The 66,601-nt window shown below is 43.3% G+C and overlaps 1 protein-coding gene across 1 annotated transcript; it reads right to left on the bottom strand.

Moving 5' to 3' along the window:
• Positions 1–9,678: 9,678 nt before the first annotated feature.
• LOC145715490 (uncharacterized) lies at positions 9,679–11,132 on the bottom strand. The gene has a single exon (XM_081795705.1). It carries the CDS (start codon positions 10,564–10,566, stop codon positions 10,060–10,062), a length of 507 nt encoding a protein of 168 aa, XP_081651831.1. The 5' UTR covers positions 10,567–11,132; the 3' UTR covers positions 9,679–10,059.
• Between the last annotated feature and the right edge of the window lie 55,469 nt (positions 11,133–66,601).

Raw genomic sequence — 66,601 nt, 5'->3', positions numbered from 1 at the left:
AGATGATCTGCCGAGCTGAGCTGTGTTATCAAAGCAAGGTCCTAGATACAAGATTCACACTGTGATTTGGAAAGGCCTATCTCAACTTTGTTGCACCTGGCAGGTCATCCTCTCTAATCATTTCCCCCTTCACTTTTCAGACCTTCTAAACTCTAGGAAAGCACCATCACTAAACTGAACCATTTTTTTTTTTTTCTTTCCTGTGTTATGCTGCCAGAGAAATCCTGGTCTCCCACTATTTCTTCCACCCTACCTCATATGGGATCCCACAAAGTCACTTCTTGTGATTCTATTTTGTTCATTTCTTTCCCTTCAGGTTATTTCTTCGTGATTTTCTCTTGTATTGATGAGTCAGTTACATTAGGAAATTAGTATTCTCTAACTAAACCTTTCCACTAATTTTTGGGTCAAATGGGCAAAGATTCTCTTTCCAAATGTCAGCTCTGTCCCACACAGGGATAAGCCATGGTAGGAGGGTTCCTAGAAAGTCAGGGATTGGCACAGAAGCTCATCAGCAGGAGACATTTAGGTCACAAAGGTATGTACCTACATCTTCTTTATGTCCCTAGCATGTGGCACAACACCTGGCCCTCAGTAGGCACTCAATAAGCTTCTGTCTGGATTCTGTTTCCCCAGAACTTGTTATACTAGTTGCATTTACTAGGTTATTCATCCCAGTGTGAATTCCTTCATGTTTCTCTCACTGAGGCCTACCAGACTGCTAGACAGCTACTGCCTAATATGCCTAATACATTTCTGAAAAAAGTGGGACTATCTTTGGTAATTCAAAATTTATTGCATTTGATACGTGCACAACGTTTGAAAACTTTATGTAACATAAAAGAGTATATAGAGTGAGCAATAAATTTCCTCCTCCATGCCATCCATAATTCTTCTAATTCTCTCCCTAGACATAACGGTTGTTACCAGTTTCCACAGTTACATAGAGAGAGATTCCATTTTAGCACGTGGCATTTTACCAAATATACCATCTGCATCTTTTCTCAATTACCAATATATTCTGAGACTGCCCCACTGTTAACATACAAATCTGGTTGAAGATTTGCTATTGATATTAAGATACTGATAATGACAATTCTGTCATTTGTGATTTAAAAAAAATTTTAAGTAAAGCAGAAATGATCCTTATTCCATAGGGATAGAATTTCAGAGGAGTACAGGGTCACTCAGATTAAAAATAGATTTCATTCACCTTCCTCCCATGAGGTGACTTTTGTCTGTGTGACTATTTTCTGGTCATTATGGTGAAGCAGAATGAGGTAGTACATGTTGCCTTTAAAGGAGAGAAACATCCTTTTTCTGCTTGCCCTGTTCATGGACCATGGACATGGTCTTAAGTACCCTGGCTCATGCTAATAAGGGCAGCTCACCACTATGAGGGAGGAGGACTTCCAGGAGTGGGTGGCCATGGTGGTCTGTTCTGCAGATTAGCAGAGAGTTTTATACAGGGTGCACCAGGGTGGGCTCCCTGGGACAGTGTACTGGGTTGGAGGAAGGGAGAGCTGGGCCCCAGGGACAGCACAGGGAGACTGGAGACTGTTCTCCTCATTTTGTAGCCATGGGGCTGCCCTGGGGGCATGTTTGGCTCACCAGGTATTACATTTGAGAGCCTTTGTTTCTTCTCTTCCCTTCCTGTACTGTTACGGAGTTCCCCTGTTCATTCCAGTCAGGATGGCAATCACTGCTGGTGACCTTTCCTCCTCCTCCTCCTGTCTGATGGCAGTAGTAGTGGAGGTTGAGACTGGAGAAGAAATCCCTCAGATGGAAAAGGAACACAAGGTCATTTGTCTTTGGGTTCTGTCAGAAATCCGTATTTACCCAGCCTGGCTTGGTTGGCCCACCCTGAGACAGTTGATTCCAGGTCCCTCATGTCTTGTGTCCTGGTGATCCCACATTTACATTGCATGATTTCACCCTATTCTGTTTGTTACCAGCAAGTCACTAGGTCCAGCTTAAGTTCTCAAAGTAGATATCACACAAGGGCATGAATACCAGAGGATGGGAACATTGGAGTCATCTTAGAGTCGCCTACAACAGGGGTGACTTTGGGAACCACCTGAATGCATGGCCTTTCACAGAGCTGTGGCTAGAAATGCAGAGACTAGCATAAATGAAGAGGTCATGTCAAAGATTGTTGGTGATCACTCCCCAGGAATCCAGATCAAAATCATGATGCCAAATGTTGCATTTGGAATGGCATGAGGCTCCACCATCAACTGTGACTCAGGATGTGGTGACAGAGAAGCTGGGACAGTGCTGCATGTATTTGGCACAGACGGTGTGAGTGGCAGTCATGTCATCCACCTGTCAGGAGCAGCAGTGATAGCAGTCCTGGCCTCAAGGTCGAGTTGTGTGAACAGTAGCATCACCAGGGGCCAGTGATTCTTATTTGGGCCTTGACCTAGGGTGGAATTGTGGATTCTGTTCCTGGTTGTGTGGCCTCAGGCCTGTTCTATGACTCTCTGGAATAAAATGAGGCCCAATACTCTATACACACACACACAATTTATATTTTATATTTCATATACTTATTTTAAAATGTTTTAATATTTATGTTCTATATAATTTATATTTTTATATTATATATTTATAGTTTATAAGATATGTATATGACTATATATAGATGTTTCCTTATATAGTTTTAATTAAAACAACTTGGAATCTGTTCAAAACAAGGAGTGAAAAATCCATGAGGGAATACTTCCAGAGAGCAGAGATTCAGAATTTTTTTCCACTTTTATTGAGAAATAATTGACATATATCATAAGTGTACAACCTGTTGATTTGATTAATTTATATACTGCAAAATGATTGCTACCATAGAGTTAATACTTGCATTATGTCACATACTTTTGTGTGTGTGTGTGTGTGTGTGTGGTGGTGGGAACATTTAAGGTCTACTCTTTTAACAATGAGAGTTTTTTTGTTGAGCGGATAACCACTTCCAAAATCTTCCACCTGGCTTTACCCCATGGGAGAAGAAAATGTGTGGATGTAAGACCTCTTCCCACAATGAGTGCTCTCATGAATGACTTTAGTGCTTCCCTATCTGGTAGAGCCCAGGATTGCTTGTGGATTTGTTACAAAATATTCAGGTCTCTCCCCAGACCTACCATCTTAGAATGCTAGGTGTGGGCCCAGGAATCACTTACTTAATAAGCCTTACAGGAGAGGCTGATGCACAGCCACGTGGGAATCCTGCTTTATGTGCTTGCTGCTCAGTGTGTGATCCGAAGACCAGCAGCAGCAGCACCAACCTTGTTATAAACCCAGAATTTCACACTGCACTCCAGACAGGAAATTCCTGTGCACACTAAAGTTTGGGCCTCCCTAGTCTATGTGTCCTAGATGCAGAACCAGAACTGTTCAGTATGTGTGTGTGCTCTGATTAGCTTGCTTAGTACTAAGGAGTCCATAGTTTGGTCCTGTTCCTTTCTTTTCTTTGGCCATCACTCCCTTGGTGACCTCATCTATGCTGAAGGCTCTAAACATCATTTATATGGTGTCACCTCCCACATCTATTTATCCAACCTAGATATTTCTCCTACCCTGCACTCTATATCCAACTGCCAACCTCACTTGCATTTCTAATAGACATCTCAGATTTGACATTCCTAAATTGGGTACTTGTGCTTTCCCAGATGTCCTACTTCCAGAGTCTTCCCTGTTTCCACAGAAGGCAATCCACATTTCTACTTGCATCTGGAATATTGGATGCCCTCAATTCTTCCTTCTCACAACCCAGAATTAATCCATTAGGAAATGATGCAAAGTCCATCTTTAAGTATATCCAGAAACCAGTCAATTCTATTATTTTCCCTCCTCACACCCTATACATACAGCCAACTTCTCCCTCCTGAAACACTGCACTAGTTATGTACAGTTTCCCCTACTGATTCCTTGCCCTTCACCTTTTGATTCTGCAGAGCAGCAAATAGATGCTTCTAATCTCCTTAGAAGGAGATTCAAAACTATCTGGTAACTCCACATCTCACTCAGAGAAAAGTCAAAACCCTTCTAATCCTAAGGCCTGGACATTGGACTTCATTTTAACTGTTCTCTGCTCCAGACACAGCAGCTGCCTCACCATTCCTTGAACACAAGACTTGCTCTTGCCCTAGTGTATGTGCACTGGAGGTTCCCCTGCCTGGAAGGAACTTCCCCCAGATGTTCTCTTTAACAATTCCTTCATGTCTTTAAATCTCTAAAAGGTCACCTCAGTGAGACTCACAGTTACCACCGTAGTAAAGTAGCCACCTTCCCTGTCCCTGCACAGGCGTTCTCTGGGTCACCTTCCTCAAAGCACTTCCCAACTTCTAACACACACCCTTTCCTTATTTATTAGCACATAGTCTGTCCCTTACTACCAGAACATATGCCCCACATTGTGGGAAAATTTTGCCTGTTTTTAGTTCTTAGGTGTCCTACGTGCTATAATATTGTTCCTGTATCTGACACTCAGTTATCAGTTGGATAAATGGTCAGCATAGAGCACCTGTCTCTTCCAGATGAGCCTCAGGCCACAGCTGTTCGTGGCAGCCACGACTTTTCTCACCAGTGCTGGTCTCCCTGCTACTCCCACCTCCTCCATCCCTACACCCACACCATCCCTCCTGCACAGCACAGGGAACAATTACAGTTCTCTCTTCAGAAAAGGTGTACCTAGGCTTATGGGTCATATATTGCAGACAAATGTGAATTCAGATTAGACACTGCTTTCTCCCTCTAGGAATTAAGGTTGGAGCCAGAACTAGGAGCTCTAGAGCCAAGGGCAGGGGAGCAGCAGGTGAGCGGAGAAGACACTAACAAATTTATTTATTTATTTATTTCAAAAAATTTTCAACAATATTTCAATTCAATTTTATTTTCACATTTAAAAAATTATGTTTGTCTTTTTAAAAATATAATTTATATTCAAATTAGCTAACATCCAATGTATACAGTGTGCTCTTGGCTTTTGGAGTAGATTCCCATGATTCATCCCAACACCCAGTGTTCATCCCAACAAGTTCCCTCCTCAATGCCCATCACTCATTTTACCCTCCCTCCTAGTCCCTATCAACCCTCAGTTTGTTCTCTGTTTAAGAGTCTCTCATGGTTTGCCTCCCTCTCTGTTTGAAGCTATTTTTTCCCTTCCCTTCCTTCATGGTCTTCTGTTAAGTTTCTCAAATTCCACATATGGGTGAAAACATGTGATCTCTTTCTCCGACGGACTTATTTCACTTAGCATAATATCCTCCAGTTCCATCCACGTTGTTGCAAATGGCAAGATTTCATTCTAATTGCTGAGTAGTATTCCATTGTATATGTATGTGTGTGTGTATGTGTATATGTGTGTGTGTGTGTGTGTGTGTGTGTGTATATATATATATATATATATATATATATATATATATATATATTACATCTTTACCCATTCATCAGTTGATGGACATTTGGGGTCTTTACATAATTTGGCTTTTGTTGATAGCACTGCTATAAACACTGAGGTATATGTGCCCCTATGAAGTATCATTCCTCTATACTTTGGATAAATTCCTAGTAGTGCTATTGCTGGGCCGTAGGGTAATTCTATTTTTAAATTTTTGAGGAACCTCCATACTGTTTCCAGAGTGGCTGCACCAGTTTGCATTCCCACCAACAGTACAAGAGGTTTCCCGTTTCTCCACATCCTCACCAACATTTGTTGTTTCCTGAGTTGTTAATTTTAGCCACTCTGATTGGTGGGAGGTGGTATCTCAGTGTCGTTTTGATTTGTATTTCCCTGATGATGAGCAATGTTGAGCATCTTTTCATGTGTCTGTTGGCCATCTGGATGTCTTCTTTGGGAAAGTGTCTATTCAATGCTTTCAACAATAGTCAAATTATGGAAAGAGCCTAAATGTCCATCAACTGATGAATGGATAAAGAAGATGTGGTTTATATGTACAATGGAATACTACTTGGCAATGAAGAAGAATGAAATCATGCCATTTGCAGCAACATGGATGGAACTGGAAGGTATTACGCTGAGTGAAATAAGTCGGTTAGAGAAAGGCACATAGCATTGTGGAACTTGAGAAACTTAACAGAAGACCATGGGGGAAGGGAATGGGAAAAAAAAGTTACAAACAGAGAGGGAGGGAGGCAAAACATAAGAGACTTTTAAATACAGAGAACAAACTGAGGGTAGATGGTGTGGGGAGAGGGGAAAATGGGTGATGGGCATTGAGGAGGGCACTTGTTGGGATGAGCACTGGATGTTGGATATAAGCGATGAACCACAGGAATCTACCCCCAAAACCAAGAGCACACTGTACACACTGTATGTTAGCCAATTTGACAATAAATTACATTTAAAAAATTTTTTTAAAAAGAAAAGTGTCTTGGGGCGCCTGGGTGGCGCAGTCGGTTAAGCGTCCGACTTCAGCCAGGTCACGATCTCGCGGTCCGTGAGTTCGAGCCCCGCGTCAGGCTCTGGGCTGATGGCTCGGAGCCTGGAGCCTATTTCCGATTCTGTGTCTCCCTCTCTCTCTGCCCCTCCCCCGTTCATGCTCTGTCTCTCTCTGTCCCAAAAATAAATAAAAAAAAAAAAAAAAAAAAAGAAAAGTGTCTATTCATGTCTTCTGCCCATTTCTTCACTAGATTATTCTTGGATGTTGAGTTTGGTAAGTTCTTTATAGATTTTGGACTCCTTCCTGGAATTTAATAAGGATAAGAAATTATTGCACCCTTTCTCTGTCCCCAGAATCTGCTTTTTAAAAATGATGGGGGAAAAGACTGAAAGAATAATCCAGAAGAGCCCTCAAAGAAGAGATGGATGAATCTGAAAATTCATCTTTCAGTACCATAGACACTTCTGTGTGCAGGGGCTTACTGGGTCTTATGGGAACAATGAGAGGCCAAAGGACCCCAGCAATGGCCACCGACTGGGGGACATCAAGGGAAAATTAGACCAGAATTCATACAGAAGAGGAAGAATAGGCCTCATTCTCTATGTAAGTAAAGGAAAAACCCCAAAAGTTGGGGGCTGAGGGCCTGATCCAGGCCAGAGCCTAGGCTGACCTGGTCAGAGGAAGCTCTTGCTGCCTTTGGTCCAATAGACAGGTGATGTCTGAGTCCTGTGATTACAGGTCCTGGTGGGACAAGGTTCCACTGAAGGGACAAGGACAAGGGAGTAGCAAGATGACTCAACTGAGGAGTGATCATGTCAAAGCCCACAAAGCACTGACCACTGGCCAGGCCAGTTCCATCCACACTTGGCTTCTCACAGCCTTATATCTGAACTACAACAGACTCAGCACAGCAATCATGCAGATTCTGGAAGATTCTCAGTGCTTCCATTTATTTCCTGTCTCAACTTCAGGAGTTGAGACAAGAATAGGAAATCGGTCCCATATGACAAGAATAGGGGGGAAAAATTAAAGACGGGTGGAGATGACCCAGTCCCACCTCTGCTGGAACAGAAAAGCAGATCAGTTTTGGGGAGAGGTCCCCCACTGATGGATAGCAGTGGGACAATTTTCCCACCTCTTCACATTATGCTAATAGGAACACAGACACATTCAGACATTTTTAGCAGATAGAAATGTCCAGGGCTCTTGATGTCAAAAAGGTGGAAGTGTGAGCAAATCTTGCATCACTCAGTCACCTACAAGGCAGCTGGCTCACACTGTGAAAGAAAATAATGAACAAATTCAGGTCAATCATGTAAGTGTTTATATCTCAACAGCCCATCACTTGCTTATAATGTCCCACTCAAAGAATCCTCGTAACCCACTCATGTCCTCTCTGCCCCAACCCCTCCCCACTTCAGGCCCTCCGGGGTCTCACCTTTAGGAGTTCTGAGAGACACACCAGAACTCTGGGCACTGTCACTATTTGGCGTAGAACAAACACGATGTGGTCAGAACCCATAGGAGATTAAAGGAGGAGCTATGAGGTGGATTAGCTATCCCATGGGGTCCCATCTACACTACCCAAGGTCTCAAAGATCACTCCCTCCATACTCTTTGCCTGTGACTAGCACCCTCCTTTTCCACCTGTGGGAAGAAAACATGTCAGAACATGTCAGAGAGGACTGGGCCATGGTATCCAGAGGAATACCCTAGTCCTGTACCAAATCAAAGTTTCCAAAATTCTTACTGAAGAGTCACAGCTGTATTGGTAAGCATGAAAAAAGGATATATAGGAGCACTGGACCAACTGTCTTCCTGGAGGTCTGTCTACATCAGGGAATTTCCCTTGACCTTCAGCTGCTGGGGATCAGGTCCCCAACATCAGAATATAAAGGTGAAAAATGTCTTCATTTGCACAAGTCTACTAAAGAGTTAGTAATTGGCTACACAGTGAGGAAACACATCTCATTAACAAAGCAGGACAAACTTTAGTCTGGGGTTTGAAACCTCCCAGTGGGATAAGAAAACTCAGATTCCTCCCAACTCCTTTCTCTACCTGAATGCTTCTTTCTCCACATCACAGCTCCAACTGCCACAGCTACAGTGACCACAAGGAGAACCTGGCCAGCAACGATGCCCATGATGGGGATGGTGGGCTGAGGAGGCAGTTCATGGGAAGGGAAAGGAAGGTGAAGGGCCCAGACTTCAGGCTTGGATCATGACCTCGCTGATGTTCTACAGAAGAGCTACTTTCTGTGAGAAGAGGCTCCACCCCAAACCCTCCTTATTCCATCTCAAGGTGGTGGGCTTGGGCAGGCCCTTGTGCTGCACATGGCATGTGTACCTCTGCTCTTCTCTAGAAGGTACCACCACAACTGCCCACTTCTGAAGGTCCCATCTTCTGTAGGTCTTGTCTCCACAAGCTCTGTGTCCTGGGTGTGGGCCTCCCCATCACGCTGCCAGGTCAGGGTGATCTCCACAGGATAGAAGCCCAGGGCCCAGCACCTCAGGGAGACCTCATGGGATGGTAGGTCATATGTCTTTTGGGGGTTATGAGGAAGAAGAATCAGAAAATCACACTTTGGGTTGCTTTCATATGACCATCCCGACAATGGAAAGGATAATTGGTTTGGAAGGAAAAAGCACAAGAGCCAGACCAGCCTAGACTTCAGGATGTGGAATTATGTGGAATCAGGGAGAGCGCCCAGGGTAGGAGTGTGCAGGTCTAAAATGGCGAACACTCTAATGGTCTTGTGACTGCAGTGGAGGGTCAGTGACTCAGAAAACACGGAGTCAGACTCCCAAAGATGTTCTCAGATGGAGAACAAGGCCTTGAGAGAAAAATCATGGTTCACAAGGTGGCTGCCCAGGTCAAAGGAACTGCTGATGGGTTATTTCAGGGATGATCTCAATCTGCAACCCAGGAGACTGGGTTCCTCATCGCCCTCTAAGGGAGTCACTCCCTAGTAGGAATATGAATACACTGAGGCGGATCTCCGTCTTCCCACCAGTGGGAGGGGCGCTGTTCTGACACAGTCCATTTTCCCTTCCTCTGGAAAGCCAGCCGCAGTGGATGGGAGATCAGGGAGTCCTCGTGGTCCCTGTATCTGCTTCCAGCAGTGTCTTCTTCCCCATCTCCAGATACTTGAGGAACCACTCCATGCACGTGCCCTCCAGGTAGTACCTGTAGCGCTCCGCCTCACCGGCTGCCTCCCACTTGCAGCGGGTGATGTGCGGCGCGGTGTCCCGCCATGGCACCCGCAGGGTGATGTAATCCGCGCGGTCGTAGGTGTCACGAAGGTAACGGCAGAGGAAGTGCCCATCAGGCCCCACGTCGCAGCCTGTCATCCTTTGGAAGGTGTGAGACACTGGCCCCACCCTGACCTGCAATCATTAAAGCCTAAACTGAAAACCAAACCGAGTACAGTCCCCAGGGGCTCTTACCTATTCGCAGGACGGGGGTGGGGCGCAGACTCCGCGTGGCACTAGGACCCAGACACTCGGGGCGACCTTGGCGCGTCCGTAGGGACGGGGGTCGTGACCTGGACCCGGGCCCAGGTCGCTCACCGGCCTTGCTCTGGCTGTAGTGGACACGCAATTCATTCAGCCTCACTTGAAGAGTTTGTGTGCGGGTCCTGAAGTTCTGCGTCTGCTGCTCCCACTACTCCGGCCCCTCCTGGTCCACCCACTGCAACCGCGGCTCCATCACCGAACTCGGGGTGTCTCTGTCGAACCGCACGAACTGCGTGTCGTCCACGTAGCCGACTTCCAAGTACCCGGGCTCCCCGCGGCCCGGCCGGGACACCGCGGTGTGGAAATACCTCAGGGAGTGGGAGCCTGTGGGCGCGGAGGGGTGAGACCCCTCCCGACCCTCCTCTCGGCGTGGGGCCCGGGTCCTAGGGGGAGGCGGCCGGGAGGGCACGGACGAGGGGGCTTGTGGGACGGAAGAGGGGTGGCAGGTTGGAGAAGAGTCGGGACCAAGGGGTGGGTGAGGCGGAGGTGAGAGCTCTGGGTCCGAGGCGGTGGAGCAGCCCTTCCGTCTAGCGGTCCCCTGCCTCCGCCCACGCTGGGGCGTTTTCTCTCCCGACCCCTCACTCATCCGTCCTGGTCTCAGGGCCAGGGTCCCCGACAGCAGCAGGAGGAGGGGTCTGGGACGCAAGACTGACATCTCAGGTTTTGCGGAGAAGCTAAGTCGCCGCCCTTCCAGTGATTACACTATAACCCTGAACGATGGTGTCGCTGATTGGGTTCCCTAGAAACCCTACACACAACGGGAGAGCGAACTGGGGCCGAATCATGAGTATCCCGGTAGAAGGACCTGACATAGGTTGTGACAGGGAGAAGTGAAACCAGGGGAGATAGGGACTCCCCAACACTGGGCTTCCCCGCCCCCGACACCGCCCTGGGGCCTGAGACCCTGAGAGACAGGCCTAGGGATTTGGGACTTTGTCCTGACACCTTTTCCCCAGTATGGGAGTGCTCTTGTCACATTGTCTCCTTGCTGAGGCAGTGATTCTCAGACATTTTATTTTCAGGATATCTATACAGTCTTACAAATTGTCTTACAAATTAGTAAGTATAATTTTGTGTATGTGGGTTGTATCTATCAGTGTTTACCATAGTAGAAATAAAACAGGTTTTAAAAAATTTTTTATGAACTCATTTTGAATGATATTAATAAGCCATTGCATGTTAAGTAAATAATTATTTTTATGAAAAAAAACTACATCTCAAAATAAACAGGGTAGTGAAAAGATTGGATCTTTGTATTTTTGCATTTTTGCAACTATTTTTTTTGTCTATCACATTAGAAGACTGTTGGATGTTCGTATTTGCTTCTGCATTTAATGTTATTTTTGAAGTATACGAAGAAATATACAGCCTTGCACAAATATGTAGGAGTAGTATTTTAATACCTTTTCAGATAACTGTGGATATCCATCTTTGATAATAAGTTAAAAGTACACAAGTCATACTTTCTCAAAGGTTATTTGCAGAGTGGAATCTGAAACAGTATCAGTGAGTATTTCTTATTCTGTTACATTCAAATCTATGGGCTTGTCTTGCACATTGTCTGGATCTTGTAGTAATTCATGATTTTTATTTCTTTTATTATTTCAATGTAAATGTTTTTATTTTATTTACTTATTTTTTAAATGTTTGTTTTTGAGAGAGAGAGAGAGAGAGAGAGAGAGAGAGAGAAGCAGAGGAGCAGAGAGAGGGAGACAGGACCCGAAGTGGTCTCTGTGCTAACGGCAGACAGCCCAATGTGGGGTTCCAACTCTCGAGATCATGACCTGAGCCAGTCAGAGGCTTAACTGACTGAACCACCCAGGCTCTCCTAATTCATGATTTTTAAAGAAAGGCTTTGTTTCACTAAATTATATAGATCTTCCAGTATTGATTACACTGGAGTCAAATTATCGAAAAAATCACATTGGTCTTAATATTGCCATAGGTCCCAACAGAAAAGTTTGTCAGTACTGGGAAACTGTTAACCTTATTGGTGGTACAAAGTTTTCCAAAATTCTGGTTTTGTCTAGAGAGCTGACATTTTATCAAGGCAACAAGTAACTGTCAGTTGTCATCTGTCAGTTAATTTTCTTGAAGGGACAGGCTCATGTTCATTTTTAAGAAACTTCCACCTACACAAGTCTAAATAATCCAAGTTTCTGTGGCATTCATTACGTCAAGTAAAAATGGCATTCCATACAAAAAGAGGCTATTTTGGTTCATACACATGACATTCCTTGAGAAACAGTATTTAGGAATGTAACAGAAATGATTTATGGGTATATCCCATGTTTTCATATATTTTTAAAATGTGGATTTGAAGATAATTTAGTAAAGATAATTTTTAATGCTTCAGCTAGAATGCTTATTTATTTTAGAGAGAGAGTGCAAGTTGGAGTGAGGGACAGAGGGAGGGGGGTGAGAGAGAGAGAGAGAGAGAGAGAGAGAATCTTAAGCAGTCTCCATGCCCAGCGTGGAGCCTGTCACCGAGCTCAATACCACCACCTGGGTTTATGACCTGAGCTGAAATCAAGAGTCAGATGCTCAAATGACTGAGCCACCCAGGTGCCCTAGCTATAATGCTTCAAACTGAGTGTAGTTTAAAAAATTATTTTCCAAATATAAGGAAGTGGGGGCAAAGAATAAGCACTATTGTAATTTGGACTTATAACCTCCTTTCTTGCTAAATTTTGGCTCAGTGAAAATGTCAACATAGTGAAAAAGCAAATAATATAAGTAATGTTATGAGAATAGTTTTAACATAATGGATGCCATGAAAGGGTGTCACTGACTTCAAAGGTTCCATGGACCACACTTTTGAGAACTGCTGTTCTGAACCATGTAAGGAGAGTCTCCTAGCTGGTCCCTGTCTTTGCCTTCTCTTCACTTAACAGAATCCATTTACTTGAGCTAGACTCCATGCATACCAAAACTGAGCTTAAAGCTTAGCCCCTGGGCTTATCTAAAGGAGAACTCACACCCCCCCCCCCCCTGAAATGTGATATCAGTGTTCCCAGTCTGGGAAGGGATATAGAGGGACTGGTGGTTCTCCTTTGTAACTGGGAACAATTTGTGCCTGAAGGTGTCAAACTCATACATAACCTAACTTTGTTTTTGTTTTACATGACATTAATATGTATTCATATCCCAGAAAGAAATCTGATGTAGTCAATAAGAGTAAAAACAGTGGACTTTTCATTTCACATGGGTCTTATGTACCCGACTTGAGGCACACAAATCTTGAAGAAGAGTACTATAGAATAAAATGTTACATAATGAAGGAATTTTTTAATCTGTGCTGTCCAATATGGTTGCCACAAGCTATATGTGGCTATTGAGTTCTTGAAATGTGACTCGTGTGTTAAGCAGTTCAATTCTTTTCTTTCTAAAATTTTTAAATTTAAATTCAAGTTAATTAACGTACAGTGTAATATTAGTTTCAGGTGTACAATATAGTGATTCAGTACTTCCATACAACACGTGGTGCTCATAATAAGTGCACTCCTTAATTTCCATACTTGTAGTTTTCATTTGTATTTCCCTGATGATTAGTGATGATGAGAATCTTTTCTTTTTTTTTATTTATTATTATTTTTTTTAACGTTTATTTATTTATTTAAAATTTTTTTTCAACGTTTTTTATTTATTTTTGGGACAGAGAGAGACAGAGCATGAACGGGGGAGGGGCAGAGAGAGAGGGAGATACAGAATCGGAAACAGGCTCCAGGCTCCGAGCCATCAGCCCAGAGCCTGACGCGGGGCTCGAACTCATGGACCGCGAGATCGTGACCTGGCTGAAGTCGGACGCTTAACCGACTGCGCCACCCAGGCGCCCCAACGTTTATTTATTTTTGAGACAGAGACAGAGCATGAACGGGGGGGGGGGGGGGCAGAGAGAGGGGGAGACACAGAATCGGAAGCAGGCTCCAGGCTCTGAGCCATCAGCCCAGAGCCTGACGCGGGGCTTGAACTCACGGACCGCGAGATCGTGACCTGAGCTGAAGTCGGACGCTTAACCGACTGAGCCACCCAGGCGCCCCGATGAGAATCTTTTCATCTTCTTTGGTAAATGTCTATTCATGTCTTCTGCCCATTTCTTAACTTGATTATTTGTTTTTGGGTGTTGAGTTTGATAAACATACATACATTTATTTATTTAATTTAAATCCAAGTTAGTTAACATATAGTGTAATAATGATTTCAGGTATAGAATTTAATGATTCATCACTTACATATAACACCCAGTGCTCATCTCAACAAGGTCCTCCTTAATGTCCCTTGCCCATTTATCTCATCCCTCCACCCAACATTCTGCCAGAACAAGCCCTCAGTTTGTTCTCTGTATTTAAGAGTTTTTATGATAATGTTTTAAGGTTCTCTTGATAATTTTAGGCTTTCCTCCCTATCTGTTATTATATTATTTTTGTTTCTTTCCCTTATGTTCATCTGTTTTGTATCTTAAATTCCACATATGAGTGAAATCACACATTTGTCTTTGACTGGCTTATTTCACTTAGCATAATACATTCTAGTTCTATCCACGTTGTTGCAAATGGCAAGATTTCATTCTTTTTGATGGCTGAATAATATTCGATTGTATATATATGCCACATCTTCTTTATCCATTCATCAGTCGATGGACATTTGGGCTCTTTCCATACTATTGTATGCTATTGTATGCTATTGTTGATAGTGTTGCTATAAAAATTGGGGTGCATGTGCCCCTTTGAATCAGCACACCTGTATCCTTTGGATAAATCCCAAGTAGTGAAATTGTTGGGTCGCAGGGTAGTTCTATTTTTTTTATGTTTATTTTTGAGATAGAGAGAGAGACAGAACATGAGCAGGGGAGTGGCAGAGAGAGAGGGAGACACAGAATTGGAAGCAGGCTCCAGGCTCTGAGCTGTCAGCACAGAGCCCAATGTGGGGCTTGAACCCACGAACCATGAGATCGTGACCTGAGCCGAAGTCAGGCTCTCAACTGACTGAGCCACCCAGGTGCCCCGCGGGTAGTTCTATTTTTAATTATTTGAGGAATCTCCATACTGTTTTCCAGAGTGGCTACACCAGTTTGCATTCCCACCAACAGTGCAAAAGAGATCCTCTTTCTCTGCATCCTTGCCAACATCTGTTGCTTGATTTGTTAATGTTAGCCATTCTGACAGGTGTGAGGTGGTACCTCATTGGGGTTTTGATTTGCATTTCCCTGATGAGTGATATTGAGCGTTTTTTTCATGTGTCTGTGAACCATCTGGATGTCTTCTTTGGAGAAGTATCTACTCATGTCTTTTGCCCATTTCTTCACTAGACTGTGTGTGTGTGTGTGTGTGTGTGTGTGTGTGTTGAGTTTGATAAGTGCTTTATAGATTTTGGATACTAACCCTTTATCTGATATGTCATTTGCAAATATCTTCTCCCATTCTTTTGGTGGCCTTTTAGTTTTGCTGATTGTTTCCTTCACCGTGCAGAAGCTTTTTCTCTTGATGAGGTCCCAATAGTTCATTTTTGCTTTTATTTCCTATGCCTCTGGAGACATTTCAAGTAAGAAGTTGCTGTGACCGAGGTCAAAGAGGTTTTTTCCTGTTTTCTCCTCCAGGATTTTGATGGCTTCCTGTCTCACATTTAGATCTATAATCCATTCTGAGTTTACTTTTGTGTATAGTGTAAGACAGTGGCCCAGTTTCATTTTTTTGCACCTTCCTGTCCAGTTTTCCCAACATTTCCTGAAGACTGTCTTTTATGCATTGGATATTCTTTCCTGATTAGTCAAATTTAGTTGGCTGTATGTTTGTGGGTCCACTTCTGGGTTTGCTATTCGGTTTCATTGATCAATATGTCTGTTTTTGTGCCCAGAACCATACTGACTTGATAACTACAACTTTGTGATACAGGTTAAAGATCAGGATTGTGATGCCTCCAGCTTTGGTTTTCTTTTTCAACCTTACTTTGGCTATTCGGGGTCATTTGTAGTTCCATACAAATTTAGGATTGTTTGTTCTAGCTCTGTGAAGAATTCTGATATTATTTTGATAGGGACTGCATTGAATATGTAGATTGCTTTGTGTAGTGTTGACATTTTAACAATATTTGTTTTTCCAATCCAGGAACATGAAATGTTTTCCCATTTCTTTGTGTCTTCTTCAATTTCTTTTACAAACTTTCTATAGTTTTCAGCGTATGTTTTTCACTTCTTTGGTAAGGTGTATTCCTAAGTATTTTATGGTTTGTGGCACAATTGTAAATGGAATCGATTCCTTGATTTCTCTTTCTGCTGCTTCGCTATTGGTGTATAGAAATGCAACCAATTTCTGTACATTGATTTTATATCTTGTGATGTTGCTGAATTCATGTATCAGTTCTAGCACTTTTTGGTGGAGTCTTTTGGGTTTTCCATATAGGGTATCATGTCATTTGCAAAGAGTGAAAGTTTAACTTTCTCCTTTCCAATTTGGATGCCTTTTATTCCTTTGTGTTGTCTGATTGCTGAAGCTAGGACTTCCAACACTATGTTGAATAACAGTGGTGAGAGTGGATATCCTTTTCATGTTTCTGACCTTAGGGAGAAAGCTCTCAGTTTTTCCACACTGAGGATGATATTAGTGGTGGGTCTTTCATATATGGCTTTTATGATCTTGAAGTATGATTGTTCTATCCCTACTTTCTTGAGGGTTTTTATCAAGAAAGGATGCTTTATTTTGTCAAATGCTTTTTCTGTATCTATTGTGAGGATCATGTGGTTCTAATCCTTTCTTTTATTAATGTGATGTATCACATTAATTGATTTGTGGATATTGAACGAGCCCTGCATCCCAGGTATAAATTCCACTTGGTTGTGATAAATAATTCTTTTAATGTATTGTTGGATATGGTTTCCTAGTATCTTGTTGAGAGCTTTTGTATCCATGTTCATCAGGAAAATCGGTCTGTAGTTCTTTTCAGTGGGGTTTTTGGTTTTGGAATCAAGGTAATGCTGGCCTTGTAGAATGAGTTTGGAAGTTTTCCTTCCATTTCTATTTTTGGGAACAGCTACAAAAGAATCGGTGTTAACTCTTCTTTATTTTATTTATTTTAAAAAATATTTAATTTTGAGAGAGAAAGAGAGACAGAGTGTGAGCAGGGGAAGGGATGAGAGAGAGGGAGACACAAAATCCGAAGCAGGCTCCAGGCTCTGAGCTATCAGCACAAAGCCCGACATTGGACTCGAACTCATGAACTGAAAGATCATGACCTGAACCCAAACTAAGAGTCAGACACTCAATCCACCAAGAAGCCCCCTTTTACTCTTTTTAACACTAGAATCTGCCATGGGCCAATCAGGGCTCATGGTTCAGAGCAATTCCTTCTGATTTTAATTGGAGATTCTGGATGAGTTCTTGTGACAACAGAACAGGTTGGGCCACAGGAGCCCTGCAACTTGCCTTCCAGATCTATATTGACATTAGATATAGGCCAGTGAAAGTACCCAGCACAGAATATTTGTGTGTTGGTAAGGCCAAAGGTGTTGGGAGACAGCTGACCTCACTTCTGGGAAAGGACAGACTGAGACATTTCACTCTTTCTTTCCCTTCTCATCTAAAATGAAATGTTGGCTGGAAAAGCATGGAAACTTTTTGTGTGTCTCATGTCTATGAAATACAGCCAGAACAACAATAAACCATCCTACACACCATGAAAGGTATTTGCCACAAAACAAAGAGCATGAAGAAACAACAGCCAGGGAGTTAACCAACACAGATACAAGCAAGATGCCTGAACCAGAATTTAGACTCATGATAAGAATACTAGCTGGAGTCAAAAATAGATTAGAATCCTTTTCTGCAGAGATAAAAGAAGTAAAAAAAATAGCCAGAATGAAATTAAAAATGCTATAACTGAGCTGCAATCACGGATGGATGGAGCAGTGGCAAGGATGGACGAGGCACAGCAGAGATCAGCGATATAGAGGACAAACGTAGAGAGAATAATGAAGCAGAAAAAAAGAGGGAAACTAAGGCAAAAGAGCATGATTTAAGAATTAGAGAAATCAGTGACTCATTAAAAAGGAACATCAGAGGGGCGCCTGGGTGGCTCAGTCGGTTAAGCGGCCGACTTCGGCTCAGGTCATGATCTCGTGTTCTGTGGGTTCGAGCCCCACGTCGGGCTCTGTGCTGACGGCTCAGAGCCTGGAGCCTGTTTCAGATTCTGTGTCTCCCTCTCTCTGACCCTCCCCTGTTCATGCTCTGTCTCTCTCTGTCTCAAAAATAAAAAATAAACGTTAAAAAATTTAAAAAAAAAAAAAGGAACATCAGAATCATAGGGGTTCCAGAAGAGGAAGAGAGAGAAATAGGGGTAGAAAGGTTATGTGAGCAAATCATAGCGGAAAACTTTCCTAACCTGGGGAAAGACACAGACATCAAAATCCAGGAAGCACAGAGGACTCCCATAAGATTCAACAAAAACCGACCATCAACAAGGCATATCATAGTCAAATTCACAAAATACTCAGGCAAGGAAAAATCATGAAAGCAGCAAGGGAAAAAAGTCCCGAGCCTACAAGGGAAGACAGATCAGGTTTGTAGCGGATCTATCCACAGAAACTTGGCAGGCCAGAAAGGAGTGGCAGAATATATTCAATGTGCTGAATCAGAAAAATATGCAGCCAAGAATTTTTTATCCAGCAAGGCTGTCATTCAAAACAGAAGGAGAGATAAAAAGTTTCCCAGACAAAAATTAAAGGAGTTAGTGACCACTAAACCAGCCCTGCAAGAAATTTTAAGGGGAAATTTCTGAGGGAAGATGCAAAAAATATATATATAAATAAATAAGTACCAAAAGCAACAAAAGATTAGAAAGGACCAGAGAACACCACCAGAAACTCCAACCCTACAAGTATCATAATGGCGATAAATTCATATCTTTCAGTACTCACTCTAAACGTCAATGGACTCAATGTTCTAATCAAAAGACATAGGGTAACAGAATGGATAAAAAAACAAGATCCATCTACAGGTTGTTTACAAGAGACCCACTTTAGATCTAAAGACACCTTCAGATTGAAAATAAGGGGATAGAGAACCATCTATCATGCTAATGGTCAACAAAAGAAAGTTGGAGTAGCTATACTTATATCAGACAATTTAGACTTTAAAACAAAGGCTGTATCAAGAGAAGCAGAAGGGCATTATATCATCATCAAGGGGTCTATCCATCCACCAAGAAGACCTGACAATTGTAAACATTTATGTGCCAAATGTGGAAGCATCCACATATATAAATCAATTAATCACAAAAGTAAAGAAACACATTGATAGTAATAGCATGATACTAGATTTCAACACCCCACTCACAACAATGGACAGATCACCTAATCAAAAAATCAATAAGGAAACAATGGTTTTGAATGATACACTGGATCAGATGGGCTTAACAGATATATTAAGCACATTTCATCCTAAAGCAGCAGAATATACATTCTTCTCCAGTGCACATGGAACGTTCTCCAGAAGAGACCATACACTGGGACACAAATCAGCCTTAACTACAAAAAGATCGAGATCATACTGTGCATATTTTCAGACCACAACACTATGAAACTTGAAATCAACCACAAGAAAATATTTGGAAAGGTAACAAATACTTGGAGACTGAAGAACATCCTACTAAATAATGAATGGGCTAACCAAGCAGTTAAAAAGGAAATTAAAAAGTATATGGAAGTCAATGAAAATACCGCAACCCCAAACCTCTGGGATGCAGCAAATGCGGTCATAAGAGGAAAGTTTATAGCAATCTAGGCCTTCCTAAAGAAGGAAGAAAGATCTCAGATACACAACCTAACCTTACACCTTAAGGAGTGGGAAAAAAAACAGCAAATATAACCCAAAAACCAGCAGAAGACAGGAAATAATAAAGACTAGAGCAAAAATTAATGCTATCAAAACAAAAAAAAAATACAATAGAACAGATGAATGAAACCAGATGCTGGTTCAAATTGATAAACTACTAGCCAGTTTGATCAAGAAGAAAAAGGAAAGGACCCAAATAAATAAAATCAAGAATGAAAGAGAGATCACAACCAACACAACAGAAATAAAAACAATAACAAGAGACTATTATGAGCAATTATATGCCAATAAAATGGGTAATCTGGAAGAAAATTTGAAAGGACTCATAACTAGTAAGGAAATCGAATTAGTAATAAAAAATCTGCCAAAAAACGAGTCCAGGGCCAGATGCCTTTCCAGGGGAATTCTACCAAACATTTAAGGAAGAGTTAACACCCATTCTCTTGAAACTGTTCCAAAAAATAAAAATGGAAGGAAAACTTCCAAACTCTTTCTATGAAGCCAGCATTACCTTGATTCCAAAACCAGAGACCCCACTAAAAAGGAGAACTATAGACCAATTTCCCTGATGAACATGGATACAAAAATCCTCAACAGATCCAACAAGATCCAAAATACATTAAAAAATTATTCACCACGACCAAGTGGGATTTATATCTGGAATGCAGGGCTGGTTCCATATCCACAAAGCAATTAACGTGATTCATCACATCAATAAAGGACAAGAACCATAAGATCCTCTCAATAGATGCAGAGAAAGCATTTGACAAAATATAGCATGCTTTCTTGATAAAAACCCTCAAGAAAGTAGGGATAGAAGGATCATACCTCGAGATCATAAAAGCCATATATGAACAACCCAATGCTCCATCCTCAATGGGGAAAAACTGACAGCTTTCCCCCTAAGGTCAGGAACAAGACAAGGATGTCCACTCTCACCACTGTTATTCAACATAGTATGGGAAGTTTTTGCCTCTGCAATCAGACCACACAAAGAAATAAAAGGCATGCAAATTGGCCAGAAGGAGTTCAAACTTTCATTCTTTGCAGAAGACACGATACTCTATATGGAAAACCCAAAAGATTCCACCAAAAAACTGCTAGAACTGATTCATGAATTCAGCAAAGTTGCAGATATAAAATCAATGCATAAATCGGTTGCATTGCTATTCACCAACAATGAAGCAACAGAAAGAGAAATCAAGGAATCTATCCCATTTACAGTTGCACCACACACCATAAAATACTTAGGAATAAATCTAACCAAAGAGGTAAAAAAAATCTATACACTGAAAACTATAGAAAGCTTATGAAAGAAATTGAAGAAGACACAAAAAAAGGAAAAAGATTCCATGCTCCTGGATAGAAAGAACAAATATTGTTAAAATGTCGATACTACTCAAAGCAATCTACATATTCAATGCAATCCCTATCAAAGTAACACCAGCGTTCTTCACAGAGCTAGAACAAATAATCCTAAAATTTGTATGGAACCAGAAAAGACCCCGAATAGCCAAAGCAATCTTGAAAAACAAAACCAAAGTAGGAGGCATCACAATCCCAGACTTCAAGCTATACTATAAAGCTGTAATCATCAAGACAATATGGTACGGGCACAAGAACAGACACTCAGATCAATGGAACAGAATAGAGAACCCAGAAATGGACCCACAAATGTATGGCCAACTAATCTTTGACAAAGCAGGAAAGAATATCCAATGGAATAAAGACAGTCTCTTCAGCAAGTGGTGCTGGGAAAACTGGACAGAGACATGCAGAAGAATGATTCTGGACCATTTTCTTACACCACACACACAAAAAACTCAAAATGGATGAAAGACCTCACCGTAGGACAGGAAACCATCAAAATCCTTGAGGAGAAAGCAGGCAAAAACCTCTTTGATCTTGGCCACAGCAACTTCTTACTCAAAACACATCTCCAGAGGCAAGGGATAAAAGCAAAAATGAACTACTGGGACCTCATCAAAATAAAAAGCTTCTGCATAGCAAAGGAAACAATCAGCAAAACTAAAAGGCAACCGACAGAATGGGAGAAGATATTTGCAAATGATATATCAGATAAAGGGTTACTATCCAAAATCTATAAAGAACATGTCAAACTCAACACCCAAAAAACAAATAATCCCAGTGAAGAAATGAGTGAAAGACATGAATAGACACTTCTCCAAAAAAGACTTCCAGATGGCCAAATGACACATGAAAAAATACTCATCACTCATCATCAGGGAAATGCAAATCAAAACCATAACGCAATACCACCTTACACTTGTCAGAATGGCTAAGATTAACAACTCAGAAAACAGATGTTGGCGAGGATGTGGAGAAAGAGGATCTCTTTTGCATTGTTGGTGGGAATGCAAGCTAGTGTGGCCACTCTGGAAAACAGTATGGAGGTTCCTCAAAAAACTAAAAATAGAACTACCCTACAACCCAGCAATTGCAGTCATAGGCATTTTTCCATGGGATACAGGTGTGCTGTTTCGAAGGGAAACATGCACCCCCATGTTTATAGCAGCACTATCAACAGTAGCCAAAGTATGGAAAGAGCCCAAATGTCCATCGATGCATGAATGGGTAAAGAAAATGTGGTATATATATACAATGGAGTATTACTCACCAATCAAACAGAATGAAATCTTGCCGTTTGCAACTACATGGATGGAACTGGAGGGTATTATGCTAAGTGAAATTAGTCACAGAAAGACAAAAATCATATGACTTCACTCATATGAGTACTTTAAGAGACAAAACAGATGAACGTAAGGGAAGGGAAACAAAAATAAAAACAGGGAGGGGAACAAAACAGAAGACACTCATAAATATGGGGAACACACTGAAGGTTGCTGGAGGGGTCGTGGGCGGGGGGATGGGCTACATGGGTAAAGGGCATTAAAGAGTCTACTCCTGAAATCATTGTTTCACTATTTTGGATGTGAATTTTAAAAAATAAAAAATAGGGGCCCCTGGGTGGCTCAGTCGGTTAAACGTCCAACTTTGGCTCAGGTCATGATCTTGTGGTCCATGAGTTAGAGCCCCGTGTCGGGCTCTGTGCTGACAGCTCCGAGTCTGGAGCCTGCTTCGGATTCTGTGTCTCCCTCTCTCTCTGCCCCTCCCCTGTTCATGCTCTGTCTCTCTCTGTCTCAAAAATAAATAAACGTTAAAAAAAATTTTTAATTTGGGGCATCTGGGTGCCTCAGTTTTCGGCATCCAACTTCAGCTCAGGTCACGATCCCGAGGTCTGTGGGTTTGAGCCTCACGTTGGGGGCTCTGTGCTGATAGCTCAGAGCCTGGAGCCTGTTTCCAATTCTGTGTCTCCCTCTCTCTGGCTTCCCCTGCTCACACTTTGTCTCACTCTTTCTCTCAAAAATAAACATTTAAAAAATTAAAAAAAATAAAACAAAATAAACTGAAATGTGGGCTTTCCATAGAGCCATTTCTATCCCATTGCCGTTTGCCAACTAGGACTTGGTTTGCAGGCTGGGTAGGGCAGTGAGGCTGTCAATCACACAGTGAGCTCCCAGGGATTGGTGGTGTGTTCTCACTTGGCTTCTGTGCTAGCCAAGAGTAGTTAGTGTCTGACAACCCACAGGAAAGATTGCCCTGCTGTCAGAGAGCACTAGGTGCTTGGCCTAACGGTCTGAAGAGCACATAATCCACACATGCGAGGTATGTTCCAGGACCTAGACTGGGCAGAAAGTGGCTACTCAAGACCTAATGGGCCACAGGAACCAAGTTCCAAACACTTGAGTAGCAGCCTGGAGCATGGACCCACTAATCCCTGCTGCCTCTATCCCCTGAGGGGAAGTGCAGGAAAAAGAGCCCAGGCCAGAAGTTTCCCCTCTCTTTTAGAAGGAAATATGAAGACCTCTTGCAGACTTGGATTTCAGGAGGTTTCCTTTAGAGGTTTTGTCTCTGGCCACAGGGTTTTCTCACTCCTTAGATAGGCCTTACCAGGAAATTGTCATTCTAGAAACTTCATTCTAATCTTTGTCCTATTCTCATCTATAACGAAGCACTTTGGCTTTCCCCATTTCTAGTTCAATGAACACCTGTTTTCTTTTTGCAAAGCAGTTTCACCCTGGGTGACATTCGGAGCCAGTGTCTCAGAGGAATATCCTTTCCTTTAAGTCAGGAATCTGGTCAAGTTCTTTTGTCTCTGACATAGGTTGGGATAAGGGACCCCTCATTATTTGCCTTTCAGAAGTATGTTGCCAATGGGAGGCATAGGGCCCTTGAAGGTGCCCAGCAGAGTGTCTGTGTGTTGGCAATACCAGGGTTTGGGAGGGAGCTGGCCTTACTTCTGGTTGAAGGAGAAACTATGTGACATTTCATTCCCAGATTCATCCTAATTTCCTCTGTAATATAGAACTTTGGCCTTCCTTCTAGCCCTTGCCAATCATTTTCTGTTTTCATAACTAGGTCATGGGTCACAACCAGGAGAAAATGGTCTATCAGCCATGCAGCCAACATCCAGCATTTGTGATGAACTACCATTCTTGTCCTGTGCTATATGTGAGAGCAATTGGTTACTTCAACCCAAAGAATGACCCTCCTGTCCATGAGCGCCTATTGTTTGACTTTCCTGGTAATCTCTGTAATGTGTAGCCAGCTTGCCTCCCTCCCCTGGCTGATTGAAATATTTTCATCTTCTAAGGCAAATGGATTAGGCATGCACAATATTCTGCAGGACAATTCAGCCCAAAAGAGCCCTTAGAAGGAATACTGCAACATGACTTGGTTACATTACCTAAAGCACCAACAGGACCACTAACCGGCTATCACTGAATCACTGCTCTTCTATGCCCTGAGGGGTAGGGCATACAAAGAAGCCCAGGTCAGGAGTCTTCCTTCTCTTTCTTACAGATGAGAACAGGTCTTATGCTAACTGAGCACCCAGGTGTAGGCAATGGATATTTCCCTTTGCTCCTGCCCACAGGTGTTTCTTACTATCGAAAGAAGTTAAATTCTCAGGAGATTGGGCTAGGCTGTCCTTCTTAGCTTCATCCTGCTCTCCTTTGTAATGAAGCACTTTGGCCCCCTATTTCCATTCTTTTCCTCCTTTTTTTTTTCCAAATGATCTCACTGGAGTCCCTTCAGAGTGTGTCTCAGAGCAATATCCTCCACTTTAAACTGGGGGCTCTGGCTGAGTCCTGGGGACTCTGTCATAGATTGGCAACAGGAACCCTTATAACTTCCCATCAGAACTCTGTTCACAATGAGAGGCCTAAGGCATATGAAGTTGCAAAGCAGGTTATGTATAGATATCTGGAGGAAGTCCCAGAGGGTTGAGGAGGGACTGGCATTACATATGCATCAAGGAGAAATGAGGTAGATATGTGTGCCCAGCATTATCTCAATCCCATCCATAATGTAGATCCTTGATCTCCCTTATAACAATTCCCACCAATTTGCTATTTTTCAAGTCTTGGGTCACATTCAGGGATGATTGGGCTTTCACTCACTTCACACAAGCAAAGCCCAAAGATTGTTGCTAAACTCCCACTCTCTCTGGTCCTGTGCTCTGTGAGAGGAAACAGTGATTTTGTCTCAAAGGAAGGAGGGCTTTCTTGTCCGAGTGCTTGGTGCTAGGCCAGCTCTGGTAAGTGCAGTGAAGGGTAAACATTCCTTAATTCTGTGTCAGCCATAGGCACACTATGCTTCAGGACCTGGTCTACACAGAAAGGGTTCTTTCAAGAACTACTGCATCAGATCCTGGTTCCACACACTTGATCACCAGCTGGGAGAAGGAAGCCCTTGGCTCTGAGTCAATGCTGCATCTATTTCCTAATGGGAAGGACAGGAAAACCCAACAATCCCATTTTCCCTCTGTTTCTGAAGTAAGGACACAGACCTCCTGCAGAATTTTACTCTCAGGTGTAGCCAGTGGAGGTTTCCTTTTCCACCAGCCCTCATGTGTTTCATACTCCCCAGGCAGCCAGATAGCCAGGAGATAGGGGTAGGCACTTAATTCTAACTATAAGCCCATTCTCTTCTGTAATGAAGAACTTTGGTCCTCTGGGTACCTATTTGCATTTTATTGTTCTGTTTTTCAAACTAGGTACTACCCGGGAGCCATTCAGAGCAAGAGCCTCCGAAGAATACACTCTGTTTAAAGTTTAAAATAGAACATTCCAGGATCCATGGGGCTGTGTCAGGTACACAGCTTGAGTCCAAACATTGGTGTGGAGATCCCAGTCAGTTCCTGAGCCAACTGACTGCCCTCAGTGTCTGGTATTACAGAGGAAGGTAGGCCCCTCTGTCCCTGGGGGCTTGGCACTTAGCTAGAGTCTTTGCAGGGATGAGTAGTGTGCTGGCCTCCCTCCCCTGCCTGACAGAGGTGCCTTCATCCTGCAAAATGGATGTTTCATACAGGTGGACTCTGTTCCAGGCCCTTGTCAGTGCACAAAGGGACTTTGAAGAGAATACTGCACACAGGCCGGGTTCTAACCACTAGACCATCACCTGGGAGCCGCAGGCCTTCCCCTGTCTACTAATGGGAAGGAGCAAGAAACAGACCTAAATCCAGGGATTTCCCTCTCTTTTTGAAGGAAGAATTCAGGCCCCTTACTGACAGGACAACCGGGTGTAGCCTGTAAGAGGCTCCCTTCACCAAAGCCCACATGCTTTGCTTATTTCTGAGACAGCCAGCTTGCTAGGAGATGACAATAGTCACTTTATTTTCCACATCATCCCATTCTCATTCTTAGTGTAGAAGTATGGCCCTCCTTGAATCTATTTTCACCCCTTTGCTCTATTTTCACACTAGGTCCTCTCTGGGGCCCATCTCATATAGTCTCTTAGAGGAATATCCTTGGCATTCAGCTGGGGATCCTAGTCACAGCCTTGTGACTGTGGGACAGGTTTGGCCACAGGGCCCCTGGCAAGTTGGTGTCAAAACCATGCAGGCATTCAGACGTCCAGGGCATTGGAATGGCCCAGGTTAGAACTTTGCACTTAGCCTGGGGCAGAGGACTGGGAAGGGAGCTGGCCTCCTTTCTTGGCTGAGAGGACATGAAGATACAGGTGCCCTTTCCAGATTGATCCCATTCCCACTGGAATTGTTGAACTTTGGCCTTCCTTATGGACACTCCCTTCCCATGGCTTTATGTCTATTTAGTCTTAGAAGCCATGGCACTGTCACTCACTCAACCCGTGCCCAGGGATAGATTTTCACCCAAGCCTGTGCATGTTGGAGGTGGGTCCCAAGCAAGTCAGCCCAGCCACTGCTAATGGCAGCAATTACAGTTATTGAGACATGGATTTTTCTTCCATCTTGGGCACTGAGGGACCAGCGGGACCACAGGCATTGGGGGTCACCAAACACGAGGAGGTTCTGCGTCATTGCCAAGGCATGAACAGCCCTGTACATTATGAAGTGCCATAACGGCCTCAGTAGCCCAGCAAAGCCACTCTGAGGTCATGGTGTGGCAACCTTGGCATTGGCCTGTGCAGTGCTGTCCTCCTTCAGTACACTCAACAGTAGCAAAAGTGACAGTTCTGGCTGGCAGAACTAGGTCAGCAACAGCCTTAAGGAAAGTGGCAGATAGGGTGGAACCCATTAGAGCAGTACCTCTCCCTGGGCACCCTCACACACCCTGGTTTTTGAGGATTTCATTCTGAAACCAAATTGAGAAGGGCTCAATGCAACACCTCTATCACCATCACTGGAACACCACCAAACACCCAAGCTGAAACAAGAGGAGATTACTCTGAAACCCTGTCTCCGTATAGTTTCCAGGCAAACCCTCATCAAAAGGGGTAAAGAGTGGCAGTGGAGACAAACACTGCCAGAGTTCTTCATCACATATGCGATTTGGAGGGAGTTGAGAATGAAGTACCCAGCACAGTCTCCTATCTACCAGGTTGTATCTGGAATAAGAAAGGCCCGTGGGCTTAGGCCAAGAGAGCTCTCTGAAGGACTACAACTGGGAGCCCGGTTGGCAAGAAGCCTGCATTTTTCCTTTGGAAGCCAGTGATTTCTGTCTTGGTCTATCTGCCACTTTTCCCATCAGTTGAGGGAGGCAGCAGTGTTAGAGCTGGAGCTACTGGGATCTGATGGCTCTTGCTCAGGAATCTGCAATAAGGACATGGTTCTCTAATTCTTAGCAAGGGCTCTTCCAGTGCTGACCCCCTCCTGGTTTGTACAGATCATATGCAAACTGCTTTCAGAATGAAGGCAACTCAATCATCCAGGTCAGTGAGACAAGCTGGCTCCCCTTCACCGTCCACAGCACAGCAGGCCAAGCACCAAGTATCCAGGGGCTAAAGGCCTTCTTTCCTTTGGTAGAGCAGAACCTGATAGCTATCACTGAGTACAGAAGCAAAGGGGGAGTTTTCAGCCTACACGGGGGTGCCAGTTGAGTGAGCAATGGCTCCTTGGCTCCTAAGGGGAAAATTAAATAGAAACACAACAAGGGGAAGGAAATTGGTGCCAGGAAGGCCAAAGCTCAACAATTCACTGGGAATAAAGATCCACTTTGAAAGAAAATGTCTTGCTTCATTTGCCCTGGGCCCAGAAGGAGGCCAGCTCCCTGCCCAAATCTCTGGCCCAGCCTACATACCAAACATCTTCTTCTGGGCTCCTTCAAATGTCTTGGATCCCTGAATGGCTGTATACTTCTGAAACCCAGTGAATTAATGAAGAAGGAGCCCTGTACCAAATCTTCCCTCAGTCACAAGGACTAGTCGAGACTCCCAGGTGTCAAGCACAGGGTAGGACTCTTGAGACACTCTCTGAATGGAAAGTGGGAAAAAACTTATTTGTACAGGAGAGCAAAGATGTGTACAAGGAGGGCCAGAGCTCTTCAGAGCTTGGAAGAGGAATTCTATGGAGAATAGAGTGCCCAGCACCAGCTCCTGGTAACTGGCTGCCTGTGTGAAGAAGAAACACCAGAGGGCTTAGGCAAAATCGCCTTCTAGATCCTCCAACTGGGAGCCCTGTGAGCAACAAGCTTGCCTTCTTCCTTCAGAAGGACATAGAGAGCCCAGGAACTTTGTCTACTTTTTTGATTTTCTCATGATTGAATGGAATGAGCAGTGACAGTGTTGTAACTAGGATGTGCCCCCAGATGTGGCTCCAAAGTGTGGAGAGGGACACTGGTGAATTCTACCTGTAAAAGACTTTTTCTATGCTGACCAGCTTCTAGAGAAGTGTTCCTGTATGAACTGTCTGCTTTTCAGAAGGAAGGTGGCTCAATCAGGCAGAGGAAGGATGCGAGCTGACTCCCTTACCAACCCCTTGCTACAAACAGTCAAGCCACAAGCTCAGGGATAAGAAGGCTATGCTCCTTTGGGATAGCCAGTGCTCATGGTTGTTACTGAACATGGGCTTGAGTGGGAACCCAACACCCATCCCTGGATGCCTGCTGAGTGAATGCCAGCTCCATGGCTCCTAACGGTCAATAAAGAGGCAGTCAGAAACACAGTAAAGGAGAGGGAATGGCTGTAGCCAGGACCAAAGTGTGTTCGATATTTCCATCCAATGGGAATGCAATCCATGTGGAATGAAAATGTTTATCTTCATTTCCCCTAGGCCGAAATGGAGGCCAGCTCCCCGCTAATATATCTGGCACAGGATCCACAAAAAAAGTTCTTACTGGACCCTTCCTGATGCATTAGGGCTCTGGATTTCCATGTAGTCCTGAAACCAAAAGGCCAGGGCCCCTGTGGCTCCATCTGTGCCAAAGTCACAAGGGCTAGTCACATTGGACATCTACAGGTTGAAGATAGTACTTGGAAAGAATGAATTTGTATGGAGCCTGAGACAAACCTTGATGAATAATAAAGCAATGCCATGAATTTGGATAAATTGATGGCCAGCGTTCTTCATGAAGGATGAGAACTGGATCATGTTTAGAAGAATCTGACAAGCACACTATATTTGTAAATCCTGCTTGCTCAGAAATCACAAGAGCCTTTTAGGGACTTTGGCTACAAGATTGTTCCAAAGATGACCTTTGGAACCCTGTGAGCAAGAGGCCCACATTCCCCCTTAAGAAATAGACTGGACATTTGGCTTCTGGTGTGCTTCTGCCCATCATATCCATCATGAGTGGCATCAGTGGGTCTGAAATATGAAGAATGTGCTTCCATGCGGTGATCAAGGAGTAGGAATGAGGCCTAGGTGCACTATTCAAAAGACTTTTTGTGAGATGATTAGGTCATGGAGCATGCTCGACATGCACAGGGTATTCTTCTGAATGAGGGTAGCTCCATCCGTTAGTGGTCAGGGTCCATGTGGCTCCCCATTCTCATGACACCGTAGCCTGTCCAGCTCAGGTCCTGTGGGGCAAGCTGTCTTCTGGGATATCAGACTCTGAGTGCCTTGCATTGGCTCAAGAAAGGCTTGGGAACTCACCTTCACAGCAGGGACCTTGGTTGGTATCGGAGACAGACACAGTGTCTCTGTGTGTGAACTGAGACCAAGCTAGGAAAGTATCAAGTGAAGAGGAGGACTACAAGGTGAGTCAAAACTGTTCATTCAAATGGACAAGGGGGATATCAAGGAAGGATATTCCTGATCTTCCCTTCCCCTTGTCCCATACAGGAGGCAGAATCCACCCCCAACCGTTGGCTCAGCCTACCCATGAGCATTCTCCCTGGGCACATCCACACATCCTGTGTTTGCGTAAGGCCCCAAATCTGTTCTGATCTCAGACCTAAGAATTGAGTCCCCAAAGGGAGAGAGACTTGGCTAGGGTTAGGGTTAGGCCCAGACATGTTTCAAGGGCAGAACTGACACCAGTCCAGTGACCTCCCTGGAGGGCTGAGTTAAGAGCCATTAAAGTGTGAGGAATGCATAGGGTTTACGCGCAGTGGATGGCCAATTGTGGGTTACAGGCTTAGGTTTAGGCCACATATCCCCCTCTGATGCTCCATTCAGGCAAGAAATCTGGTCAACTGCAGGGTTCCTTGCCGAATATTTCAGCACCCATCCTGTGCCCCGACTGTTCTTTTGTCAGACCTAGGAGGTGGGCCCCCTCAGAAGCAGAGCCATGGCTAAGGTTAAGGTTGGCTGCCTGGAATTGCTAGGGGCAGAATTACCAAAAGTGCCATGATCTGCCTGGACAGCTCAGTTGAGGGCACACAGTCTGGTGGTGTTCAGGCTTAGGGTTTGGATTCAGGAGGCAGACAATTCTGTGGGCCAAGGTTAAGCAAGGTCTCAAGATCCCCTCTTTCATCTCCATTCCTGGTGTGGAAATATGGTGAAATACTGGTGTCCATGCTAAGATATTCCCATGTTGGTCATTGGGCCCAAATCCTTTCTTTTCTCAGACTTCCATGGTGGGTCCCCTTAGGGCCAAAGCCCTGACTAGGGTTAGGGTCAGGTCCCATGAGGTGACAGGTTGAACCCCAAGCAGTGTAGTGGTCTCCCCGGAAGGCTGAGTTTAGGGTGCATTGTAATGTGAGGGTCAGGCTTAGTCTTTGTGTTCAAGGGCTGGCATAGTGTGTGGGCCAAGCTTAGGTTTAGCTACAATGTCCCCCTTGGGCAGCTCCATCCCTGCTTTGGAAATGGCATTAAATATTCAAGTTCCATGATGAATAATTCTACACTGGTATGGATCCCAAATCCGTTCTGTTCTCAGATTTAGGAATTGGGTCCCCATAGGAAAAGGCCGTGGCTAGGGTTAAGATTAGGTACTGGGAGGTGTAAGGGGTGGAACTGACACCATCCAGTGATTTACTTTGGGGTGCTGAGTTGAGGGTTCCTGTTAGGGTGTGGGACAAGCATAGAATTAGGATGCAGTGGAGGTCCAATTGGGAGTTCCAGGGATGTTTTGGCCCCGGATCTCCTTTGAAGTGCCATTCAGGCCCTCGAAATCCTGTGGTCAACTGCAGGGTTCCTTGCTGAATATTTCAGTGCCCTTCATCGTCTCCAATCTGTTCTTTCCTCAGGGCTAGGAGGTGGGACCCCTAGGAAGCAAAGCCTTGGCAAGGGTTAGGGCTGGTTCCCAGGAAGTGCCAGGAACACAACCACCAAAAGTGCTGTGATCTGCCTGGACATCTGACTTTAGGGCACTTGGTCAGATATGGGTCAGATTTAGTGTTTGAATCAGGCAACAGAAGATTGTGTGGGCTAGAGTTAAGCAAGGTCTCCGGGCCCCCTTCTATAGCTCCAGCTTGGTCCTGGAAATGCCATGACAAAATGTCTGGCTTCCATGCTGAGATATTCTCCATTGGTCATTGAACCCAAATCTGTTCTTTTTGCAGACGTCTGTGGTGGGTCCTTTTAGGGCCAGAGCCCTGGTTAGGGTTCTTGTTAGGTCCCAGGAAGCTCCAGTGGCTGAAACCCCAGCAAAGCAGTGTTCTCTCTGGAAGGGGGAGGCTGAGTTGAGGTTGCATGGTAAGGTGTGAGTCAGGCTTGCCTTTGGGTTCAAGGGCTGGCCTAGAGTGTGTGCCAAGTTTAGCTTTGGACTCAGGATCCCCCTTTGGAAGCTCCATCCTTGTTTTGGAAATGTCATGGTGATTTTACAAGTTCCATGCTGAATAATCTTGCCCTGGTTATGGGCACTAAATCTGTTTTCTTTTCTCAGAGCTATGAATTGGTCCCCCACCGGGAAAAAGCCTTGGCTAGGGTCAGGGTTAAGTCTCAGGAAATTTCACGGTCAGAACCAACAACAGTCCACTGAGAGTCAGTTGAGTGTACCTGTTAGAGTGCAGAACAGTCATAAGGTTTGGGTGCTCTGGACAGCCAAATTTGTGTTCCAGACTTAGGTTTGGGCACTGGATCCTCTTTGAGGCCCCATTCAGGCCCCAGAAATCACATGGTCAAATTCAGTGTACCTTGCTCAATATTTCAGCACACATCATGAGTCACAAGTCTGTTCTTTTTTTCAGATTGAGGAGGTGATCCCTCTTAGAAGCTGAGTCATGGCTAGGGTTAGGGTTGGCTCCCAGGAAGTACCTTGGGCACAAAAACCAACAGTGGTGAGATTCCCTGGATGGCTGGAGGGCCCACAATTGGTTGCGGGTCAGGTTTAGGGTTTAAAAACAGGAACCAAAAGATTGTGTGGGTCATGTTTAAGGAAGGTCTCAGAATCCCCTCCTACAGCTCCATCCTGGCCATGGAAATGTCATGGCAAATTCTGACTTCCAGGCTGAGATATTTTCCATTGGTCATTGGCCCAAATCTTCCTTTTTTTTTTCTTTCCCAGATGTCCATGGTGGGCCCCCTTAGGGCCAAAGCCCTGACTGGGGTTACAGTTAGGTTCCACGAGCCTCCAGGCATTGAACTCCCAGCAGTGCTATGGTTTCCTTAGAGGGCTGAGTGCATGGGAGGGTGTGGCTCAAGCTTAGTCTTTGGGTTCAAGGGCTGGCTTAGGGTGTGGGACAAGCTTAAGTTGGGCCTCATTTTCCCCCTTTTGCAGCTCCAACCTTTCTTTGGAAATGGCATGGTGATATTCCAAATTCTACGCTGAATAATCCTGAAAAACTTATGGTCCCCTTATCCATTCTGGCCCTGGACTCTAGTTTTCTGGGAGATTTTCACGTGTCGTTTGGCCATCTGGAAGTCTTTTTTGGAGAAGTGTCTATTCATGTCTTTCGCCCATTTCTTCACTGGATTGTTTTTTGGCTGTTGAGTTTGATAAGTTCTTTATAGATTACGGATACTAATCCTTTATCTGATATGTCGTTTGCAAATATCTGCTCCCATTCTGTCCCTGGCCTTTAAATTTTGGTGATTATTCCTTCCTGTGCAGAAGCTTTTTATTTTGATGAGGTCACAGTAGTTCATTTTTGCTTTTGTTTCCCTTACCTCCAGAGAGGTGTTGACTAAGAAGTTGCTGAAGCCAAGATCAAAGAGGTTTTTGCTGTCTCCTTGAGGAATTTGATGGCTTCCTGTCTTACATTGAGGTCTTTCACCCATTTTGAGTTTATTTTTGTGTACTTTGTAAGAAAGTACATCTTCTTGTTCATCTGCTTGTTGCTTTCCAGTTTTACCAGCAGCACTTGTTGAAGAGATTATCTTTATTCCATTGGATATTCTTTTCTGCTTTGGCAAATATCAGTTTACCATACATTTATGGGTCCAATTCTGAGTTCTCTATTTTGTTCCATTGATCTGAGTGTCTGTTCTTGTGCCAGTACCATACTGTCTTGATGATTAGAGCTTTGCAGTATAGCATGAAGTCCGGGATTGTGATGCCTCCTGCTTTGTTTTTCTTTTTAAAGATTGCTTTGGCTATTCGGGGTCTTTTCTGTTTCCATATAAATTTTACGATTATTTGTTCTAGCTCTGTGAAGAATGCTGGTGTTAATTTGATAAGGATTGCACTGAATATGTAGATTGCTTTGGATAGTATTGAGATTTAACAATATTTACTTTTTCTATCCAGGAGCATGGAATCTTTTCCAAATTTTTTGTGGCTTCTTCAGTTTCTTTCTTAAGGTTTCTATAGTTTTAGTTATATTTATTTATTATTATTTATTTATTTATTTATTTTATTTTTTAATATATGAAATTTACTGTCAAATTGGTTTCCATACAACACCCAGTGCTCATCCCAAAAGGTGCCCTCCTCAATACCCATCACCCACCCTACCCTCCCTCCCACCCCGCATCAACCCTCAGTTTGTTCTCAGTTTTTAACAGTCTCTTATGCTTTGGCTCTCTCCCACTTTGACCTCTTTTTTTTTTTTTTCCTTCCCCTCCCCCATGGGTTACTGTTACTTTTCTCAGGATCCACATAAGAGTGAAACGATATGGTATCTGTCTTTGTATGGCTTATTTCACTTGTCATCACACTCTCCAGTTCCATCCACGTTGCTACAAAAGGCCAGATTTCATTCTTTCTCATTGCCACGTATACTCATTCCATTGTGTATATAAACCACAATTTCTTTATCCATTCATCAGTTGATGGACATTTAGGCTCTTTCCATAATTTGGCTATTGTTGAGAGTGCTGCTATGAACATTGGGGTACAAGTGCCCCTATGCATCAGTACTCCTGTATCCCTTGGGTAAATTCCTACAAGTGCCATTGCTGGGTCATAGGGTAGGTCTATTTTTAATTTTCTGAGGAACATCCACACTGCTTTCCAGAGCGGCTGCACCAATTTGCATTTCCACCAACAGTGCAAGAGGGTTCCCATTTCTCCACATCCTCTCCAGCATCTATAGTCTCCTGATTTGTTCATTTTGGCCATTCTGACTGGCGTGAGGTGATATCTGAGTGTGGTTTTGATTTGTATTTCCCTGATAAGGAGCGATGTTGAACATCTTTTCATGTGCTTGTTGGCCATCCGGATGTCTTCTTTAGAGAAGTGTCTATTCATGTTTTCTGCCCAAATCTTCACTGGGTTATTTTTCGGGTGTGGAGTTTGATGAGCTCTTTATAGACTTTGGATACTACACTTTGTCCGATATGTCATTTGCAAATATCTTTTCCCATTCCGCTGGTTGCCTTTTAGTTTTGTTGGTTGTTTCCTTTGCTGTGCAGAAGCTTTTTATCTTCATAGGGTCCCAATAATTCACTTTTGCTTTTAATTCCCTAGCCTTTGGGGATGTGCCGAGTAAGAGATTGCTACGGCTGAGGTAAGAGAGGTCTTTTCCTGCTTTCTCCTCTAAGGTTTTGATGGTTTCCTTTCTCACATTCAGCTCTTTATCCATTTTGAGTTTATTTTTGTGGGTGGTGTGAGAAAGTGGTCTAGTTTCAACCTTCTGCATGTTGCTGTCCAGTTCGCCCAGCACCATTTGTTAAAGAGACTGTCTTTTTTCCATTGGATGGTCTTTCCTGCTTTGTCAAAGATGAGTTGGCCATACGTTTGTGGGTCTAGTTCTGGGGTTTCTATTCTATTTCATTGGTCTATGTGTCTGTTTTTGTGCCAATACCATGCTGTCTTGATGATGACAGCTTTGTAGTAGAGGCTAAAGTCTGGGATTGTGATGCCTCCTGCTTTGGTTTTCTCCTTCAAAATTACTTTGGCTATTCGGGGCCTTTTGTGGTTCCATATGAATTTTAGGATTGCTTGTTTTAGTTTCGAGAAGAATGCTGGTGCAATTTTGATTGGGATTGCATTGAATGTGTAGATAGCTTTGGGTAGTATTGACATTTTGACAATATTTATTCTTCGAATCCATGAGCAGGGAATGTCTTTCCATTTCTTTATATCTTCTTCAATTACCTGCATAAGCTTTCTATAGTTTTCAGCATACAGATCTTTTACATCTTTGGTTAAATTTATCCCCACGTATTCTATGCTTCTTCGTGCAACGGTGAATGGGATCAGTTTCTTTATTTGTCTTTCTGTGGCTTCATTGTTAGTGTATAAGAATGCAACTGATTTCTGTACATGGATTTTGTATCCTGCAACTTTGCTGAATTCATGTATCAGTTCTAGCAGACTTTTGCTGGAGTCTATCGGATTTTCCATGTAAAGTATCATGTCATCTGCAAAAAGCAAAAGTTTGACTTCATCTTTGCGAAATTTGATGCCTTTGATTTCCTTTTGTTGTCTGATTGCTGATGCTAGAACTCCCAGCACTATGTTAAACAACAGCGGTGAGAGTGGGCATCCCTGTCGTGTTCTGATCTCAGGGATAAACCTCTCAGTTTTTCCCCATTGAGGATGATGTTAGCTGTGGGCTTTTCATAAATGGCTTTTGTGATCTTTAAGTATGTTCCTTCTATCCCGACTTTATCAAGGGTTTTTATTAAGAAAGTGTGCTGGATTTTGTCAAAGGCCTTTTCTGCATCGATTGACAGGATCATATGGTTCTTCTCTTTTTTTTTGTTAATGTGATGTATCACGTTGATTGATTTGTGAATGTTGAACCAGCCCTGCATCCCAGGAATGAATCCCACTTGATCATGAATAATTCTTTTTATATGCTGTTGAATTCGATTTGCTAGTATCTTATTGAGAATTTTTGCCTCCATATTCATCAGGGATATTGGCCTGTAGTTCTCTTTTTTTACTGGGTCTCTGTCTGGTTTAGGAATCAAAGTAATACCGGTTTCATAGAATGAGTCTGGAAGTTTTCCTTCCCTTTCTATTTCTTGGAATAGCTTGAGAAGGATAGGTATTATCTCTGCTTTAAACGTCTGATAGAACTCCCCTGGGAAGCCATCTGGTCCTGGACTCTTATTTGTTGGGAGATTTTTGATAACCGATTCAATTTCTTCACTGGTTATGGGTCTTTTCAAGCTTTCTATTTCCTCCTGATTGAGTTTTGGAAGAGTGTGGGTGTTTAGGAATTTGTCCATTTCTTCCAGGTTGTCCAATTTGTTGGCATATAATTTTTCATAGTATTCCCTGATAATTGTTTGTATCTCTGAGGGATTGGTTGTAATAATTCCATTTTCATTCATGATTTTATCTATTTGGGTCATCTCCCTTTTCTTTCTGAGAAGCCTGGCTAGAGGTTTGTCAATTTTGTTTATTTTTTGAAAAAACCAACTCTTGGTTTCGTTGATCTGCTCTACAGTTTTTTTAGATTCTATATTGTTTATTTCTGCTCTGATCTTTATCATTTCTCTTCTGCTGGGTTTAGGGTGCTTTTGCTGTTCTGCTTCTATTTCCTTTAGGTGTGCTGTGAGATTTTGTATTTGGGATTTTTCTTGTTTCTTGAGAGAGGCCTGGATTGCAATGTATTTTCCTCTCAGGACTGCCTTCGCTGCGTCTCAAAGCGTTTGGATTGTATTTTCATTTTCGTTTGTTTCCATATATTTTTTAATTTCTTCTCTAATTGCCTGGTTGACCCACTCATTCGTTAGTAGGGTGTCCTTTAACCTCCATGTTTTTGGAGGTTTTCCAGACTTTTTCCTGTGGTTGATTTCAAGCTTCATAGCATTGTGGTCTGAAAATATGCATGGTATAATTTCAATTCTTGTAAACTTATGAAGGGCTTTGTTGTGACCCAGTATGTGATCTATCTTGGAGCAGGTTCCATGTGCACTCGAGAAGAAAGTATATTCTGTTGCTTTGGGATGCAGAGTTCTAAATATATCTGTCAAGTCCATCTGATCCAATGTATCATTCAGGACCCTTGTTTCTTTATTGACTGTGTGTCTAGATGATCTATCCATTTCTGTAAGTGGGGTGTTAAAGTCCCCTGCAATGACCACATTCTTATCAATAAGGTTGCTTATGTTTATGAGGAATTGTTTTATATATCTGGGGGCTCCGGTATTCGGCGCATAGACATTTATAATTGTTAGCTCTTCCTGATGGATAGACCCTGTAATTATTATGTAATGCCCTTCTTCATCTCTTGTGACAGCCTTTAATTTAAAGTTTAGTTTGTCTGATATAAGTATGGCTACTCCAGCTTTCTTTTGGCTTCCAGTAGCATGATAAATAGTTCTCCATCCCCTCACTCTCAATCTAAAGGTGTCCTCAGGTCTAAAATGAGTCTCTTGTAGACAGCAAATAGATGGGTCTTGTTTTTTTATCCATTCTGATACCCTATGTCTTTTGGTTGGAGCATTTAGTCCATTTACATTCCGTGTTATAGAAAGATACGGGTTTAGAGTCATTGTGATGTCTGTATGTTTTATGCTTGTAGTGATGTCTCTGGTACTTTGTCTCACAGGATCCCCTTTAGGATCTCTTGTAGGGCTGATTTCGTGGTGACAAATTCCTTCAGTTTTTGTTTGTTTGGGAAGACCTTTATCTCTCCTTCTATTCTAAATGACAGACTTGTTGCATAAAGGATTCTCGGCTGCATATTTTTCCTGTTTAGCACACTGAAGATATCGTGCCAAGCCTTTCTGGCCTGCCATGTTTCAAAGGAGAGATCAGTCACGAGTCTTATAGGTCTCCCTTTATATGTGATGGCACGTTTATCCCTTGCTGCTTTCAGAATTTTCTCTTTATCCTTGTATTTTGCCAGTTTCACTATGATATGTCTTGCAGAAGATCGATTCAAGTTACGTCTGATGGGAGTTCTCTGTGCTTCTTGGATTTCAATGCCTTTTTCCTTCCCCAGTTCAGGGAAGTTCTCAGCTATAATTTCTTCAAGTACTGCTTCAGCACCTTTCACTCTCTCTTCCTCCTCTGGGATACCAATTATGCGTATATTATTTCTTTTTAGTGTATCACTTAGTTCTCTAATTTTCCCCTCATACTCCTGGATTTTTTTATCTCTCTTTCTCTCAGCTTCCTCTTTTTCCATAACTTTCTCTTCTAGTTCTTCTTTTCTCTCCTCTGCCTCTTCAAGCCGAGCTGTCGTCGTTTCCATTTTGTTTTGCATTTCGTTTAAAGCGCTTTTCAGCTCCTCGTGACTGTTCCTTAGTCCCTTGATCTCTGTGCGAGATTCTCTGCTGTCCTCTATACTGTTTTCAAGCCCAGCGATTGATTTTATGACTATTATTCTAAATTCACTTTCTGTTATATTATTTAAATCCTTTTTGATCAGTTCATTAGCTGTTGTTATTTCCTGGAGATTCTTTTGAGGGGAATTCTTCCGTTTGGTCATTTTGGATAGTCCCTGGAGTGGTGAGGACCTGCAGGGCACTTCCCCTGTGCTGTGGTGTATAACTGGAGTTGGTGGGGGAGGCCGCAGTCCCACCTGATGTCTGCCCCCAGCCCACCGCTGGGGCCACAGTCAGACTGGTGTGTGCCTTCTCTTCCCCTCTCCTAGGGGCGGGATTCACTGTGGGGTGGCGTGGCCCATCTGGGCTACTTGCACACTGCCAGGCTTGTGGTGCTGGGGTTCTGGCGTATTAGCTGGGTGTGTAGGCAAGGTGCATGGGGGCAGGAGGGGTAGGCTTAGTTCGCTTCTCCTTAGATGATCCACTTCAGGAGGGGCCCTGTGGCAGTGGGAGGGAGTCAGATCCGCTGCCGGAGGTTTGGCTCTGCAGAAGCACAGAGTTGGGTGTTTGCGCAGAGCGAGCAAGTTCCCTGGCAGGAACTGGTTCTCTTTGGGATTTTGGCTGAGGGATGTGCGGGGGAGATGGCGCTGGCGTGCGCCTTTGTTCCCCACCAAACTGAGCTCTGTCGTCCGGGGGCTCAGCAGCTCTCCCTCCCTTTGTCCTCCAGCCTTCCCGCTTTCTGAGCAGAGCTGTTAACTTATGACCTCCCAGATGCTAAGTCGCGCTTGCTGTCGGAACACAGTCTGTCAGGCCCCTCTGCTTTTGCCTGCCGGACTCGGAGACTTTGCTTGGCCAGCGAGCCGCCCCTCCGCCCTGGCTCCCTCCCGCCAGTCCGTGGAGTGCGCACCGCCTCGCCGCCCTTCCTACCCTTTTCTGTGGGCCTCTAGTCTGCGCTTGGCTCCGGAGACTCTGTTCTGTTAATCCTCTGGCGGTTTTCTGGGTTATTTAGGCAGGTATAGGTGGAATCTAAGTGATCGGCAGGACGCACGGTGAGCCCAGTGTCCTACTGCGCCATCTTCTCTCCCTGTGTCCCATTATTGTTTATTTTAAATGGATATTAGAAAATAGATATACAAGTGTGTCAACTTTGTGTCTTTTACCAATTTTTATTGTTTACAATGATGCTAGACATTTAAATTTTAAAAGTGAGTTCACCTAAAGATTTTAAGAAAATAACAATATTTTAAAATGTATTTTGAGAAGTCACATTTTTAAATAGATATTGAATGAATAAATATTTGCCATAAGTTTTAATTAGGTAATATATAAATAATCGTAAAATTTTGAGTGCAGTATATATGTGACTACTGAAATAAGCTACTTTCTCTAACTCTCAAAGGAGCTTATAATAAATACTGAGCTTAAAATAATAATAACCAATAGTTCCATAGCACTAACTATATCCCAGACATTATTCTTGACACTTTACCCACTAATCCTGACAATGATTCCATGAAGTAAATGCTCATTTTACAAAGTAAACTAAAAGACAGATTTTTATAGCAGACAAGTAGAGTATCTGGTATAGGATGAGCTGGGGTTATGTTCTTTCCCTGACACTTGTTAATCATGCAACCTTAATATGTTACCTCCTGGCCCTCAGTTTCTCTTTTGGTAAGGTGAGAAATACAACACTTGTCTTCAAGGATTACTTCAAGGATCAAATGAGCAGATACATATTAAAGCATTTAGTACCCAATAAATGGTAATTTAATGAGATTTTAAATGGGTATTAGCCAGATCTTAAACCAAAATCTCAAATCCTTGGATTTTCTCCCAGATGCTAAGCCCCACTTGCTGTCGGAACACACTCTGTCTGGCCCCTCTGCTTTTGCAAGCCAGTCTCGGGGGCTCTGCTTGGCCGGCAGGCCGCCCCTCCACCCCGGCTCCTTCCCGCCAGTCCAGAGGCGCACCACCTCTCCGCCCTTCCTACCCTCTTCCGTGGGCCTCTAGTCTGCGCTTGGTTCCAGTGACTCCGTTCTGCTAATCCTCTGGCGGTTTTCTGGGTTATTTAGGCAGGTGTAGGTGGAATCTAAGTGATTAGCAGGGCGCGCGGTGAGCCCCTGCATCCTCCTACGCTGCCATCTTCCCTCGCCTCCTCCCATATACTTTTTAATGTCCTCTTTGCTTGGTTAGCTCACTAATTCTTTAGTAGGATGTTCTTCAGTCTCCAAGTAATTGTTACCTTCCCAAATTTTTCTTGTGGTTGATTTCAAGTTTCATAGTGTTGTGGTATGAAATTATGCACAGTATGATCTGTCTTTTTGTACTTAGGGCTGATTGTGTCTCAGTATGTGATCTATTGTGGAGAACTTTTTATGTGCACAGTAGAATGTGTATTCTGCTGCTTTAGGATAAAATGTTCTTAATATATCTGTTAAGCCCATCTGGTCTTGGGTATCATTCAAAGCCACTGTTTCCTTGTTGATATTTGAATAGATGATCTGTCCATTGAGTGGGGTGTTGATTTTTGAATAGATGATCTGTTCATTGAGTGTGGTATTGAAATATCCTACTATTATGGTATTACTATCCATGAGTTTATGTTTGTGATTAAATGATTTATATATGTGGGTGCTCCCACTGCACTAATTTTTACAACTGTTAGGGCTTCTTGATGGATAGACCTCTTAATTATGATATAATGACCTTCTTCATGTCTTCTACAGTCTTTTTTTAAAGTTTCGATTTTCTGATATGAGTATGGCTACTCCGGCTTTCTTTTGTCAACTATTAGCATGATAGATAGTTCTCCATCCCTTTATTTTCAATCTGTACATGACTTTAAGTCTAAAGTGGGTTTCTTGTAAACATCATATAGATGGGTCTTTTTTTTTTACCCATTGTGTTCCCCTATGCCTTTTGATTGGAGCACTGATGTTAAAGCGAGTACTGAAAGATAGGAATTTATTGCCATTTTGATGCTTGTAGAGTTGGAGTTTCTGGTGATGTTCTCTGGTCCTTTCTAATCTTTCATTGCTTTTGGTATATATTTATTCATCTTTTCTCCCCTCAGATATTCCCAGTTAAAATTTCTTGCAGGTTTCTATTAGTAGTCACAAACTCCTTTAATTTTTGTTTGGGAAACTTTATCTCTCTTTCTCTTTCAAATATAGCCTTTCTGGATAAAGAATTCTTGGCTGCATATTTTTCTGATTCAGCACAATGAATACATCCTGCCACTCCTTTCTGGCTTGCCAAGTTTCTGTGGATAGGTCTGCTGCAAACCTGATCTGTCTTCCTTTGTAAGTTAAAGACTTTTTTTTCCCTTACTGCTTTCATGATTCTCTCCTTGCCTGAGTATTTTGTGAATTTGACTATTATATGCATTGTTGATGTCGGTTTTTGTTGAATCTGACTGGAGTCCTGTGTGCTTCCTGGATTTTGATGCCTTGGTCTTTCCCCAGGTTAGGAAAGTGTTCCACTATGATTTGCTCACATAGACCTTCTACCCCTATTTCTCTCTCTTCCTCTTCTGGGATCCCTATGATTCTGATATTGTTCCTTTTTAATGTGTCACTGATTTCTCTAATTCTTAAATCATGCTCCCTTTTGCCTTAATTTCCCTCTTTTTTGTGTGTTCTATTCTTCTGTATAAGTTTGTTCTTTATATTGCTGATTTTCTGTTCTGCTTCATCCTCCCTTGCTGCCATGGCATCCATTTGAAATTGCAACACAATTATAACATTTTTTATTTCATCCTGACTAGCTTTTACTTATATCTGTAGAAGGGGATTCAAATCTATTTTCAATTCCAGCTCATATTCATATTATCATGATTCTAAATTCTGGTGCAGACATCTTGTTTGTATCTGTGTTGATTAAGTCCTTGGCTTTTGTTTCTTCATGCTCTTTATTTTGGGGTCAATTCCTTCATTTCGACATTTTGAATGGAGAAAAAGCATTAATGAGGTAAAAAAATTAAAGTTAAAAAAATTAAAATAAAAAATATTAAAAGTTAAATATTAAAAAATACACACACACTAAAATGGAATAAATGATGCTAGATCCTAGTTGTGTTTTTGTCTGGGTGTTGAAATGGGCTTAATAGATTAAAGAAAAAAGCATAAAGGAGAAAGAAGGAAATCATTTGAAAATTAAAAAAAATGAATACACTGAAGTAGACTAAAATGATGGAAGTAAAATAGAATTTGAAAAAATTTACAGAAAATTAAAAAATATAGTAGAAATAAAAATATTTTTAATAAAGAATTGAAAATAAAAATGAATTTCTTCTCTTCCTACATTCAAGAAAATGAAAATAAATGGAAAAGAGAAAAAAAGAAAAAAATTGAATTGGACTGGTGAACAGATAGAAATATGACTGATATTACTTCGTTTCCCCCTAGAAGTCAAACTATTAAGTGGCTTATAGTCCATTAACTAAGCAGGTGGTGAGACTTTTATTCCTGAAGAGCTAGGTTGGCCTAGTTGGTCGAGGCTCAGTATAACAGCTCCGTTCTCCACCAGGTGGCACTGCTTAGCTTCCTGGGGTGGATTGTTGTGGCGCTTGTAGGTGTGTATGTGCATGCAAGGGAGCGGTGAAATTGTTTCACCCACCTACCCAGTCTCTAGTATCGTAACTCTGTTCTCCCTGATCAGCCTTTGCACACGCATCCTTTGTCTTCAGCTTCCATCCACTTCCCACTTTACACAGTCCATTACCCAGCCCAGCTGCACTTCCCTCCTCAGTTTTATCTCAGACATGGCTGTTTTCCCGACCCCTTACTTCTGAAGGACTGTGGATTTGATATGTTCTGCCTCTCAGCAGGAGGGTCTCACTAAGCAATTGCTGGGTGCTGGCCATACCCAGGAATGTTTCTGGGACTGTGCTGCTGATGCCCAGAGAATGCAGCTGGGTGCCAGCTCTTCCCAGAAAAAGTTCATGTAGCAGTAGCATTTCAGGGATTATGGAAAGTCACAACACAGATCTGGCACCAGGCCTCATTCCCAATCACCTTGTTCCAGCACCAGCAAATGTGGGTGTTCTCCTGGGTCCACTGGGGCCTTGCCTTTGGGGGACACACACAGCCTGTACCAGGTGTCTTCCCACCAGTGGAGCCACCTCTCTCTGTGTGGCCAGAAGAACCCCGGTCTCCACTCTGCCCCTGGGGATTTGACCTTCCCACCAGAGCACCACCAGGCATCGAGCTTCAGAGTTTCAGACTCTGAGCTTCCCCTTTCTCCTTTCTCCCTTTTTAGTTCAGTCCCTGTTGCTCTTTCTAGTTTTTCCACTTTCTCTCCAGCTGCTTTTTTTTGGGGGGGAAATACTTTTCCCGTATTCATCCCCCAACCCCGTCTCCATCCTCTCTCCACACACAAAAGCAGCTCTCTGCCCTCTGCGACTTCTTTCTCCCTCAGTTCACTTCACCCTGCGTACCTGCTGAATTCTGTGGTTCAGGCTGTGCAGATTGTTGTATTAATCCTCAGATCAATTTTCTAGGTGTGCAGAATGTTTAGTGTTGGTCTGGCTGCATTTCATGGATGCAAAACACACAAAAAACTTTCATGCTATTCTGCCATCTTAGCTCTTCCAAGAGTCTGTTTCTTCATTGTTCCCTCTCTCTTATTTTTTCCATTTGCCTGTTTGTGACTTCAATTCTACATATGAGTAAAATTATTGGATGGTATTTGTCTTCTGATTGACTTATTTCCCTTAACATCATGGTCTCTTCATCCATGTCCTATAGATATATATATACATATGGATAATGATATATGGATATTTATGGATATATATGTAGATATAAATATTTAGATTTACATATATAGATGAATACATACATATAGATGAATATATATGAATACATATATATGGATATATGTATACGGATATATCTATATGGATATAAACACATGGATATACATATATCCATATGTGTATAGATACATATGGATAAGTTTATATAGATATATATCATATATAGGTAGATAGATATATGGATACATATATCGATGGATATATGGATAGATACATAAGGATATATAAATATATGGGCATATATATGAACACATATATGGGTATATATGGATATATAAAAATATGGATGTATATTTATGGATATATGGAAATATACTCATATATAAGGATATATCCATATATGAATATATATGGATATATATATGTGTGTATATATGTATAGGTGTGTGTGTTTGTATGTGTGTATCATCCAAAAGAAGGAATGAAACCTTTCCATTTGCAAGAACATGGTTAGAACAAGATAGTATGGATGCTAAGTGAAATAAGTCATTCAGAAAAAGATAAATACCATCCAATTATTTCACTCATATGTGGAATTGAAGAAAAAAACAAGCAAAGGGAAAATTGTAAGGGATAAAACAAAACTTAGGATTCTCTACTGTGGAACTGTTAGATCCATTATGGGAGACTCCCTAGCCCCAAAACAGGAATAGTATATTCATATTTTACAGTCGTTGTAAAATTTGGCCAACGGTATCCTCAATCAGAAAGCACGCCTTAGATTTTTAAATGATTACCCAGCAACACTGACCTTGGTTCCCCAAACAAGGAACTTGGAGTCTTGATTGGGGAACAAGTAGGGAAAACATTTAAAGCTGGGTATTCTGAGGGGGCTAACCTTCTCCCTGAGGGGGGACCTCACTTGGTCCATTGTTAATACTGCCCTTCTCCCCTTGAGTTCAATGTATATAAAGATGTAAAATTACCCAAAATAGAGGAAAAACCTGAGCCTTTTTACAGTCAGCCTGTGCCTTTGGTACCTTTACAGCCAGAAAATACTCTTCATCCCTCAAAAGGATGGGAAGATATGGAACTTCTAAAAGCATCACTGACAGGTTCTGATAAAGTCTTCACCTCAATGCAAAAGTACAATAAGGGAGCCCATAAGGCTGGTAAATTCCAGCTGTTTCCAATTGCCAGGCAAAATGCACAATACATCCATGAAGCCCTGCTCTTTCCAATAGTAAAATAATTGCAGAATCATTTCAGCTGTATGTCCATCACAGGCGTTTTACAATGGACATTAAAAGTAATATTTGTGGTACTTATTCCATGTGTACCTTGGACTAGGGTTCTGTTATAAACATCATTTTGACCCCAACCCAGTATGCTGTCTGTGCCCAAGTGTTTCATGCTTCTTGTGTCCCTGGTGCTATGCAGAACTTTGACGATGCTATTCTGGTGTCTTTTGAGCAACTGCCCACTACAAGGAAGTATTCCCAACCAAGATAGCAAGCCCAGCTTCCAGTCATTGTCAGTAAAACAATGCACTGAAATAATATGGTGTATTTTACAGAAGGTTTTCTTAATATAGGGGACTCTAACTCCCTCTCACTGTTTCTTCCTCTATGCTCCGGTTACTCTATATGGGGTCTTCTCCTTCACTCATTTCCTGGACTAAGAACTATGATTATTAGAGCCAATTTTGTCTGGCTAGTCTACATTGTGATGGGGATTTTAAGGAACATTCCCAACCCTGTTTTGGGGAACTTCCCTGTCTTATCTGGCTTGAAATGGACTGCCAAATTCCACTAGTGGAAAACCAAACCAAACCAAACAAAATAATACAAAACAAAACAAAAAAACGGTGTCTGTTCATCTGAGTAGACAGGCTTTAAGACTATGTGATCTCTTTTCTGTTCCTTCTATGCCTCTGTCTGACTTCAGGCCTCTTGACCCCGCTTCACCTTTTCTGCCTTCCCTTCCTCCTCCTGTCTCTGCACCACCTGGGGTGTGGCCTATCTGGCTCTTCAATGCCTCCAGTACTGTTAGTCCCTCCTCCCCACATTGTCAAAAAACAAAAAATACTCTTATTGCAGATTTCCTCACTGGTTCCATGGAAAGAAATTGACAATGGTAAACTTTCGAAAGGACACAGATAAAATATTATTAAGATAGGCATGTCCTTTAAATTATAAAACTTTATTCTATTAAGGTTAACTAAAGTTCAAATAAGCTGGTTATCTCTGTTCCAATTTATTTGCAGAGGATGAATTAAAGTAATGGTTAAATATCTCATAGCTTTCATAGGTAATTGTTAAAATAGCTTTAAGGGTCTTTGGTAAAATAAAGCGAACATTTCGCTTAAATGATAAATTGAATTAAGTTCTTTGGATATTTAAGCCACTTCCAAATCAAATGGAATGCTGAAGCATTGCTTACTAAACATGGGTTGATGCTTCTGACTCCTTATGCCAAAAATCACCCCAAAAAACACTAAAACTATTTCAGTCCATTAAAAAACTTGCTCTATGCTTAATGGATTCGTAAGTCTACCACCCACCTAATAAATATAACAGACAATCCACAATTGGTTATTACTGAGTGTTCACTGGAGACTAGATTTCTAAGAGTTAAAATTCTGCTAAATATAATTAAGGTTAATGGAAATAAGTAGCTTTGTATATTAAAAAGTAAGAGATATGTAAAAAAATATTAAAAAAATACATTTTTGTTAAAGGTAATAAATAAAGTCAATAAATGAATACATAAATAAGCTTCTATTTTGTTTATGAATAAACATTTATATATTCATTTATTGGCTTTATTTATTTATAATAAAGAATTAATTTATTAAATATAAATAAATGTAACTGTCATAGACTCTAAATCTAAAGTTTTATTTTGGCCAATAGGAGCAGGATTAAAGAGAGAGATGGTTAATGTCTGGGAAAAGACAAGATCCCCAAATAAGGGTCCCTGCCCCATTTTTATTAGGATCAGAAGGCTTACAAACATGGCGATGGATGTGCACAATGAATCTGAACACTAACTTGTGGACGTGAGGATAGGGGGTCTTGAAGATATATGGGTTAATGCAAAACAAATTCCGGGTGCCAGGCAGTCGGGAGGAAGGTTGTTTACAGCAGACATTGAGGCAGCACCGCTGTTAGCTAGCCTAGGGGATGAGACAGGGGAAATAACCTCTGGGTTAAAAAGTCACCTTTTCTTTTGTTAACCATCTCCTCTCTGGGCTTCTTTGCCTGCAGCGCAGTGGTCCATAGTCCAATTCACCAGTTTACCTAACTTGGCCCTTTCTTCCTGTGAAAGCAGTTTTTCTGCTATAATACCAAATTGGTGGGCATTTTTGCCGTGCATACTTAATCTTGTTTACCACATATACCTATGTATTGGGGGCCTTTGCACCCGTTCCTCTTTTGAGATTTGCCCATCCCTCTTTATTCTGAAAGTTCTACACTCCCTTTCTACTTTGAGGTACCTTGCATTCCTTCTCTATCCTGGGGAACCATTGCACCTCCCTGTTGGGGTGCCTTTGCCTCCCCTTATTCTTAGTGCGCCAGTCTAGTTTACCCAAACTCAGGTGTGAGCACTCTATGGCTTTGTATTTCTTTATACCTTGTTAACCCATTGGTGTAAGCCCAGGGGTTTCGTAAGATTCCCCACGTATAATTTTAACAAAAGGGTAAAACAACAAGACAACATGCCCTTTTCAGAACTTCATCTTCTTGATTGTGCTAGGATTACTCTTAACATTTCAAATCTTAATCCTCAACTGTGACTCAGTGACATTGTTCAAAATAAGATAAACCCTCTTACCCTCAGGTGCTATGCAAAATCCCTGAAGGGGGGCCCACACAGACTGGGCCCACTAAACTTCACCTGGGGTCGAGGATATGCTTGTGTTCTTTCAGATTCTGGACCTCTGTGGATTCCCTCTCGGTGAAGACTTACCATGGCATGGTGGAGACCCCCAGGATATCTTCCAAGAAGCAAGTCTTCCAGAGAATGACTCTGAGGGAGTGTGCATTGCCCCGCCTTTTCACCATGAAAGGAACCTCTTCATGGACTCCTCATCCTGAAGCCACTACACAAATGCAAGTCCTTGCCCATAATGTAACATGGGAAAACCTTAAATGCCTGTCTAACCAGGTCGGCATCCTCTTAAAACAAAATTATATTGCAGATACCCTTAAGTCACATCTGATGGTCTTGATTTCTGTCAGGAGCAAAAATTCAATATGTATAACACAGATTCTTCTCCTTGCTCTCATTTGTCCAGGCCAAACTCAACATTCATATTGGGCTCATCTCCTTAACCCACCTTTATTTGATAGCCTAACACTGTAGCTCCGGATAGTTCTATTAGCAATAATGACACAGAATTCATGGAAGGAGCCAATCTTAACCCTCCCTTCCAAATGGAATAAGAGCATTGGCTTTATATGCCAAGACCTCAACGGTGGCTTCCTCCAGCACCTCCTATGTGTGTTACTATAATTAGCAACTTATCTGCTTGTCTCCAACTAAAAATAACTGGTGTTTGCAAGTACAGACCAAAACCTCTAGAAGGCCAATGTTAACTTTGTGTCAGGCAAAATCTTTGATATAAAAAAAAAAAAAAAAAAGCATATCTCACCTTCTTAATGTTATAGCTTGTTCTAATCTCAACTATTCAGACCACCCACGGAATATTTCTTGGACAACCTGTTATGGAGAGACTGGGCATAATCTTCACTGGGGTAATTGGACTATTATGGACAGGGGTCTTAGAGGACATCATGAAACAAATTATTCAAATAAGACCATATCCTTTGAACAGTCTAATAAGGAGAATATTTTCTGGAAAGATCGGGGCTTCTCTGGCCCTCTTATTTCTGCAAATAAAGGGAAATGGGAAAGACCTTGGCTTGTTAGTCTTTGGACGCTAGGCTTTTTCTTCTTCACTCTAAGGATTAGCCACAGTGAAATGTATGCAAATTGACATATTAACATCGCTTGGATCTCCCTGCAAAATGATCAAATTGTAAAGACCACTACTGGAGTCCCTTCCCCAATGTACTCTTTGCTACCTCTACTTTACAGATCAAACCACTAGAAAATAATTATAGTATCTCTACCTCCCAGGCTTGGTTTATGTCCTGCAAAAGTAATGATAACATCACCCAATTAAATATCTCCTCTTTTTTAGTACTTAGTGCTTCTCAGCCTGGGTTCCTGTTAATATCTTTGAGCCCTACATGCATCCTTCAGCACTAGGCACATTCTCCAAGCTCGTTCTCCTCAGTCTTCAAGCCTCCAGTGACTCCACAGCCTGTCCTGACAGTACGCTTGTTCTTTTCATTATTACAGTTCTTACCCCCTCTTTTCTTTTCACACGTCTTGTCCATAATACCTTTGTTCATCTCCCCAGCAGACTGTGAAGACCTGGCAGACAGGGACCACTTTGTCATTGGAAGTCTTGCACTTGGCCCAGCAGATCCCCTAGCATAAGGTGAGTACTTGGAGCAGTTACTGAATGAAGAAATAGGACTGTGGATTTTTCCATCTAGATTTTGATTGTCTTACTCTGTGGAGTTAATTTCTAGTAATGGGAGATCCCTGTTGTATCTGAAGCAGGGGAAATCCAGAGTGACCTCTGCCTGACTTTTGCCTTGTTCCATTCCTCCAGCAAATCTCAGTGGGCACTGTTGACCCAGGAGCCTGCTTGTTCCATTGTGCCCAGCGCTAGCACTGGAGCCACAGGCATGAACACCAACAAACAATATCAGCACTTTGGCTGACATGAAGGCAGTGGCCCTTTAAGGTCCCTGGGTAAAACTCAGGACCAACAGGTTCCATGGCTGTGCAAAGGATCTCCAGCTTCTGCCATTCCCCTTTGTCCATTGCCAATGTATATTCTTAACTCAAGAGGCATCTTCCTGTCATCCAGGAAAATGACCCCCCTGTTTCCAAATGAAGAGCCCGGGGGCCCAACATGGACTAGTACTGGATTTGCACTCTACACAGTGTCCAGTGCTCTGGCATGTCCTTCCCTATCCCAAGTCCTCACCACCCAAAATCCCCAAGCTGCTCTAAGCTCCAAAAGTCTCCAGCAACTATCAAGAACTGCTCCATTATCTCACAACACAGTCATTGATGGAGAAACAAGACCAATTGACTCTACAATTCTTTGGAACTCTGGAGAAACCCACTGGGAATACAACACTATACAGGAGGACACTGAAGATTTTCTTCTGTAGCTATTGTCTAAAGGGAGTTGCCTCATCATAATTCCTAGTGCCCACAGAGTTGGGGTGTAGGACCATAGTCTTTTTCGCTGGAGGCTGGGCCGAGGATGGCCCTAAGCCCAGGAAAAACCTACAAATTTCATGACATGAAGTGCTGGCCCATCTTTGGGGTTTTTCATACAGCTATGAAAATGGATGCTGCTGCCCCATGGCAGAGCTCTCTCTAACCGCTCTCTTCTTTCAGTCTTGTCCCTTCCCCAGTGTCCACTTATTCCTGAGCAAACCTTTCACAATTTGTGTGCCAGTACACATGTGAAGATTTCGATAACACTATGACCCCAAATGGACAGCAAGTACTGGCATGATACCTCCCAGAATATTAGAGTCTCTCATTTCGAAAGCAAACATGATGGGAGGGGTTTGAGCCATTGCCTAAAATGGCAGAGCCCTGCCTTCTACTCTGGACTCTTCCCACCTCCTGTGATTTGGGCCAGTCCCAGTCTCTTGATAAGATCAGTCACTCCATTTTACTGTGAGAGCTTAGATGCATAACTGTGAAGGCCAGCTCTCCAGAGGATGTGATTCAGGCTCCATCAACGCTGGATGGGGTGTCAGGTGGGGAGGGTTCATCCATACCTGTATACTAGGTATTCTGGTTTACTTTAGAAAAGGATAAAAGCCTGCATAACACAGGCAAATGTGTGGAGCCAGTGAAGATAAATCAGGTCTCTGTCCACCACTAGGTACGCAGGACATCACTAACCCAGCAGTACATGGGTGTGCTCCATTGCCTTATGAGACATTGTAATACAACAAAGACTCTGCTCAAGAAGTAGGTCTTAAACAACCACCCCACCCACCACCTACTGTTCCCAGTAGAGAGGGCACAGATATCAACCAGGCAGAAAAACTATATCCACACTTGCTTCGCTGCTAGGCATACAGAAATTCGTTCCAAAGTCGTTTCTTTGGAACGAAAAAAAGACCCCAAATAACCAGAGCAATATTGAAAAAATTAAATTACAGCTGGAGACATCGTTTTGAACAAATTTCAAAGAGCACTTAAAAGAAAAACAAGAAAATAAAAAAAAAGCCTAAAGATTTATTGTAACCAACTCATTATTCCAAGAATGCTTTTATTTTGTCTTTATGCTTTATTTTGTCTTTATGTTCAGCAGTAATCGAATTAAATCAAATGGTTGCCTCTGAGATATTTAGAATAAATGAAGAAAAATATGGAAGCAGAGATTGTTATCCTGAAGTTTCACTGTTTCTTTCTGACATTTTCTAATCAGAAATGTTTCAAAATATTCAAACTCCTCATTTCTAAGTGATAGTACAATTGACAAAATGCAGGAACCACAAATGACAGTCTTTCAAGTGAATTTAAATCTTTCTGTAATTATGTCAAATGTCACTTTCTTGTTTGGAGATCACACAGAATTATGCAAAGTTCAGCCTCTGGAAGGCTTCCCACTTTAGTCACATGTTATTATAATGCCTATGCAGCTGACGACAAAAACAGAGTGATGAGTTCCTGTGTAATGCAATCCCAAGACAGGTATCATGCTGCAAAGCAATCATGTGAAATGTTAAATAGAGTTGAGAATACAAAACCCAAATGCACTTCAATGCAGGTGGTGCTGGGAAGAGCTCACCTCTCTTCAGGGGCAAGAAGAGACTATCAGGGATCAGAGTCAAGAGTGAATCCTCAGTGACAAGAAGCTCTAGGGGAGCTCCTACTCCGGTGGTGTGCTGACAAATAGCAATTTGTTTCTGATATTAGGGAAGAAAGTTTGTCTTTCTGTTACTGAAAATTCAGTGCTTGGCAGGACTGTATTAGGCCCGATGGTCGATTCCTGGTCTCTACCACCTTCATAGAATGCCCGCGCTTCCTACGTTCTGAGATACTAATAGTTTGTCCAAAGTCCGTACCTTGAAGAGTTGAGGATAGAAAAAATAAATTCCATAACTAAAAGACCAGAGCCCATTTCCACGGACGTGGGTGTCAGCCGGGAGCCAGACAAGTCTCCTAAATCATCACTGCTCTCTCACTGAAGGAAAGGAATGGATAATAGTGAGAGCACTTTGGCACACAAGGCTCCTAAGTGTAATTGATGTTCCCCTTAGACCTGGCCCTCTGATGTTGGTGATGACACCAACGTTGTCGGGGGAAAAGTGCTAATGACTTCATTTGAAGTTTTAACCATTTTCATGTGATAGGAAGACATTTGGGCCTCAGTGCATTCTTTCAGATTCCCTTGATCTTTCATTAATGAGGATTTTATTAAAGGACATTCACAGCAATCATCTTGGAGCATTTTCTGGTGTTAATCATAGAGTTGTGATCAATTGCCAGTAATCTGGGATAGTCTTGACAATGTGAGTCCATGGTGAGGGCACAAAAATAAAGACTAAAATAGCATGGCCCGAATCTGCAGACTTGTGAGGAACAAGAGCCTACCTTGTGAGGCACAACTGCCTCTGTCCACAGATGGGAAAGGCTTGATACCTGGTGGTAGCTTGACACATTCCTGACCTTTTTGACGTTGGGATCCACGCTCTTGCCCATAGGACTCCTTGGAATAGCTAGTGGCTGTTCCATTTCTCTTCAGGCCACAAGTCTTTCTTATTCCTTCGACACAAAACTTGTCCATGGAATTGTGCTAGTAACATTATCTAACATCCCTTCATTCTGTTGTCATATGAGATGAAGAACTTTAGCCCTCAGTGTTTCTTTTTCAATTCCCTTACACTTATCCTACTCATGTGTTCATGGGGAGACATTCTGTAAGGGTTAAATTGTAGTGTAGGGCTAATGCTTAGCTTGAAAAATAACAGCTTTGTGTTGACACTGAAGGTTAAGAGATAGCCTTGCTTTGCTCTGGTATATGCCTCATACCCTTGTAAATTAGACTTCACCAATTAAGGAAACAAAAGTTCAAAGAAAAGAGCATCAGAGGCAGGGTGAAGGAGATCCACTGGTTGCAACTTAGAGGCAGAAATTCTAAAGTAAACACCTCATTAGGCAACTGTTTCTAACTCATCTGGAACCTGTTTCTTTGTTCTGTTCCCAGGTGATGATAAAACGATGTGATCGGTTATAAAAACTCTGTACCCCGGCTGTTCCGGGCCACACTCTTATCAAGAATGTTGGTCCCAATGTGTCGGCCTTGCCTCTCATTGTAATAAACTTTGTTGTGACTGTCACTGGTGCCCGTAGCATTCTGTTTCAGGAGTCGTGTGGATGTAACATTTGGTGCATAGGCCGGGAAAGTTAAAGGTCTGAAACAGGGCCCTTTCCTTGGATTGTACCGCGGGAAAGTTAAAGGTCTGAAACAGGGCCCTTTCCTCGGATTGTTCTGCCAGAAAGTTAAAGGTCTGAAACAGGGCTCTTTCTGTGGATTGCTCCGCCGACCCCTGGAAAGAAGCTCGGGATTGGGATAGGTAAGGAATTCTTGGGGCGCACCATTTGGATGACTCAGGAGGGTCTGCTGGACGCAGCTATAGACCCAGAGTCAGGGATCCTACCGCGACGCTGGTGGACCCCATTTGGTTTGGTTTTTGTCAAGAAGGATCCTATTTTCAGGTGGCTGCCACGGCCTACTGGCCTAGAGATCTCAAACTTGTGCTTTCTTCATGTCTTAATTGTCTTCTTCCTGTTGACTGTGCGTCCTTGTCTGTTCTGCCTATCTTTGTCATGGGTCAAAATCAGAGTACCCCCACCTCTCTGAGTCTCATACTAACCCATTTCCAGGACTATAAGAGAGCTACCTCAGTTTTCGGCCTCCACGTTAAGAAGCCAGTCCTTTGAATTCTCTGCGAGGTGGAATGGACCAGCTTTCAGGTGGAATGGCCTCCACAGGGGACCTTTGACCTTACATTGGTATATAAATTTCATGATACTGTGTTTTCTAGGCACGAAGACCAAATCCCATATATTGGGGCATGGAGGACCCTCATCGAAAACCCTCCTGATTGGTTAAAACTTCTCCTTCCCCTTCCCCCTTGCCTCCCTAAAGTACAAAGGCAGCCCATCTGGAGCTCAAAATAAGAATTTTGACGGGACTAAGCGGCTGCCCCCTCTATCACCTGCACCGGAGGAAGAAGAAACCACCCGCCGCCATATAGTTCTCACCCAAAAAATACGGGTCAAGATGCTTCAGATCAGGAGGCAAGCCCGAGTCGGGACATTCCCCTGAGCTTGTCTCACACCCAGTCAAGGACTCCCTTCCACCCCCCCCCCCCCCCCCGCTGCCCTACCCCTTTGTCCGGGGCCACCCCTGCAGGGGGATATCCAACCCTTTATGACTTATGTACCCTTCTCCACTAGTGACCTTTATAATTGGAAACTTCAAAACCCCTCGTTCTCAGAGAAACCCCAAATATTAATTTCTTTTCTTGAAACTATATTTGTGACCCATCAGCCAACCTGGGATGACTGCTAGCAGCTCTTGCAGGTTCTCCTCACCACTGAGGAGCAAGATGAGATCCGTCGTGAGGCCCAAAAATTAGTGATGGGGCCAAACGGGCAACCCACCGAGGATCCTGCTGTGCTGAAGGAAGTTTTTCCTTCCTCGCATTCTGAGAACTGGGACCCAAACACTCCTCACGGTAGGCGATCATTAACCCTATTTTGCCAGACTCTACTGGGAGGTCTCCGAGCGGCCGCCCGCCGGCCCACAAACATGTCTAAGGTAACAGAAGTAATTCAGGGAGCTGAGGAAAGCCCCTCAGCCTTCTTAGAAAGGCTCATGGAGGCGTACCGCACCTTTACCCCTATTGACCCTGAGGCACCTGAAAATAAAAGGGCATTAAATCTGGCTTTTGTCTCACAGGCAGCCCCAGACATTCGGAAAAATTTACAAAAATTAGATGGGTTTAAAGGAAAAAATTTTTCTGAGTTAGTTGAAATAGCCCAAAAAGTTTTCAACAATAGGGATTCTCAGGAAAAAAGAGACAAAAAAATTAATCAGGGTGGTGGCAGCCGTCCTGGATGCCCGTGAGGGAAGAGGACCCAGAACGCCCAAAGAATTCTGGTCTGGACAAAAGAAAAAAGATAAAAAAGGTTTAAACTGTCACTAGGGAAAAAATCAGTGTGCATATTGCAAACAAGAAGGACACTGTAAAAAGGATTGCCCCAACTTAGCCCAACGCAAAACACGGCCACCCCAGGTATCTGTGATGGGAGTCGATTTCAGCTGACGGGGCCGCGGCTCGGTGGCCCCTTCTGAGCCATTGGTTACTGTTAATATAGGGGGCCAACCTAAGACCTTCTTGGTGGACACTGGGGCAACATTTTCACTTCTAAAACAAGATCCTGGCCCCACCAGGCAAGGGGCAACACTGGTGCAAGGAGGAACTGGGTCCCAGACTTGTAAATGGACCACTGAACAAGTAGATTTAGGCCGTAAAACTGTTACACATTCTTTCCTAATCATGCCTGAATGCCCCTACCGTGGATTACTAGAGACCTACTGCATAAACTAACAGCTTCTTTGAAAATCACTGAAGGGGGTATGCATATTAAAGTCAGCCAGGATGGCCCAACAACAGTAATGGTGACTGTGCCATTTGGGGAAGAGGGTCTGCTCACTCCAGTGCCTAATGAAAATGTCCATGCAGTCATTCCCCTCCTAAAAGCCTCCAGACAGATTTCCCCCATGTGTGGGCTGAAACCAATCCACCTGGGCTGGCAATTTATCAAACTCCCATAATAGTGGAACTTAAGGCATCTGCGCTTCTGGAAAGAGTAAAACAATATCCCATGTCCCAGGAAGCTAGGCGGGGAATCGCTATTCACATCAAGCGTTTGCGCGACTCTGGCATTTTGATCCCACGCAGGTCGCCATGGAATACTCCGCTTCTTCATGTCCGGAAGCCTAACTCATCTGATTTCTGGCCAGTTCAAGACCTAAGAGCAGTAAACGCGAGGGTAATGGACATTCATCCCACTGTACCCAATCCTTATACTCTCCTTAGTTTGCTTCCCACTTCTCAGGTGTATTATACAGTTCTGGACTTAAAAGATGCCTTCTCTGCCATCCCGCTGGCCCCACAAAGCCAGCCACTATTTACATTTGAATGGACTGATCCTCAAGAGGGAAAAGCCGGACAGCTCACCTGGACACGACTCCCCCAAGGATTTAAAAATTCTCATACTCTTTTTAATGAAGCCTTGCACCAAGATTTAGAGCCATTTCGGAACTCCAACCCACAGGTAACTCTACTGCAATATGTTGATGATATCTTGTTGGCAGCCCCTTCTCATCTGAAATGCTTGAGTGCCACCAAAGAACTCTTGCGTCTTCTACAAAAACTGGGGTACGAGTGTCAGCCAGAAAAGCACAGATTTGTCGTACTGCAGTGACCTATTTAGGTTACAATCTTAAAGGTAAGCACTACCTTGGTGAACAAAGAATTCGGGCTATTCTCGATAATCCTCAGCCTAGAACTCACAAGTCTGCGAGTTCCTTGGGGCAACAAGCTACTGCAGACTGTAGATACCTGGTTTTGCTGAACTGGAAGCCCCTTTATATGCCACTCTCAAAGGATCTCCAGAGTCCTTCACGTGGGGGGGAGACTCAAACTAAAGCCTTACGAGATGCTCTCATAACCCCACCAGCCTTGGCTTTGCCAGATCCCACCAAGCCATTCCATTTGTTTCTAGCCGAAAAAGGGGAGTAACCAAGGGAGTTCTGACTCAGTGCCTAAGACCTTGGCACTGACCGGTGGCTTATTTATCCAAACGTCTGGGTCCAGTTGCTTCCGGATGGCCCCCATGCATTTGACAAATTGCCGCCACCGTGCTTCTAGTTAAAGATGCAGAAAAACTAACCTTGGGGCAAGCATTGTCTATCACGGGGCCCCATGAAGTGGAAACTTTACTGCGGGCTCCCCCAGAGCAATGGCTGTCAAATGCTTAAATTACCCAATATCAAGCATTGCTACTCAACCAGCCCCGAATATGTTTTTGTGCTCCCACAACCTTAAACCCAGCCACTTTGCTGCCCAAAGGACAGAATCCCCCTGTACACCCTTGCCCAGAAACCTTGGCAACGATCTCGTCCCTCCGCTCTGATCTTATGGACATTCCTTTACATGACCCTGATAGCATGTTTTCAGATGGCAGTAGTTTTGTGTTTCAAGGGCAAAGGTATGCCGGTGCTGCGGTGACGACAGACCGTGAAGTTTTATGGCAACAGACCCTTCCCCCAGGAACTTCAGCCCAACGCGCAGAGCTCATCTCACTAACAAAAGCCCTAAAACTCAGAAGAAACAAGTCAGTTAACATTTATAGGGACAGCCGCTATGCTTTGCAACCGCGCATGTACACGGATCGATTTATCAAGAGCGCTGTCTCCTCACAACAGAAGGCAAGGCCACCAAAAATAAAGCTGAATTTTTAGACCTTCTAGCAGCCATCTGGGAACCTGCAAGGCTGGCAATCATTCACTGCCCAGGACATCAAAAAGGCAACTCCCTACAGGCAATCGGAAACCGCCTGGCTGATACAGCAGCCCGAGAAGCTGCGCCAACTAAAAGTGAAAGTGCCTTGGAGCTACCAATCTTGACAGAGCCCTTGCTTCCACCGGAACCCAGTTACACTCCTAAAGATTTGGAGTGGATTTCCAGAAAAGGGGGAAGATGCCGGGATAAAAGTGGTTTCAAGATCCTGAAGGTAAGATACTCTTACCCGCGGCACTGGGGTGGTGCATGGTGTGTCAGCTCCACCAAGGGACTCATCTGGGAAAAACGAGGATGGCGGAATTAGTGCGGAGAAATTTCAGGGCGCAAGGGCTGGGAAAAGAGACTAAGATGGTTGAAAGGTGTGTAAGTTGTGCCCAAGTAATTCAGGGTGCAAATAGGAAGGTTTCAGAAGCTAAAAGAGATAGAGGAATTGGGCCAGGCCGCTTTTGGGAAATAGATTTTACTGAGATTAAACCAGGGAAATACAGATATAAATACTTGCTTGTTCTTGTAGACACCTTCTCCAGGTGGGTCGAGGTGTTCCCCACCAAATCAGAAACGGCTCAGGCGACAGTTAAGAAATTATTAAATGAAATAATTCCTAGATTCGGGCTGCCTCTGGGCATAGGATCAGACAATGGCCCGGCCTTCACGGCGCAGGTGTCCCAGGGTCTAGCCCAGGCATTGGGAATAGATTGGAAATTACATTGTGCATATAGACCCCGGAGCTCGGGTCAAGTAGAAAGGATGAATTGGACCCTAAAAGAGACCTTAAGTAAATTGTCCCTTGAGACAGGCGAAAATCGGGTTGATGTCCTGCCTTTTGCCCTTTTGCGAGCCCGTTGTACTCCATTTGTCAAGGGATTTTCCCCTTATGAAATTTTATTTGGCAGACCTCCACCTATCCTGCCGAAGCTAGGAGATGACGTAATGGAACAGTTGGAACAGGACCATTTGCTGGCTTCGCTCATGGCCCTGCAACATGTACAGAAGGAAATAACCAGGGCCTTGAGAGAAGCCTTCGCTCATCCTCCTGTTCTTCCCCACCCTTTTCAACCAGGAGACTTAGTCTGGGTCAAAAGGCATGAGCCTAAAACCCTGGAGCTGCGCTGGAAAGGACCACACACCGTGATTCTGACTATGCACACGGCCGTCAAGGTATATGGTTTCCGAACCTGGATTCATCACTCTCAGGTTAAGAAAAACTGCGTGAAGGCGGGAACAACCCAGACTGATACAGAACCAGGTAACAAACAGCAACGGAAATTTCAAAGGCACCCAGAAGATCTTTTAAAGCTAAGACTGATGCGGGCATAATAATTTTTTGGGTTTGTATGGTGTTAAGTGTGGGGGACTGTATGAAATTGCATCCCCTATATTTTTGGCCATACCAATGGGAACTCAGGGACACTGTCACGGGGAAGGTGATAGCATCTAATACCTCTTCCACTGTGCCTTGTTTTTTGTTTGTTATTTTTGATTTATGCGACTTGGTGGGGGACTCATGGGGAACTTTAATTACTAATTATAAACAGCCAACGGGCTTTGCTCCTCCGGTCCCCGAAAACCCCTACATGGTTACCTATGGATGTGGACACAGAGATCAAGAACAAAAATTGGCTAACATACCAGGGTAAAAAGGGCAGCACCAGTCCTCATTCCACTCCTAGTGGGACTGGGAATTGCGGGATCCACAGCTATTGAAACTGCTGGACTCATTGTTTGGGACCAAAATTTCAAAACTGTAAGCAAGCAAGTAGACCGAGACCTAGGCTACTTGGAAACTTCAATTTCTCGGCTAGAACACCAAGTAGACTCTTTAGCCGAGGTTGTATTACAAAACAGAAGAGGGCTTGATTTACTCTTCATGAAGGAAGGGGACCTCTGCGTGGCCCTCGGAGAAACGCTCTGTTTTTATGCGAACAATTCCAGAGTAATCAGAGACACTCTCAGTTTGGTCAGGGATAATCTTAGGACCAGGGAACATGCCAGGGAGGCCAGCAATAATTGGTATCAGAGTTTATTCTCTTGGTCCCCCTGGCTAACATCACTGCTTACAGCCGTAGCTGGGCCACTGCTATTGTTACTTCTTGGGTTAACTATTGGCACGTGCCTTATCAATTGGTTAATACCATATGTCAAGAAGCGAGTTAGTGAAATAAAAATTATGATGATCAGGTCCAATTATATCCCCTTAGTTCCTAATGATGAATCAAGGGATTGATTCACTGACAAGAACAGGGGGAAATGTAAGGGTTAAATTGTAGTGTAGGGCTAATGCTTAGCTTGAAAAATAACAGCTTTGTGTTGACACTGAAGGTTAAGAGATAACAGCCTTGCTTTGCTCTGGTAAACTATGCCTCATACCCTTGTAAATTAGTCTTCACCAATTAAGGAAACAAAAGTTCAAAGAAAAGAGAATCAGAGGCAGGGTGAAGGAGATCCACTGGTTGCAACTTAGAGGCAGAAATTCTAAACACCTCATTAGGCAACTGATTCTAACTCATCTGGAACCTGTTTCTTTGTTCTGTTCCCAGGTGATGATAAAACAATGTGATCTGTTATAAAAACTCTGCACCCCGGCTGTTCGGGGCCGCACTCTTATCAAGAGTGTTGGTCCCGATCGGTCGGCCTTGCCTCTCATTGTAATAACTTTGTTTTGACTGTCACTGGTGCCCGTAGCATTCTGTTTCAGGAGTCGTGTGGATGCAAGAATTCCTTGCCAGAGTCTGGCAGTTTTTATTTTCAAATTTTTTGGTGGAATCTTGCCAAGTTCCCATCAATTTGGAATAGCTTGAGGAACAGGTGCCCTTGGGTTTTCTGCCAGATCCTCCTTGGGAAGAGGAGATATTGGGCACTTGAAAGTTTTAAGCACAGGAGGAGTGCTTGTGCGTAGGGTAGGTGATGTTGGGAGATTTTGGTCTCACCTCTGTGGCAAAAGTAAATGGAGATGTGGTCTTCAGGAACACAGTCAAAGTAAAATTTTAAAAAGTCACATGGGCTAATTATTATTTAAAAATATAATTTATTGTCAACTTGGTTTACATACAACACCCAGAGCTCATCCCAAGTGCCTTCCTCAATGCCCATCACCCATTTTCCCTCTCTCCCATCTCTCCATGTCCCCTCTGTTCTCTGCATTTAAGTGTCTTTTGTGTTTTGCCCTCCTCCATCTCTGTTTGTAACTCTTCTTTACCCTTCCCTTCCCCCATGGTCTGTTAATCTTCTCAAGAATCACGAGTGAAAACCTATCTGTCCTTCTATGACTGCCTTATGTCAATCAGCAGAATACTTTCCAGTTCCATCCACGTTGCTGCAAATGGCGTGATTTCATCCATTAGCTCCCACTGAGTTACCGATTAACTCCCAGTGAGCGGATTAACTCCCAGTGAGCATACACTTGAAGGTTTTCAACTAATTGTTAATAACCAAGGAAACCATGTTGCCCTACTAAAAAGTGGGGGCATTCAAGTCTTATGTTTGTGCAGTATTAATGTGCTTTGCCCCTGCAATAGACTGAGGTGGCATTGTCCTGAACATCCTGCATTCTGACACTTTAAGGGATCCTGCATGCTTACTCGTTTTGCCAGCAGGTGAAGGTAGAATGAAACGACTCAAAAAAACTCAACAAAATCAGAACCCAATCCCACAGACTTGGGCATCAGTCCTTATTGAAACTGACCTCCAAATCACAACGGGTTTTACCTGCTGGCAGGAAAAGCTACAAGGCTGGCAAGAACGCAAAGCCCTTCTAGATTGTTTCAGATCAATTCTAGGGTTTCTTCTGCTACATGAGGGTTCCCGTGTGTAGCTAAAATATGCTCCATTTCTCTCCAAGCACCGGTTTTCTGAAGTCACAAGACACATGTCTTCTCTGGGGGAATCGTGCTTGTCACTTCATTCACAGCTTTATTCCATTATTTTTATCTGAGACAAAGAATTGGGACCCAAGTTCATCCCTTCTGACTCCCTTGATCTCTTTCTAACCGGGTTTTCCTGAGAGGGATTGAGAATCCCAGCCTGGAAGTATTTTTCTCCGATTTGAATTGTGGAGTTCTGCTAAATTCCCTAAATCCAGGAGAATGTGGGCAATGGGTTCTCCATGGGATCACCTGTGAGACCTAGCTTGGCAACAGAAGGCAAAAAGAATGGGAAAGGTACAAGTACTATTGGGAGAGAGCCATCCTCCCATCTGTTCAGGGGAGATGGAAATCAGAGGTCACAGTCAAGAACCATGTGGTTGTTACTCAGAGAGTGCCCAGCATTCACAACCAGCGAACACACGGTGATTCCTCAGGACACATTGCGCTCCTTTACTGAGACTTTCGAGCATGGCAGGCTTCTGTTGGCCTGATTTTGTTGGTTACTTTGATCTGAATTGCCCCTGTGAAGTTCCTGCATTCTGAGAAGATCAAAGTTTGAGCATGAGCATTGCTCTTCCCCAGATGGTCCTTGCAGAGGATCCATTCAAGGACTCTGGTACAAGATCTCTATTCCATAGACATGGCTGTCAGGCAGCACACAGAAGCCAAAATTCCTATATATCACGAGTGCCTCTGCCCTTTGGTTGGAAGTGGAAGGTAAGAGCCAGAAGTCTTCCTGCCCTATCAGTGTCAGAATGCTGTGTCCTTGCAGCTGGTGCTTTTCATCTGATCGCCACAGGTGTTCCCTTTTTACTCTCAGGACCACAAGCTTGCCAAGGAAATGTTGCTCATGTCACAAGTTTCAGCTTCATTCCATTTTTATCTGAGGTGAACAGCTTTGGCTCTCAGTGTGTTTCTTCGGGTTTATTAGTTGTTCCCTGTGGGGCTTTGGGGCAGGAGTCAGGAAACCTCTCCTACGAGTTTAATTCTCAACTTTTTTATAGTGTGTTCCATGATTGTGTAGCTAGCTTGGACAAAGTGTGGCTCATGGGTTTCCCTGCGAGTCTGAGGGCACCTGAAAGCATTCAGCACAAGAGGTTTGCCTATGGACAAAGAGCAGTGTTGAAAGCAGCCTGCCTTACTTCCTGGGCCAAGTAAATATATCAGCAGAAAGGAGTCAGGGGCCATGCAGCTGTCACCTAGATAGCAGTCTCCCAGCAACTGACAGCAAGCCCCCAAATCCTTTAGGGGCCAGCCTGGACAAATCTGTTTCTGATATCAATGAGGAAACATTATTAACTTCTTCCTGAGAAGATGGTGCCTGTCTGTCTGTGGTTGACATGACAATGGTCACCCTGCTGAGACCTCCCCCTTGCTGCCTGAAATGCCTACATTCCTTGCAGCAGATATTTTACCTATGCAAATTGCAATCTCTGGGCTGGTCAGCCAAGAAAAAGGTCAAAGTGTATAAGACCAGAGTCGCGTTCCACACACTTGTTAGCTGAGAGCCAAAATCACCATCACCTAATTACCACTATCCATTGAAAGAAAGTGCGGGAGAAAAGGAGGGCCAAAAGGCTCTTTGACCTATCCAAAGTAAGGATGTACAGACAGGGCTCTCAGGTTTAGCGTCATGGAGCTTTGGGGGATGATGGTGGGGTTTGTGGGGTTCAGAGCTGATGGCAGGAAAGAATCTTGACGACTTCTTTGGTACAAAAAAGGTGATTTCATTAAAGCAGTGGGACAGGACGTGTGGACAGGAAAATCTGCCTGCACTGAACTTGTGAAGAGTGACTGGTTATATAATATGGGCTTGGGGAAGTTGAAGTCCAAAGGAAATTTTCCAAAGAGACTCTCATATGCTAGACTCCCAGATCACTGGAAGCATAGATATTGTCAAGTTAAGGTTGCTTTCCCTTCCAGCAAAGCATTAACATTAAGACAGTAGGGAGTTCCTGAAGAAAATTTTGACTCCACCAGCCTCAAATATTTGTCAATTTCTTGCAAGTTACAAGGAAATACAAATGTAATTTTTTAAATATTTATTTTTGGAGACACAGAGAGAGGGAGAGAATGAGTGGAGGGGGAGAGAGAGAGAAAGAAAGACAGAGAGAAAGAGTGAGAAAGAATCTGTAGCAGGCCCCAAGCTCTGAGCTGTCAGCACAGAACCTGACATGGAAATGAAACTCAGGAATGGTGAGATGACCTGAACCAAAGTCAGAATCTTAACTGAGAGAGCCCCCCAGGCACCTCAGGAAATTCTATTTGATCCGTCATTTCCTTCTTGCCTTTGTTCCCCACATCACTGTGGACAGGATGGTGATGTTGGGGTGACAGTACACTGATTAGATTTCTGGAGATTGGGCTGTTGAGAAGTTTGCCTTTTTCTCATAATTTACTAAGATATTGAGTGGGGTAGGGGCAGAAAGAGGGAGACAAACGATCCAAAGCAAGCTTCACCCTGTGAGTGCAAAGCCAGATGCAGGTCTGACCTATGCCAAAATCAATGGTCGGCCGCTTAACCCACTGAGTAACCCAGGAGCCCTATCTTTTCCTGTTCTAATTCTATCTTGGTTCCCACCAAGCACATTGTGCTTGTCAACTCAGTGGAAAAGCAGGGATTGGCGGAGAGCTCTCACTCTGTTCCCAGGCTACCTGAAAACAGTTTCTGATCTACAAAAGGATCCATTGATCTGTCAGTGACGACTTGGTCATTGAACGGTTGGAGTTGGCATGGTAATAGTTACAATGAGGGAGCAGGCTGAGCGGTAAAGCGCAAGCTACTACCCCCTGCCACCCGAGGGGGACATAAGTGATATTCCTTGGACACAGCTGGCTACCCAAAAACAAAGGAAAGGGGGTTAAGTCTTTGCCGTGGTAATGTGGGAAGCTAAAGCAAATGAAAAATGAAATTCCCTTACTGCCGGTAGCCCATTGACAAGTCCTTGAAAACCTCAGTGACTTCCTTCTAAGAGCTCAGCTGCCTGGAAGATGGCATTTTGCTGGGGTAAAAGAGAACCTCAGCTTAACATTACCCCAACCTTGAGGACTCTGAAAGTTCACTTCCACTCTTTCAACTGTCCCCAAGATATATGCTGGCAGTCATACTCCAAGCTTATGGCCAATGATATACACCCAAAGGGTCTCAAGACTGAACTTTTATTAAAAGGTAATAAATGGTGTTTCCCCAGCAAAAGCTAGCCCCTCAAGGTGCTGAAAACCTTCTTTCTAAAATTCCTTAAAGACTTTATCTCAGACCTCCACCAACCTGAGGGTATATAATGATGTACCAGTCAGGACCCTGGTGCACCTCTTGCATGCGCTAATAAAATCACCTTTTTGCACCAAAGATGTCTTCAAGAATTCTTTCTTGGTCGTCGGCTCTGGACCACCCCCGAATCACTCCAAAACTTTGTCATTTTGGAGTTGGAATGTGGGGCTTCAAACTTGTCACCTAGACTTGGTTTTTCTGTGCAAATTTGGCGAGGATGTTTTCTCTTTCCTCCTTTACTCTCATTTAAGGGGATTTTAGAGAAGTATGGTCTTATTGGAACCCTCTCGCGTGGAGTGTTCAGGCTGCAATCCTCTGGCCTGTGGCTTCTCTACCAGAAAGCCTGAATTTTGGTTGGAGGTTAGGACTTTGGCCAGAATGGTAGTAAGATGCAGAAACTTGATAACCTCTGTTTATGCTTGTCCTTATATAAAGTTGTCTGTCTCGGGCAGGCGACAACCACCTAAATAACTAGCACAGCAGCCAATCTTAAGCTGCTGTGTGAGTATTCCACCTCATTGGTCTAATGTGATCCCCTCCACATCTCTGGTCTAGCTGCTTCTGGCCTCGGGACCTCCACTGAGAACTGGCAGAAACCAGTACCCGATTGAATGAAAAGCCATCTGGGAACTGTTTCTTAGGGAAGTTGTCTATACGACCATGTGGGTTGGAATGTCGCTTAGATCATGATAGATTTCTGTCTTTACTGTTTTCTGTCAATGTCCTCTACTAACTACTATTTAAAATAGGGTAATATCCCCTTGTCAAACATTTCTAGTGTTTTCCATGAATAAAAAGTGAGTTTATTCTCTGTCTTCTTGGCAAGGCAGACTCACGTCTATACACTAAGCAACCTTCTGTAGTGTAGAAGGTAACAGGGAAGCGGGGGCAATGGGGCCTAGCGATTTTGTTTGAGGGAAGCCTCCGGTTGCTTTGACACTTCAGGAACCTCTGAAATAGTCTGTGCATGGGAC

Source organism: Panthera onca, chromosome B2, assembly GCF_046562875.1.
Source record: "Panthera onca isolate mPanOnc1 chromosome B2, mPanOnc1 haplotype 2, whole genome shotgun sequence".
Classification (NCBI taxonomy): Eukaryota; Metazoa; Chordata; class Mammalia; order Carnivora; family Felidae; genus Panthera; species Panthera onca.
Note: the sequence above shows the minus strand (reverse complement) of the source record. Positions and strands in the feature narration are given on the sequence as shown.

Excerpts from the sequence above, each read along its gene's own strand:
- LOC145715490 (XM_081795705.1), bottom strand. The coding sequence starts at position 10,566 with ATGTCAGTCTTGCGTCCCAGACCCCTCCTCCTGCTGCTGTCGGGGACC.